Below are 72,089 nucleotides of genomic sequence, written 5' to 3'. Positions count from 1 at the left end.
GACGTGTAATTGGGGACATAACATTATACAAATATGTGTGGACGATGTATTTGTTGTTTTCAAGAATATGTGCATACTTCTTGATTGCTTTGCCAGCACAGCAAAATACATGGAAACATTAATTTTACAATGTAATCTGAGTCTAATGATCAATTCAACTATCTAGACCTAAACACAAAATGGGAAAAAGTCCTAAATGTCGACCGTTAATAAAAACCTGTTTTCACCTCTTTTGCATTTAAAAGATTTGAGTTTTCAGGTAGAATTGGTAAAAATGAACCTTCTCTGCAACACAAATGTTTTCAGAATATAGAACTAAATCTTTAAATAAGTCAAAAATGGATTAGTGCCCTTCTGTAGTAATCTTTTAAAGTATTCATGAATAAACAAACGTTTGTGTTAGAGAGTACACAGGAGCGGCTAAAACAAGGAGTTTGGATAAAGTTTTTATTCGAACAATCAAGTAATGGCTTAATTGCTTGAGCAGTTAGGTTTGAGCAACAAGGTTACACGCCCGACATCCATTCCAATCAATGTGAATTCAATATTCATGATCCTGTCCTCTTAGCAGTAACAATTATATCCAGTGTGCTGATGATGTCGTTCAGAAGGACGATGAAAGCTCCACGACCAAACCATCCAGCTCAGAGAACAAACCTACATCAAAATATCCAGTGTATCGTCTTATCTGAGTCTAAAAAATTTCATTCCATTTGAAGTAAATCTGTAATGTTTTGAATATTCAATAAGTGTGCGACATCCAGGATTTTTGGACAATTTTCAATTCATTTGATGGTGAGTACTACATAAAGTGGTGAAATTTTCAGTGAAGATTTCCTCTTAAACATTTAAAGTTATCTCCAACTGTCTGTTACCAATGCATCAGTTTCGTGCACCCACATAAGGTGAGTGAAAATGACAAATGTAATGAAATCCTCAATGGAAATTGCACATTTTTATCTACTAACTGAATGAGAAATTACTCAGAATCGCTGAATACTTCACAGTTATTGAACATTGAAAACGCGATAAATAAATTCATCCTTTCATTTCCGGAATTCCTTAGTTCTTTCTTGTACCCAATTGCAAACTATCACAATAGGAAGCAAGTGCACTTTTGTTCTGTATTGATCGAGTTCATTTTTATTATGTTTTAGAATAATTTTATAAAAAATTATAAGATATATTTTGATGTTGCAACTTCATATGGTACTTGCTATAACAGCGAACACAACTAGTTAAGTATTTGATTAATTAGTTAACTTAACGACTGTTTAACCATATTTTGGTGGATTAATACACACTAAATGGTAATTTATATACTGGATTCATCACTCAAATATCTGTAACTTGTTCATTTGTATTAGTTGCTTCAAACTTACTGTTAATGTTATGAACTTCGATTGATCAGTCTCTTTTGGCATATGTGCATTATATGAGGGTTGTCTTGATATTACCATTAAATCCCATACATTCCACTGCTAGCCATTATCTAGTTCTGCTCAAGTACTTTTGACTTGACATCAATATCGAGGCACTCCTTTCAGGATCCATACATACTAGAAGGGATCGATCAATTGTAGTTCATACCATCAATGATAAGATTCAAGCAACAGATGAAAAAGAATTAGCATTCACCCCGCAGCATAATCTAGGGACTATCTGGATTCAGTAGTTAAGGAGACAACGCGGTGGGCTTCAAGTACCCTTGTGAACACCAAAACGAATACATGTACATTCAGCTGACGAGTTCAAAGTAGAACGAAACACGCATCTGAGATTCCACTGCGAGCCACCATTCTACTCTGCTTGAAGGTATAACTTGGTTTTTGATAACTATATTAGTAATAACAATTATTATTATTAGCGGTTTTCCTGGTTGTTAATAATCATGAGTGAATTTCATGAGCTTTCAGTGATGCTCCTTAAGCAAATACCTCTATATTTTATGCAGTTGTATCTCTAATACATTTTTGGATTGAGGTCAGCAAAGGAATCCGTAATGGGTATATCACTTTATTTTAAATTTATCAGTTAGTTGAATATGGATTACAGTGTTGATATTCACTTTCAGACTCAAACCTAGTGTTGTGGACACTACTCACAAGGATGTTTGTAAGTTGTGTGTAGCGGAATGTGGTGTCGAAGTTGCAACAATTATCGGACAGAGTGAAGAGTTTCAGTGCATCGAAAGCACTGCGTTGGCAGAACATTTAGAGCCCAGACGAGAAGATATTTCAGATTGGAGAACACACCAAAAGATGCTAATGGACGACTGAAGGCTATATATATATATAGACTACTTATTATAGTGTTTCACACTAGTACCATTTATTGTTCCAAACACCGATGTACTGTCAGTGTATATTGACTGTTTAAAATAAATAACAATTCAATAGGTCATTAATATGTTGATCAAGTAATTAATCGATTATGGATAAAGAGTGACATACAACACTGGTTTTTTTACTCGTCTGTGACCATATAGTTACATCATGAAAAAGAGTAATCTTGTCTATTAGTTATATCTGTTCGTCATAAACGTTGTATGTGTACATACATTAAGTTTGTAATTAATTAATGTCAAGTACTTCTCAGTTTACTGCACATATGCATAAAAGTTAGTGCATCCAGATATCAGTTTGATTTATTTTTCGAGGAACAATTAAGTCCCTATTTGTTGTCTTCGAGTTCATATTTATTTCATCTAATTCATTTCAAATATTCTTTTTATTACGTCGTTTGCTTTTCTAAATTAGATTATCAAATACAATAGCTATGTTAGAAGAACAAATTGCTGGATTAGTGGAACGATTAAAAAAATATGACAATCAATCAGTGATGAAAGGAACAGAAATATTTCATTCAGATTTTTCTTCTTCCACTTCATCTCCAACTTCTACACCTTTACCAACTTATCGACGACATTTGTTACAAAAAAGCTCACCTATCTCTTCATCATCAACAATTAGGTCATCAACCAAGAAAATTAATACTACTCATAGGCCTATTACTACCTGTGGTACTGACAATAATGATAATAATAACAACGTTGACGCATTATCCTTAAGAAATATGCATAAATCAACCATTTTAAGTAAAAATTATAGTGGATATTTTAAAGAAAAGATCAAATCAAAACCAATGTACAATCATAATAATAACAAAAGATACACTAATAAATATAGTAGTGTTTCTTTATCAGGTTATCGTGAAAAGGGTGGTTTATTCTTTATTGATGATGAGTTATTCGATCAACCAGATATTGGTGTTGCTTCTGGTAAAAGTAACAGTAGTATTCTTGGTTCTGGTAATCAACAGAAATTATTACGAACAAATTCTAAATCTTCCTCTATTTTACAATTGGCATCTGAAAAAACTTCGTATGCACAATTGTCATCATACAATTTATATCATAAAATGCCTTGGATGTTAATGATCAATTCAAAGAAGAGAGATGGACAAAAATGTACACTATTAACTGATCATGATGATGATAATGTCAATGGTACATTAAATACATCTTCAATGTTACATCGCACATTTAGTTGGCCTCGTCTAAATGAAATGTCGTTTATTTGTGATGACCATACTGACTCATCTTGTAATTTAGCAAATTATGATAATTCTTCACAATATACCTTAAATCCCGATATTAATGATAATTTAATAGATGGGAAAGATAATCATGGTAAACATTTTATTTTTGATAATTCTTATCTCACCGCCTCAGTTTATTTTCAATCATTTTCAGAAAATGTCGTTGCCAAACTTTTTTTAAATAATTCCTGTCGATTTCTTTGTTAGGAATGCACACCAGATATTCAGTAGAGTAGTAATTTATGATTTTGCTCTGTAGTTTTATAAATAGCCGTACTTTAAATTAGAAGACGAATAGGTAGATATGAACGGCTGATAAGCTGTCAGGGTCTAATCATGTCATATGCTTGTGCATAAGCCAGACACCTAATGTACCGTCTCATTGTTAAACGTCAGTTATGATATCTTAAACAAGGTACACTATCACAGGGATTCGACTACTCACCTAGTCAACGTCACATGAGACTTTTCTTTATCTAGTTTCGCAAAGAGAACTGTGAAATACAATACATTATCATTAACTTTTTCTAATTAAAGCTTCCTGAACAGTCTTAGTCTTTTCACCCTCATTAGTAGTTTGTAAATGATATGCGAATCCTTCTGTATTTTAATTGAATCAGACGTCGTGGGTTGTAGCAGTCAATTGGGACCTGATATGTGTGTGCCTTTTTATTTTCCTGCTATTCGTATGACTACGTTTTGAGGAAGCTGGAAAAGAAACAATAATTGTATCCTAAATGGAAGAAATGAAATTGAAAGAGTGAAGTGAAATAAAAGAATAAAGAAGTCACAGAATAATACGACGCTTCCGAAGACAATAGAAATAGGCATTAAATGCATCCCAGTTTGATTGAAAACTCTATTCAAAAAAATCCTGTGACGACGTTTGGTTTTTCTTATCCACTTGCATCCCAGACAGCGTTGAATATTGAGGTTGTGGATGCTTAACATGTATCTGAACCACTTCAATCAATAAGAGTACACCATTTTTTCCTTGCTCTAATTATCTTTATTTAGTATTTTAAGCCTAACTTATGTATTTCTTTCATTCAGTGGTCCCAGCATACATAAGCAGTGCTTCGACAATAACTGATATCTAGTTTTTCCAATATCCTCCTATATTTGCTATACTTTCAAAAGATATGTTTCAAAATAGGCGAGTACTGCAAAGTAAATAACTACATAGTATACTCGCTTTTGTTAATACTGACAACTAATTTACCACAGATGACTTGCGTTGATATAAATCAGCATAGTCGGGGATTTATCAGCCACCATCTCAAAAGGATTAGTGAAATTTATGAGATCTCCGGATTAGTTGACACTGTCTCTCGGTAGAAGAACTCAGGATTAATGTAGATTAATCCAGAACCAATATTCTGAATTTGAGAAAATCTGAGATTCTTACTGTCGATCAAAATGGCCAGAAGTTCCAACATAGTCAATTCATATGAAGGTTCGTAACACCCCTAATACATCCACAATTTTTTAGTGTAGAGCCCTTCATTATGGTAATGGACATCATTCAGTGCCAGATATAACATAAAACAACTCAAACAATGTTTCCGAATTTCTACTTCAATTCAAAAAAGACGTCAGCAGCTGTCTTCACGTTCTAACCCACTATAATATTTAAATAAATCAAAGGAGGCAAAATAAACGATTTGAGAATTAAAGTAAAGGTAAGGACAGAATTATGACATTTTCAAGATTCAAAGTAGTTCAAAGAAAAAGATTGGAGGTATTTGTTTTACTGCAACTGGTTTTAAACTACGCTACATAAAGTCCTCAACTATTAATTTTAATGCTTTATAAAACCTTAATCAAGAAACTCACCATCTCCTAAATGGGTTATATATCTCTTTTTTTAAAACTTGCTACTCGTAGCCTTTTTCCTAAACTATTTGTTTTTTTGCATAAATGATGTCAATAGGTACACAAGCATGTTTTCTTTACCCTCGTTTAGTTTTAAAAGTACAACTTGTTGTGTATGTGTAATTCTTATTGTATGTTGCGATTGTTTTCACCAGACATGAATTGTAAGGATTGTGTGCAAAACACAATTATACACGGAATAATAGTTTCACATCGATTTTTTGTTGCTACTATTTGTTATGGTGGACCAAACAAATTATCAGTATTTAGAAGCACGATTATTGGACACTAGAATGTAGTATGTTTATTAGTACTTGTGTGAAAGTCTTTTGACAACCGGTATGTTTCTTTTTATAAAATATTTTCGCTTAATTTGAATTCAACTCCCTATGTATGTATGAGCGCCTTGATTTGCAATATCCGACAAAAACGTGAAAGATAATTTTTTCAACTAGAAGGTCGTGTGACATGAGCACAGATACGAATCTAGAGATCCAATTTGTTGTAGGTTGCATTAAAAAGTCATCTGTTTTAAATCCTACCAATATGTCAGTACGAATAAAGAACCTAATTTATCAGTTATCATGTAAAACCTCAGTTGTCATAATCTTACAAGACGAACCGAATACCATTAAATGTTAGTATTTAGGTAGTTTTATTCAGTTACCATGTGCTCACTGATGACTAGCTTTGAGAGGGAATTTCCAGTGTCCTGGTGAACTGTGACCAGTAGAGCTAAATCGTGTCGGGTAAGATGCAACTCAAAGAAGGCAATGGAAGATGGTCGCTGATTGTCGTGAATTTATTGAAGTTAGACAATGCCATCATTGGGTCAGTGGTCTGGAGGCGAAGCATTCGCACATGATACCGAAGTTCCCTGGTCCGATTCTTACGTCAGTGGTCGTGGATACGGATATTTGAGGAGTCCCATTCAGTACTCGCAGGTTCTCAATGATGGTCTAACTTAGATTAATTGATGGTTTCAGTCAGGTCCAGAAATCTCTAAGGCCTCATACGAACCTTATACCGGACTGGGGGTGCTTAACACAACAATTAAAACTGTAAATATTCTAGTTACGTACATTGATCGAATGTTATGTAAGGAGTATAGTCACTTTCTAGGTTTCCAATGTCAATAAGATTTCCAAACGAAGTACACTACATTAAAATTGCTTTCGAACCCAATAAGTATTGCTTACATAACAATATACAATCCAATAATATTGCTTTAATGAATAATTTATCCCAAACTATTCTATACAAACTGATTTTTGAAAATAAGTGTTGTGTAATATTTTGTTTTATTTTACATTACAGATACATCAATTTTTTCAATGAGTAACGATTATCATTGTGAAGAATTTTGTAATGGAATTCATGTTAACCCATTATCGGAATCGATGACATTATCAAATTCTCTACTCATTACAGAATCTGAAGTTAATCGGGTGGGGTATTTTACTAAATTTCGTCTTATTTCTTTTCCTCTAAATACATGGCCCGTTTTCCAGTCTAAAATGATAGCTTACCAGTTGTAACATATGGCTTTCAAACCTTGAGTCGTAGTTTATGTCATTACTTCATGAATTTAGAAGACTTGATTGCTACTGTCTTTCACTTTGGTAGCTTAGGCCTAGCGTTGGGTTTAAAAGCATGTCTGACTCTTATGGGTTGGATTTCTGTAAATAATCGATCAAGCGCTATCCGATTTTGTGGAACAGTAAGAACTTGTAAGATTAGTGATATGCACCTTCGACTCTTCGTAGTCTTTGTCTACTACAATTTTTTATCAGAAGCTTTTTCACCTGTGGCGTAAGTAAGATGCCAATCTGTTAATGAAAGTACGAGTAAATGGGGCAGCAGTTCACTCCCTCTTACTTTAAGGGTATGAAACACAGTCTATGCCATTAGAAGATGTTCTCAGCTTACTGTCATTTGACCTAAGGTGTCCTGAAGCAATGCTCGCCTATATTGCGATCATCGAATGATCAGTGCTGACATTAGATGCGTGACACTAAGCTAAGATAGCAAGTTAGTTGATGATGCTGTGAACCTTTATCAGCTGAGTTGACTGAAACATTTGTTCAGTAAACTAAACCATTAATTTGACGTGCAATGTTGGTTGGAGTAAATTAAAGTAAGGAGGATCAAACATGATATGTCATCAGTCCATGAAGTCACTGAATGTTGGTTTGACCCATTCCAGTGGGCACAGATCATCTAGTTGGGCGTCTCGTAGTAATCATGGCTAATTTTTTTTCAAACGTTTTCAAATCCCTAAGTTTCTCATGACTGCTGAAATAACCAGTATCAAAATGTTCTTTAATTTTTTTGGTTCGTTATAAATAATTCCGACGACCCAACGAAGTTGTGACATATGCCTGTCCGGAATCTAGAGTCTTATTGATGTACAACATTTAACTCTGTTTATAAACAGTGATCAGCAAGTATCACAAGTTAAACTAATTTCAAACTGTAATTATTAAAATTTGTTCGAGTAAAGGACAGTAAATATGAAAGTAGCTGTACTAAGGCTTTCTATTCCAGCTTATTTCTCCGACTGATGTCACTTCAGTAAAACCATCGTCAAAGTTTAATGTAACTCAGAGGGTTAATAGTCAACGACAAACTACCTTCATTTATTCTCTCTCTCTCCAATATTTCAGCCTAACAGTCGTTCATCTACACCATCTCAAGTACAACACAGTGATGAACAGATACCGACTAGTAATCATAATAATAATAAATCAAATGAAAATGAAAATTCTCTTGTCAGTGGATTCACTAAAAATACTTCAATAGAAACAAAAACAGATGTAACCAATGACAAATTGAAACCAAGAATTTCTGATCAAATTAATGACTTATTAGATGATATCAATTTTGTTAGTTGTTTAGATCGTATTTATAATCCACATATACGTTCACAATATCAAGATTTAATCAATTTAGATTATAAACCAGCTTATAGGCAATTATTTTATGAAACATTCAATATGTTAAAAAATGTACGTAAAATGGGAAATCGTATAAAATAATGAACTAAACATTTCATATTCTTATACACTTTTAACAATATTACTAATTATAGTAATATTGTAGTTTTTTTTTCATTAGTTCCTTTTCGTTCATCCATTTTTCGAAGTTCTCGCTTTCGATTTTTATAGTTCTTGTTGTTATGGTATCCGTGTTGTATTTCTATACTTTAACCTCTTGTTAATAGATTTGTTGTAATGGATTGGTTTTGCTAATTATTCATTCATTCTAATATACCTGTATCATATCATAAATTATTCTGTGTGCAATAGGTGAGGATATCAAAATTTCCTAATATGCTAGTTCTGAGTTTTGTTCTATGGAAGATCATGTCATTTACATACATCCTCACACACACATAAGCTGATATTCTATTCGCTTATATCCTATCTAGATGATCTGATAGACAAATGACTTTTTTATTCTTGTTCTGATTACTTCTTCATTGTAAGCTTATTTATCTATATTACAATGAAAAAGAAATTATTATCAACACTAAAACTGATATGTTGAGTAAACCTGTTGAACTGAAATTTATGTATATATATCTTATTTGTACAATGTTGCGTTTATTTTTTGAACATTCTTTCTTTCATTTCGTCTCTTTGTTTACCCCCCTCAAACCTGGCAGAAATACAATATTCATCATTATCTTGTCGTCATCTCTGATTTCTGTTTAGATTCACTTCTCTATTTTTTGTATTATTCTTAAAAGATAAAGAATTTGAAAGCAACTATGCAAAAATCCACAATTGTCTTTTATTTTGTCTCATTTTAGTGAATAAATGAATGCACAAAAATGATTGGAATATAAATATTGAAACTGAAGTATATATTTATTGATTATCCAAATTGTTGTAAACAGAAATTAGTTTCATAGGTAGCATTCATAACAGACTGATTCTGTCTGAGGTACGATTAGAGGCCAGAACACATTGGATATCTGTTTCCGTCCTATTCTGCATGACAAGTACAACTTAAATACTAAATTATTCTTCATTAAATTCATTTAAATGAGCAATAGTAATGGGCTCTCTAGTAACTCATGTTGAAATGTCCTAGCTTAAAGTTGTGAAACGTGAAGTAGATGTTTCCAATAACAATGATCATTTCGCTAGATATTAAATTGATTAAAATTGAGATTGTGGTACTGAACATCAGTCAAGTTATAAAAGTTCATTGGTATCAATGACAAGCTTGAACTTGATAGATTCAAAAAAATTGAGCATTTGGTTAATAATTTAGTCACTTACTCCTGTTACCCGTCATGGAGGAGCATGAGCCGCCCACCATCATTCTCCATCGAACTCTGCAATGGGCAATCCTCTCCACTTACTCTACCCAGTGTCATACCCCGTAACTTGGACGCCTCTGTAAAAGGAGCCTTAGGTTCACAACGATTCCTTAATCCAAGCTACTATGCAAGCAAGTTAACTCTCCATGTATTATAGTCCTGTGGCCGGAAGTAAATTTGTGGTGTTCATGTGAACCAATGATTTATTTGTTCTTGGTGACTGCTTGATTTCGAACTCCAAATACAATACATTCATTCGTGTTCATCTAATACTTCTTGATTAAATTGCGTTATTTCTAGGATTCTTGGTTTATACCATAATTGAAATATTCCTAATTATCACATTGACGTAGCAATGGAGCCTACGATAGAACAGTTGAACATTCATTCAACTTCTGAAGCTTTTGAGGATTTTGATATCATGGCCCATTTTCTTACGCTCATTGGAAAAGAAGCATACAGCTTAATAAAGACTTCGGCAATTCCAGGCAAGCCGTCTTCACTCCCTTATGCGACTTTCAAGCAATTACTGCTGGACCATGTAAAGTATACAAATTTCTAATGCGGTAAAGGAGAAAAATTCGATGAAATGACTCACCAGGACATCAGGAATTTTCCTAATTTACAACGTCATCGCAGTCCAATACGTAGTTCATTTCACCGGAACTAATGCTAAAACTTGTGATTGAGATTCTACTATGTTGGATGTTTCTACTGATCACTTGTCTTTATCCAAGACTTTTAGAAGCCGTTTAACGCCACCTAGTAGTCCAGAGTTGAATCAAACCCAGAGTTATTGTGAGACAAAAGTCCCCAATCAACCAACCTCTTTTCAGGCTTCTCATGTAATTCTAGCATATATGGTTTGTCATAATGATTTACATATTTCTGATGAAATTTCTTACAACTCTGAGAATAAGACGTTGAATGAGTCGAATCATGATCAGAAACCGGATTCAGTTTTGGTAGATGCTGATTTTTCTAATGATCCACAATTCTTTAATGAAACTCTTAATGAATTTGAGGAAAATATTTCAGAAAAATCAAATTCTGATATCATATCAAATGTCAGTGGTCCTCAAAATGAATTTATCTATAGTGATATCCCCAATGAGTGTGACAAATATGTTCCGAATGAGTCGAATTCCAGTCACATTCGTTATGTTGTTGATAAGTCTGAACGGTTGTACAGAATAAAGTATGCAACATATCGTCACGCGAATGAAATACACCTGTGATTCAGTACATGTTTGCTTGAGTTTTAAGGCCTATGAATTTACTGTTCGACGAGGTATCGGTTAGCTGCAGCCCACGTGAATCGAATAGCAATTCATGGTGCTGTAGGAAATCGATACAAAGTATGGCAGTGGGAACATCGGCATCGATGAACGTCTACAGATACTGTCGTCGGTAGCTCAGGTTGACAGTAAGCTGTCGTGTACCATAGGTAATAATGACTGAGCCATTCGCAGCGCGTAGTCGAAGCATCGTAGCTTGAGACATACTGTTATAAATAGGTACGACAGAAACTTGGGCACTTGTATCCACTAGGTACCTGACGTTAGTGCGATAATCGTGAACGTATAATTAATGACCGCCTTGTATTGGCAGAAGGCTCGACAAACGGCGGGCACCAGACCCGAAGGCACGGTGAAACCAGCACCGACCAGAACTCACTTCCGTAACCGCCTCTTGGCGTGGCTTGGAAGATGTCCTCTTGGGGCCAGTAGGTACGGCTTTACGGGAGCGTGAACTGGCTTGGGGGAAGTAGGATTGTGGCATATTGGATCGGCCTCAAAAATTGAGACGGGTATGAATGCATCTATCTCTACCATCATGAGCCGTAGGCCGACTAGCGTTGATTGATTTTCGAACGTGATGTTTAAGCAACTATATAGTTGTCTCGGATGCTAGTCATTGTCAAAAATCTGATTTGCTATAAGGGCCGCCTGGCTAAGTGGGTGTTTTTGAGCAGAGCCATAATCCTTGTTTGCATATGCGCTTGTGGAGATTCGAGCCATAATTCTTTAACGATTTCGGAATCTGCTGTCCTAAGTCCTGCAAGAGGTTGCAGACACGCGAGGTGATGACTCGGTTTAGCATCACCCAGAGGGTGACGTGCAGCGTGACAGGAAGCGTTTACAGAGCGTAGGCATACTTTTACTGTTGGTTCGTTATGTGGCGGATCTCGAATTGAGGTTCCAGTGCCGCGAAGCAAACTTCTGGATCGTGAGGGATAAAGGGAATCAGTTGAAACTGATTGCCTGTACCTCTGAGTTTATTATAATAATGCTATTCTTATCGTTATCCACCATAATGAATTGTTGCCAGAATATTATATATTGAAAAATATCAATGCGAATACCTGCAACAAGAGTGGATAGGTAAATAATAATAATATATTTCTGCAATAGCAGGTACACGCCATTTTTACAGGCATGATCTACAATTTACAACATATACTGGTTCACAGTATGCATCCCAAGCAGGGTTGTTTAGTAATTATAATCTATAAAAGTTGATAGCAGTTCGTTCGTTCAGATATAATGTGTTTTCATCAGAATAGTTTCCAAAGGGGCATGGTGTACACGTTACATGCCAGATCCAATCTCGACAAAAGTGTATTAGGGTTTCGGTCGTGCTAAGTATTTATGTAATGCAGCTTTTTAAGTTTATAGTTGTTGTAAAGTAGACTTGTGGAGTGCCTGGTTCGAACTATGACCTTGGGAAAGCGCGTTCGTCGAGCTTGTTTCAGATGTCAGAAGTTATATAGCTTCACTCCCAGAGCAAGATTCTGAAGAGAAAAAAAAGAGAAACCGAGGGGCAGCTAGGCATTTGGATATGAACAATAACCAATGCTTAACATTTATTAGTGGAACAGACGGAGGTACGATACATTATTAGATTAAATTGATACTAGCTCATGCCGCTAGAGTGAAATGTGATCAGGGGCTCCAGAGGAGAGAATGCAGTAATAAAGAACAATGAGTTGTGATATTTATCAAGGTGGAGTAGAATCGAACGAAGGAAGGGAAGTCAAGGTTGGGATGAGGAAGAACAAAGAGTGCATATAGAGAGTAGAGTGTTAAGTAAAATAACAACCATATCCTTTACAGTCTGTTTTGTTTTTCGTCATCTGATGCTTGCCACACAGTTTTCATGTAAAAATCCGAGTTAGCATGTTATAGGTTGTCTTAGTAGAATAGTTAATCCAGCATAAAAAATTAGAAACATGAGACTGAACGGTGAGTGCAGGAGAACAACCTCAATATCACAGAATGATTGACTTGTTCTCATCCATAAAGAGCCTGATGCAAACAAAATGTTCTGCCCCACAAACACGGGTGGATTGAAGTCATCGCCCTCACCATCAATGCTTGCTGGTCAGTAACTCCACCCTCCCTCATTTTGTGATGTTAGGCTCATTTACGCTTATTTTTTGGATATATATCATACCTCACACAATGCTCTGTGCTTCACATCCTGTTGGAAAACACTATTTCTATAAGTACCATTTTACAAGCTTATCAGACAGTTACAAATTATGGACTGTGGGTAAGGCTTCGATACAATGCTTTATTTGACTATAGTGTGAAGTATAGGTTTGCAATCAGAGTATAGGCATTAAGAAAGGTATAATGTAGGATAGTTGCATACCAAAGTAGATTATCAAAGTGTAGATTTATATTAGTTACAGATAAGGTAAGATAACGAGTGATGAAATAATATTAATGGCAAGGCAACATAGTGTACAGATGAGTAAAAAGCTGATAAAGAATAGACAAGAAGGAACTCACTCTAAATTCGCACTGATGTTCCTTTTATCTTATCCTAACCGATTGATGGATGACAGGTTCTATGGATATACGACCACGTAGTAAGCAGTCCATTGTGCGTTTCTCCTGACGTTTCAGGGTATTTGTAAGCGTCGTTTAGCGACCGAGTATTGATAGGTCCAGTGAGTTGTCTGTCTACTTCAATTTAAAAGAATTAGGGAGGGGAAAGTATCTAATACAACTACAAAGTAAGAAAATAAGGCAATTTAGCCTATATATGTTGAGAGCCTATGATATCTGTGTGGGACGTCGATGTGCCAGATCTGTGCAGGTGAGGGCTTGATCAATGAGTCTTACAAACGTATGTAATTTGTCTGCCATGCGTATTTCAGAAAGAAGACTGTTCCATATTGATGAGTACTTGATAAGGGAGAAGTTTTCCCGAGTTTTTGATCTGTATTTTTCAATTTTGACTGTGGATACTTTGTCTCGAAGGTGGTATCGATGTGAGTCTTGGTAGAGAACTATATTACATGTGGAATAAGTAAGGTTTTAAAGGAGTTTGAAATAAAGAATTAAGTTAGACCTAAGCCTTCTTTTCCAGAGGGGTTCTAGTCCTAAGATATGGCATCTGGACCTGTAGTCAGTGAGTTGGTCGTTCTTAAGTATTTTGCGAGTGAAATCTCTCTGTATTCCTTCCACCTTAAGTATATCGGATACGCGTAGGTTGGAAAATAAGAACGAGCAGTTTTCGACGGTAGGTCTTACGCAGACTTTATGCAAAGTGATTGTAGTTTCGTTTTGAAAGAAATTACGAAGAATGAAGCCGAGTATTCTCCGCATTTGAGATGCTTTAGTTGAGATATGTTCTCAGAAGTTTATGCTGTCTGGGTAATGTACCCCAAGGTCAGTTACTGATGTCAGTCTGGGCAGTGGGTTTTTGTTAAGTGCAAATAATAGACTCACCGTGGTAATCTTCTTCGGAAGCTTTGCCAAAGTTTGAAACGTATTCGAAATTTTCGCGTCCAGTCGCGATTGACTATGATAACCACTACAAGAAAATTACATGCCAGGTATAGACTTGGATCTCTCGGCAGGACAAAAACCAGAAGTCTGTTACTGGTTGCAATAAGATATATTTGTTGGCGATCTCGTGGTATCGAAAGAATACCGAGACGTGCCAAAGAATACGGGCAGAACGGCTGATAGTAAGCGAGTTCGTGCAACGTCACAGGCGAGGGAAGGAAAAGTCTCTTTGGTACAGTTTAACAAACAAGTACAGTAAAACAATAACTGGTACAATAGGTTATAATAATTGCTTCCATTATACCAATCGCGTTCTCGTCATGAAAGTAAGTCACTATAAACTTATCAACCCTGACTGTTTTTATATGAGTATATGTGTGTGTACACTTCTTTTCCTATTAATCATATGTCTGTAACTTATTTTTGTTTGGCTATAAATGCTGTTTAACGCTTGATTAAATGGAGTTGGGTCACACGGATTCTCCACTGCACGTCATTTCGCTTCGCCCTCTTCTATTCGCTTCATCCCTCTTATTGTCTGTCTAGATCAATGAGTGTACAAAGTATACGTATTCGAACATTCATTCTCGTATTTGACTTATTTAATTCCGTTATTTCTCAACGCGATTTAAGTCGAAGATTATATACGATGGTTGGCGATATGTGTATTTCAATAACATTCAAACGATATATTTGGAGTCAGACACCTGCCACAAAAAACGAAGCAATTGTGAGAGATGCAAAGCAGAAAGGGTAAAGGTGCCATCTCAGTTGAGTTGATTTGTGACTCGACATTTGTATGCATGAAAGAACACAGACACGTCATACGACTGTACACATACGCTTGTAGCTGTAAATAATTCCCCAAAATCAATAGCTCATTAAGTGTTCGACATTGGATGCTGACCACGTTGTTTAAGTGGACTTGTTTAGCTGAAGGCTTTCGGTCATGCATCCGCACCAGATCACGTTTCAACACAGCGTGGGACACTGCTCCTACGTTTCATTAGCCAGCTTATAGAAAAGGTCCTCGATATATTGGTAACGAATCAAATATATCTTTCCTGCCTCTTCTCGTCTGACTTCTGATTTCTATCTGACTGGGAACGATCGAACATAGAAGGTGCTACTGGTATCCAGTTGTAAAACTAGAATATTCGTTGCATCATCACGCTGAATGTCACGCTTATGAATGACAATATAACTCAGAAGGTTAGAATGAATCATTTGTCGAAAAGTAGCGATAAGCCATGTAGGCTTGTAACAATGTTGACCAATAAGTAACCTCAGTCTCACCTTTTTCTCTAGAGAAAATTAGCTCAGGAATTATTCACTCTAGGATAATAGATATCTGACCTTTGAAATATTCTGTACGTTTTTCGCTGTCTACTCAGTACCTCTTCCAAAAAATTTCTTTGTCTTTCTTTTTTAATACCAATGCAGTGATAAGTCTCCTAAAATCAGCCCACAGGAGAAAAGTAGAAAGGGAACTTGAACAACGTCATACACGTAACCCACCTCTCTAAAACCCAGTGAATTACCAGCTTATGAGTTGTAAAATAGTATGAAGAGTTTTGACCATAACGCACGTTGTCATTAATGGTTTTCTGCTCTTTAGATGCCACGGTATGATTGAAGGTATCATTTGGCGGTTGAATATAAAATGCATGTGCATAAAAATACGTGCCGCCGGTTTCAAGACATTGCGTTATGTTTCAATGATCTCTAAAGAGGATCAAGAAGGTCTTTTGGAGGAATGTTTATGCACAGTCAGACAGTACGCTTGTCAAATGGAATGCTGTCTGGTGAGTTATATAGTTTTTGAACTTCGTTGTAGGAAAAAAGATATTTGGTTGACGCTATACAACATGCTGCTAATATGCTAATGGAGATGAGAAATTATTCTTTGTCACCAAAAGCATACTATGAATTATGTAAGTTGCCAGATGTTTTTTTGAAGTTCCGTCGCTTAGATATTGTTGTTACAGACAAACTACGTACTTTGGAATCTTACCTTATCGAAGAACATAAGAGTGGACGCAAGGTTTCATATTTATATGAAACGGTTCAATATATTTCAAATATTCTTCCCAGATTGTAAGTTAATTAACTTTCGAGTGATTACTTTTATATTATTCGTCTCTATGTATAGTAATGCGGTCGTGAAAACCTGGTCATAACATTATAACTATTATAATGCGTCATATATTTTGCAAAAACTGGTTCCCAGTTTTATTTCACTTGCAACATTTTCACTCCATCGCCACAGAGCAAGCTTTGATGACGTTGGGCGTACACCTATCAATTCACTAGAAGTTTTAATCTAGTATCTTCAAATCAAACCAATAAACTTCAAGCGTCTCTGGTTAATACGTGTGCTGTCAGAATAACTGAAGAATTTTGCATTGTACACTAGCGTAGCAAAACAGCTGTTTCAGACCTTAACTCTGGCATACTCTGAATGTGACGGTAGTTTAGAATATGTTTGGTCTTTAGTACTTCATGAATATGCGATTAGAACGCAAGTTTCGCTAGTGTTATTATGATATTTTTACTCTCTGGTATACCTGTCTCAACCTCCCAATTATAAGTTCCAAACCAGCATATCCGTTGAATCTTATTCAAAGAGGGATCTCTGGATTGGATCTTTAGAGCTCAAATGATTTACTCAGAGATGTTTGACTCACACATGATACAAATAGATGCAAAACTTTTCAAAGCATTGTTCTATAAGCAATAGTAACATTTTTCTAACCAAACTGAAACTGTCACCCACTCTTTTTATTCGTTATTAAATTTATATCCTTTTTGACAATATGTGCAGACTCCGGTCTAATACGTACTTTTTAAAATAGATGAGAATTTTAAGTTTACGGATAATAATTCAAAACGGTACTTCCAATCTCTGTATTAAGTACGAAAGCTAACATAGAAGAGCAGTAGTATTCGTTTTATTCAGTGCTGTGTATAGTGTGATAAGGAATCAAGCACTCATATTTTTTCACAGTCGTGTTGAAAATTTGAGTCAAATTGTCCGCCCCATATTTGCACATGAACCATATTCTGGATGTGAAGGGTAGTGGTACTACCCGGTTGCCCAAACTTAAATAGGTGAAGCGGGGTTTGAACCATGAACTTAGTGGTTGAATGCTTAAACCACCAACCCGCCACATATGTGCTAGTGTTCTTTATGATTCCGTTTCACATATTCTTCTGTACTAGTATAGTGCATGGTCTTTTCTAGACGTTTCTTTTTCATCGCTAATCGCCGTGACCTTTCGCGCATGTAAATTACAGTTTGGTAGATAACCTTACTACAACCCATCCGAAGTTTTATATCTATCATTAAAGATAATAGTAACGATATTTAAAACATTGATCGTTGTCAGTTTAAGCCTTTTCATAAACGAATCAAATTTTTTTGAATTTGTGGTTCATTTTAGTGAACTTAGACCTAGTACGATGCTTGCCGATAATATTTTGATTTCTTGCATCCGTAGAAATGTTTACTAGTTCTTATCAAACATTTCTTCAGGTACTTACTTATTACTGTTGGAGTTTATCATATTAAATGTTCCGACCTGTCACGACGTGAAATTCTTCGTGATCTGGTAGAAATGTGTTCTGGTGTACAACATCCTACAAGAGGCCTCTTTTTGAGAAGCTATCTATTGCAATCACTGCGAAGTGATCTTCTTCCAGATATTGAGGTACTGTTTAGTCGTATCTGTATTTTATAACCCAGTTTGAATCAGATACTTATAAATACAATTATTATTATGGTTTTTCAGAAGTGTATTACCAGTAACTTTTCACATTTTTGTTCAGGTGCTTTCTAGGATCTATGCGGTGTCGTGTAGTCAAAATAACAGATATCATACTAGTTCTTTCACTTACAGGTGTAGCGTGTATATAAATATATACTTGCTTACGCTTGTTACCCCATGTGGAGGAGCATAGGCCGCCCACCAGCATTCTCCATCGAACTCTGTCCTGGACAATCCTTTCCAGTTGTTTCCAGTTACTATTCATCCTTTTGATGTTTGCTTCCAATAATCGGCGCAGTGTGTTCCTTGGTCTTCGTCTTTTCCGTTTCCCTTCACGATTACAAGTTAGCGCTTGATTCGTGATGCAGTATGGTGATTTCCGTAATGTATGTCTTATCCACTTCCAACGTCTTTTCCTAATTTCCTCTTGAGCTGGAAAATGGTTTGTTCTCTCCCACAATAGGCTGCTGCTGATGGTATCCGACCAACGGACATTGAGTAGTTTGCGTAGAGAACTGTATAAAAATACTTGTACGTTTTTGATGACGGTTGTGGTAGTTCTCCAAGTTTCAACTCCATACAGTAAAACTAGATAGATTGTGACTTTGATATTGGTTGACAGTTGTTTTGAGTTCCATGTGTTCTTCAACTGTAGGGACGCTACTCTTGCTATGCCAGTCCTTGCATTGACATATGCATCGCATCCTCCTTGTTAATCGATGATGCCTCCCAGGTACGTGAGAGTTTCCAGTTCTTCAATAGTTTCTCCATCAAGTTTGATTGAGTTGGTGTTCACTTTGTTGCATTTCAGGACCTTGCTTTTCCCCTTGTGTATTTTGAGGCTTACTGTTGAAGAGACTACTGCTATACCGGAGATCTTCATCTTCATTCGTTGCTACGTATGGGAGAGGAGAGCTAGATCATCTACGAATTCCAAATCGTCTAGTTGCATGCGAGCTGTCCATTGTATTCCGTGCTTCCCCCGAGATGTGGAGATCATCATAATCCAATCAACCACCTGAAAAAAGAGAAAGGGCGAGAGTTAACAGTCTTGTCTTACTACGGTTCCTACTTAGAATGCGTCTGTCAGCTATCTTCCATGTACGACTTTGCAGTGTAGTCTGTCGTATGTATTCCGTATGATGTTGACGATCTCAGCTACTCACTCCATAGTGCCGAACAGGGCTCCATAAGGTTTTCCTGTCGACTCTGTAAAACGCCTTCTCATAGTCAAGGAAGCTGGTGTATAGTGACGCGTTTCGTTCAATTGGTTGTCCGACGATGATCCGTAGTTTCGTAATTTGGTCTGTGCACTACCAGTCCTTAGGAAATCCGACCTGCTGATCTCGAAGTTGGGCGTCTACTGAATCTCTCATCTGGTTTAGCAACACGCTTTTGAAAGCTTTTCTGGTACTAACAGTAGTATGGAGTCTTTATAGTTTCTGAATTTGCTCAGGTCCACTCTCTTTGGTATCTTGATGAGATATTCTTATTTCTAGTATGTCGGCGCTTGTTCCTCCTCCAGTATATATAAACACACGTAGTGTAAATTTGTGTAATACCTATTTGCCACATTTTGATTGTATCACGTCAGAGTTCCCGATCTAGCTGACAGCTTCGAAAGAGGAGCATCAGATTTTTTTTGTCAATTTCATATTGCCTGATCATAAGTGTGCGTAGTATAGGTATATCTGTCTCTTATTCGCTTGGTATATTGTTATGTCCCGATAAGAATAATGAATGGTAACTTTTGGGATCCATTTATGGACCAATACTATGTGTATATTTTTTACCGTATAATTGTTAAATAACTAAACTATTCATATTCATGTCCCTCTTATGATGAGCTTTATTTTGAACTATGAACTATTATTATACGATTTACCATTCTTGAGTTATGCCCTGTCTATCATTTACTATCTCCCTCATTCACAGCCACATTTGACTAAAACTTGTACAAATGTTGTTTTTCCTATTTTATGGTACGATGTGGTCTGTCTGTCTGGTATATAAACCCAGTATGTTTGAAATAAAAGATTCATACCGCAGAGGCTGTTATTGGTGTTCTGGACTTAACTGGCTGGGCTAATCAGAAAGCAGGACCGATAAGTATTCTAGACCGCTCGCATGGGTTTTATGCATCATTGGTCTTATCGATAAATCACTGCTCTGTAATTGGCGGTATTATCACGTTGTAAATTAACAGGGCATCCAGGCGACAAGTTATAACATATATCATAGGCAAATTTACAACAAATCCGAATGTTTTAGGTCTAGGTATGCATGTGACTCGTTTGTTGGAAAAATCAAGGTGACGAGTCCATGCTTTTATGTAAATGTCTCATGTTAAATTGTTTATTTGATAGGGGGTTGTATTGTGTTAGTATTCATCATTGTACTAAAGCTAAACTAAAAAAGGATACAAAGAACATTGATTTTAAAGTAATAAGTACCTCAATATAGCAGTTGAGCAAGTAAACTGTGTATATTGAATACAAGTTTCGCTAGGAACAATAAGCACTGTGATTTCTTTACATTTAATTGACAGCTTCTAAATAAGACAGTACAAACGGCGTATTTCACCGTTTTTTACTGCATTATACAGATTACTTTGGTATTGCTAATTTATCTGTTATTAATTAATTATTATTATTGCTAATATTATTGATATTCCTAACTTCTGTTTCATTATATTTAGGACTCACCGTCAATACCTGTAGCTGTAAATGAAACGGAAAGTGGTAGTAACAAAAATAGTGGTAAATTATCACCTGGTGAGAATAAGTTAGATAATAACAATAACATTAATGATGATGATGGGGAACAAAAGATTTGTCAAAAGTCAACTCCTGTTTACTCACAAGGGACAATTGCTGATAGTATAAACTTCCTACTATTCAATTTTTCGGAAATGAATAAACTTTGGGTGCGAATGCAACATCAAGGACATACTAGAGACCGTGAAAAGCGAGAGCAAGAACGTCGAGAATTACGTATACTTGTTGGTGCAAATCTGAATCGATTATCTCAACTAGAATCAATTGATGTTGAGCGATATAAAACGGTAAGACCTTTAGTGTGTCTTTTTTATTCATGTTGATGTTCGCAAACATAAAACAATAACTAAATCGGTCTTTAGTCATCTCACCAGCAAAATTGAAAGTATAAAAGTCACCTTATGTAAAAACACCAGCAACATCACAAGTCTATTCTTAGATCTACTGTTGTCATTATTTTATAATCAAAAGGAATCATTTCAACAATGCCCTGGTACGGCCGAGAAAGGGGAGAGTCAGCTCTCTCTCGAAATGCTCTCACATGGCCACGTGCATACAACCATTGCCAGGGAAGTCCTACTCATTGCCTTCTCGCGGCGGGGGCGTTTTTGACGAAGTTGATAGGGCGGAAAGCGAACGTGCAGGACCCTGACTGGCTTGTTCGATACGGAGGATCCACCTAGGGGAGTTGGAAAACCCTAATTCCAAACCAATAGTGAACATGGGCTCAAGGATCCTTATAGAACGAATGACGTATGAATCTATTGTTGGTCGTTGGCTACCACGGGACTGCATCTCCTAACGTTACTCCACTGCCTTGTGGATTAGACCTTTAGGTCGAAGGTTCCGCGTGTGGCCCCCTAAGACAACCAACTGCTTCGGTTCGGGCACCCGGCAGTATCCCAGCCTGCACACAAATCGAATGATTTATGTGGCGCATATCTATTTGATGACTCTTTGTACCAATGTTTATATGTTTAAATAAATAAATAAAATAGGAAATAGAACTACTTAAAAATCTTCGTATTGTATATACGAGAGTAGTTGATTGAGTTTACATTTTAGCTTGTTGACAAAAGAATTTCAATGGTTGAACCAATTATTGTCTTTGGTGGGAAAAAAACTAGATTAAAAAGCTATTATGTCCCAATCCTTCAGTAATATCTAATTTTATTCATGAAATAATATATACTTCGGTTTGGGCGACCGGGTAGTATCATTAGCCCTCACAGTTAAAGTGTAGCCCATATTCAAATACCTAGTGAATGAGTTAATTACGTATTATATTTATGAAATATGACATAGATTTGTACTTAGCGCTGTCCATTATTATTACTGTACAGCTAAAGGACACTTTTGAAAATGGTAGAAGATATCATCAATAATAAATATATCTAATAGAAAATCCTAAACATACAGAGTTTACTTGTGTGTGCGTACCAATACACACTATCATAGATTTCAGTTTTGATCGCAACATGCTGATCAGAAAAATACAACTTAACAACTAAATCAATCTTCACCAAACTTAATTGTATCGTTTTTCTATACGTACTTAGTAGGAAGTCTTCTAAACACACCTTAGATTCGTTAGTCTTAAGCTAACTATCGTCTCATGCTTATTCTCAGCTCATATACACGTAGCTTAGTGGTAACGTTTTTAATTGGGCTACCAAATGACTTAGGTTTGAATTCCGCCAATTAGATTAGTTCCTAATAAATACAGACAAACATGAAACCCTCAATTTTAAAGATTAAATTTTAATTCACTAGTATTTTCACCATATTAAGCTTTAATTATCAGTATATCGTCAATCTTTTGGAATGATCGTCTTAACATATGACAATATAATTGAGGCTGGAATTACGGATATTTGAAGTCGTGCTCACTCTTGAATCTACCTTCTCTCTGAGAGTCCTGGGGCTGTATGTGAACACTACTAGGGAATCTTGAACAAACGGGAGAAAATAGCTGTCCTGTTTTCCTCGGTTTTCATTTATTTTCTAGAGAATTTCAATATGTTATGGAAAATATTTGAAAATTGATCTAATATTTGCAAACCACACAACCTAGTGTTTACTTAGCTGTCTTTATTTTAGCAAGTTCTACCACCGATTTTGGAACAGATTATTGAATGCCGTGATGTTATCGCACAAGAATATCTCATGGATGTGGTCATACAGGTAAGTTTGTATTTACAAGTCAGTAGACTATATCGTTTAGTTATGTTTACTTGTCTAAATAGACGATTACACTTGATTTGAATGTTGTTTGAAACTTCCCATTAATGTTTAGGATTACAATTGACCATTCTTTTTTTGGAATATGTGCATCCAGTCCGGATCGCTTCGATGTTGTCATTAATTCATAATCATTTTAAATAGAGATAAATGATGACTGGCAGTGGAATCCAGGACACGCGTTTCAAACGACCAATATGTGTAAATTACAATTCACCCCATTGCACAAGCCAGTAGCTATCTGAACTCAGTAGCTACGTGGATAACGCAATGGAGTTTGAAGCAAACGGTACTGAATTTAAGTCCCGGAGTAAACATAAACTCTGGGATGCTGGTACATCCAGCTAACAAGCCTCGGGACGAAACGCGCGTCATGTTTTCCACTGTTAGCCACCATCCATCTCTGCTTAAAATGATTACACTATTCCTAGAAGATCAAGTGTATGCTGATTCACATGAGGTTAAATTTTTGATAAAATAGTTACTTTGTTCGTCATTTGTGCGTGAATATGTCCATTTTCTTGAGTATGCGTTATAACTGGATGAAAGGTCAAAATTAGATTGATTTACTCATTATGGTTTTTATTCTACATTAATTCCGTTTAATGCAATTTGATGATCACTGAGTATAATATTTGTTTCGTTTTCTCCTATGACCTTTTATTCTGTATAACATACGACATTCTTGTATGAATTATTTTTCATATATATGACTTATTTTGATTATTCAAAAATGGGTGTACAAACCAATATATAAATGAGTATTTCCGACTAGACGGATCGCGATTGCTTGTACTTCTGGCTGTTTGCGGAATATATTTTCCCTACTTCGGACTTGGACTTCTCACTCTAGTTAGCGGGGTTGGGACGCATCAGAACAGCTAGCTTATTGGTCTTTGTTCGTTCTCAGATTAGGAAACTCGTAATCGTTTCAAACATAACATTTTAATCATTTGGAAATATCGATCGTAAATAACTAGAGCAATTTTTTTGGATGACTAAAGAAGACAACTTATTAGTTACTTCTTAATGTTTCTCTTCTAGAACCGGTGGAAATTCAAATCAGTTCCTCGGTGCTATTCTATTTTTAACGATTTGGAAAACACAACAAGATTTTCCAATATTTCACTTTGGTCATTCAGATATCCTTTTGTAAAAAAAGGGGGCTTAAAACGCCAACGTTAAACCGAATTTTTAAGTAAACATGTGATTCTAAACGTACTTCAACATTAAAGGCTTTTAATCATATGTCGCTAACTGATTCTGTTAACAGATTGATGGGCAAACCTATACAGAATTCAAGATAATTTATGAATATGTTTACCTCTGAATTAAAAGACTAAGTTTAAGGTTATGTATTACTCTTTGTTAAGGAATACTGGAAAAAACAAAACTGAAATCTATAACTGTCTGCTTGTTTGTTCTAACTATTAATCATTATATACTGTCCAATATGAAGCCGATCCACTTAACTTTAATAGTCATTAGTTAAGCTTAATTAAAACAGCTCAGTCAGCGAATCCTGAGTATAGACGAATATCACGTCCTGTACTTTTTAGCGATCAATTAATTCGTCTCTTTTATTCGATCTCCGCCTGTAGCTCTTCTAGGGCTACTGCCGGTCCCAAGCCCGGGTAAAAGAGGAGGGTTAGGCGTGGAGTCAGCATCCTCACCCCGTAGAAAACAACCTTGCTGAAAAAACGCTAATCAGAGTAAACATGTTATTGGATCTCTATCGGAAAGAGAATACCTTCTACATTGATAATAAACATTAGCCCACTAGTGACTAATTTAGGAAGCTAGCTTGCAGAGTTATAATAAGAAAGCTATGATTAGTGGAGTTCAACCATTTTAAGTGTGAGGTAATTACTCACAAATATCATTGGAAACTAGTTATGCGAAATGACGAATTGGTTGAGTTTCATTTCATATATATATATATATATATATATATATATATATATATATATATATATATATATATATATATATATATATAATTCAGTTATCTTCTTCATTGTCTTGAGCTTATGGCTAAAACGTAGTAATATGTGGGATTGTGAGACTGAATTATTGATCGCTGTGTTGATTAAGTCGTTCATCTGAACTATGTAGTAGTTATGCAGTATATTACAATCATTAACCAAGAATTCTGGAGAACATTTCTAGTTTGCCAGCCATAAATTACTCGTTTATCACTTAATCTTTTTTTATCACTCACTTCCCTAATCACCGGGATAGTCATTGTATTTTTCTTCAATTTTAATCCATTCAAAAGGTTTTTCCTGATGAGTTTCATTTGGCTACCTTACCTCTGTTGTTGCGTACTTGTAATCATTTACAAGTTGGTGTCAAACTGAAGCCGATTGTTTGCAGTCTTATCGATCGGTAAGCATTATGCTTTACTAAAATCAAAATGAAAATCCACTTACTATCATTTATATCATCGGTGACCTTTTTATTACCATAAGCTTCGCTTTTAAACACAACAACATTTTCTTTAGACTTTGAGTTCTAGTGGCCTTTTGTGTAATTTATATGTAAAACGTCGTGTTGTTTGCTTCTGCATGTTTTCGGCTTCTGTCCAACTTGTTTATGTTCTCATCTGCGTTACGTCGAGTTAAGTGTATAAATCTAAGAGCATTGGACAAGGAAAAACATGGTAGGCCGGACGATTGCAGATAGACCACACGCTGCCTCAAGGCTACATGGTAGGTTAGAAATACAAGAGTGTGTATGGTGTTATAAGTTATTTGTCTGAACAATTTTACGGCCTTAAATTTCTCTGGGTCAGTAAAGATGCACACATATACTCGCAAGTTGTCTACAATTTGGTTCGATTTCGGCCTTAAAGCTTCTTACCTATTTCTTAGTCATATCCTTTCGCATAGCTGGTTACGTCAAGAATTAAACAGTGCAGATTATTTTCATACAGGAGGCATAATACAGCTTCCTGTCAACTCCGTAAATTGTTTAATACTTTGAAGTTCAATACCTAGCCATATCGCAAAGTTTGATCAGCTAATTTCAAGCAATACTGATATGAAAGTTCTAATGACCATTTAAGCTTGTTAATATGTGATCCAATAATATAGTCTTTGAAACCCTGATTACCTAACTTGGCTTCAGCCAGTCGAATGTAATTTAGAACCTGTCAAATTTGTGAACGTGTTATCAAGTTGTCGCACTATATCACCACAGAAAAATGTGATTATCAGCGAAAATGTCAAGGTAGCATAATTATTGACAGTGGCAGTGTCAGTAGAAATGATTTGAGAAGAGAGCGGGAATTCTTGGAATTGAAAACGATACTTTTGAAACCATTGATTGAAAAGAAGACGAAGATTTAATACATCTGGGCTGTCGTGACCGATTCTTGCTCCTGTCACCCTAAGTTTCCAACTGGTTACGATAATCGTACAGATCACAGCCATTTAGTCTGAACCTACCAATACCTCTAAGCCCAACTATCAATGACTTCATGGATTGGCTTCGTGTCTTGATTTGGCTGCAGCTAACTTTATTTTAACCCGCTCGTACATTAGCGAACATTGTGCGTCAAGGTTAAAAATGGTTGGACAAACGTAACACATGTCCCAACTACCTAATAAACTGATTTACCGTCTAACTTAAACACTCCTAATCTGACGATCGCAGCATATGAAAGTCATTTTTTGTAGGCATTTCCAATCACATGCGAGTAGCTTAATTTTAGCAGACATCAAAGTATTATTACTTCTAGCTTCTATAAAGTAGGTATGACTCAAATCATATAATAAATACTATACTGAGTTACACTAACTTATACCATTCACTTACATTGATTTGTTATACATTTCACTTAATTAGTTTTGTTATTTTGTTTCTTACTTACTTACTATTAGTTTGTCCAAACATGTAGCTAATGAATTAGAAGCTGGACGTGAATTAAAAATTGAAGTATCATGCAATAACTACTCACCAATTAAAGCAAAAACTTCTTGTAATAATATCAACGGTAATGATGATAATAATAATAACGGCAATCATTCTTCTCTACATAATGAAGAAGACATATCTTCATCAACAGTTTCTGATGTTCAATTAAAAAATTCTGATCAAAATCAAGAGAAAATAATAAAGAATGAAATGAATGTAACAATACCATCGAGTTATACTACTTCTACTAATATTGACCAAACTTCTATGTCTGCTGCATTGTCAACAAAAACAACCACCACAACAACTGATCTTTTCTCATTATTCTTCTATGAAGTGAATCAAATTATTCATGCACGTTTAACATTATGTGAATTAACATTAAATAATTTACAATTATCATCATCTAATAATAATATGAAAACTCGTCCTACAATACAAACTGTAGCATTAATGAATGGTTTACCATTAGAAGATATTCCAGCATTCTATTCAGTTTTAGTTTATTTAGCTATGATAATTCATCCAAATAATTGTTCTTCCTTAATTGATATTTGTTTAAACGCTACAGCAGATGCATTGAATCATGTTGGTCTAGTTCTGTAAGTTGAAAAAAACAGAGAAACAGTTGTTTTTTCCTAATTGAAAGTAATCAACAATGCTTTTAGACTATTTAAGCTATATATAGTTGAAATCATGAGTCGATTGAAGCTAGACCACCGTAGAAAACCTGGAAGCACTGGACGGCCGTTTCGTTCTATTGTGGGACTCCTCAGCAGTGCGCATCCACGATCCCGCCTCGCAAGATTCGAACCCAGCACCTACCAGTCTCGCGCCAGAGCTATAGTTGAATATTTGAACGTATTGATTTGAAAAGATATAATGATGATCATTAACAACTACTTATACATATATCAGATTTTAACTTCTATAGGAATTCTATCGAGAAATTTGCTTTGATTTATGTATGAACTATTTTCATTTTAAAAACATATTATTAGTAGAATAGATGGATTATAACTAGCTGTAAAATCCAGAGCGCGTGTTTAGACGTTATCGGAACTCGAAAGCTTGATGTAAATGCATCCAAGTGTTGATGTACACTCTGGTACTCGGACTCTGTACCTTTCGCTTCAAGTACCTAAAAAAATTATACACTGATCCAGGTGGCCACAAAATGAACATTTACCGACAAACACTTATCGAAAGTCAGTCAGAAATATTAAGAACAGAGTATTTCAAACTCTTGATATCAATAATATAAACATTTACTATCAAGTTGATCACTCACTATCGTCGCATGATTTTGCCATTACAATTAATATTAGCTTTGTGAGTCAAGATTCATCTTCAGTTGTAATTAGTACTGTGACGAGTGATTTAAAGCCGAGTTTGTCCAGTTCCATTAACCACAATTCTCTGCTTGTTATTTCCATGGGGAGGGATTTAGTGTTTGCTATGTTATCAATGAAACATCAGTGAAATACTACTTTCACCAGTAACAAATTTATACAAGTGACTGATCAAAAAATTTCATTTTCCATTGTTTTTTAATAAGATGGTAATGATTAGTTGGTTCATTTCAAGGACATAACGACAGTTACGCGGAACCATGAGTTTTAAAACATATTAAACATGATAAGGTCAAACAGTTAATACTTTATATAGAAGAGGTTTGATCAGAATCGTGCTTTATAATTAATTATGTGTATTCGTAATTATTTAATTCGAATGTTGTTCAGTAATGTTTACGTTTCATGTCATTTATGACAGCTCTGATAAAAACATGATTTTATTAGTCAGTCATCGATAGCTTTTGTTTCTGTCAAATGGTTGGAGATAATCGATAGCCAATATCATAGAATGAAATTGTCAAGGCAGATACTTTCTTCCTATAGGATTGGAATGTTTACATGCTTGTATTATGAAGACATCCAGTTCGTAGCTCTGATTAAAAATGAATTGTCGAAAACCTTCTGAACCGTAACTGTATTATTTAACACAGTAGTGTTGATTTATATCCCTTCATATTGAGTGTCTCCATGAGTGCTAAAATCTAATGTACTAGGATGTATCCAAATGTTTTTCAACCAAAATTGTCCTAGGTTTTTCCGCTTTTGAAAACTGTATTACTAATAATATTAATTCAGAAACGATAATCTAAGTATATATATATATATATATATATATATATATATATATATACATCTATTTACAGAATACCTCCAGGATCTTCATTATCACGTGATTTACTTCGCCTCCTGTATCTACCATTAGATGGTTCATTTCCCCAATCAATGAGTGGTGTTCATCGTATAAGTGCTCCTGTAACATCACTTAGTGATTTACGCACAGTGCTAGGAATGTCCGGATTTCGACGTTTAGTTTCATTATTAGATCCAAAAACTACCAAATGTCGATTAGCTTATGATCTATTAAATGCTGCTTTAGAACGTGATCAACGTCAGCGTCAAATGTTACAATTTACTCAAAGTATTAGCAAATATGATGCAAATAAAGGTTCATCATCATGTGCTCATTTTTCATCACGTTTAACTACTGAAGCAGATCTAGATAATTTATTTGAATTAATTGATGGATTGTTAACAACGGATCCTAATTCATGTGAAGATCCAAATGAATTCATTGATGCACAAAGTTTAATAGCTGGTATGCTGCATATTCTAGGACCAAGTCCTAAAAGTCTAGATCCAGATATATGTTTCAAATTGTTTACAAAAGCTCAATTACGTTTAGAACAAGCTGGACATGCAATTGTTCGTTTCAATTTTCCTGCACTTGTATTTCAGGTAAGATGTATACAAACGTAAGAATGAGTTTTCGTTTTGATTCCTAAAATTTTTTCGGTTCATGTTCACGTTTATGTAATTTTTCTTTAAATTATGACTATTATTAATGTTATCATCATTGTTATCACTTGATGAAAAAATTCAAACCCTAATCTTTCACATAATGCTTATACTCTTATTACTTCTACCACTATGGGATTTGAATCGGCAACTGCATCTCTGTGCTAATGTGGTATGGCAACCCGAACTGATGTACGTACGTACGAAGTTCTACTTTGTAACTGACTGACTGATTTGAATTTGTTTATGTTCGAAACAAACGAACTCTGTCCCTCTTAAAACAAGAGATAGACACGGTTAATTACTCTGCTTTCTACTGTTGAATCAAACTGGGAAATAGTTTGTTTTATGTTAGCATATGTTAAACACCGCGTTGAACATTTTGAAGGTTTCAGTTATAATAGTAAAGATACTGGACTATTTCTAACATCTAAAACTAACAAAATATTTTCCTACGTATCCGAAGTTAATCAGAAGAATTCAGAATGACGAACTAATCGAAACAGAAGTGTGGAGTAAACATTTTTGATGAACATGAGAGTATGCTTGCTGGGGATGTTAATATTAGGTTATAAAAGGATATTGGTATGTTTATGTATTTATCTAAAAATCTGCTATACAACTAGTCTGACTAAGAGTGTTCGGTAAAAGTATACTCTAGCAACGAGCCAATCAGAATCAACTACATGACTTTTAGGTTTTTGCACTAAATTCAAATACCATGTTTGACGAGCAGTAAAAATACTTTTGTGTATTGCTCAAAAGTTTTAAAATGATAGCGAAAAGTTGCTTTTTGCCACTATGGAGTAAAAATGTTTATGTCAGACGTATCAAATGCCTAATTTTATTTCTTTCAATTGGATATAGGCAGATCGACCTCATTCTTAAATCTTAACCGTAAACCCTTGATTCCGAAACAAACCTATACTCGGTGGTGGTGGTACTACATTTTATGGACTAACGAATCACATACGACCTCATATATTTCTAAGTGAAATTCATTCATCTATCTATCAACAAAGTATTGTTACTTTATTGTCTGATATCAGTTCATGATTAAAACCTCCAACCCCAAATATTTAACCGTAACTTGGTACAATACTCAAACTCTTAAAAATCTGTTTGATTCCTTTTGAGGAGTTTTAGAATATAGACAAACTGTATCCATTAGGACGAGTTTATATTTTATTGTTTCTTTTTAAATTTACAGGCAGGTTAGCCTGTAGACAATAAACTTATTAATTGTGTAAAGCCTATTTACTGCTTATTTTTTCCATAAACTATCCATTTATAGAAGCTGTTTTCTGATTGTCTAAGGACTAGTTGGAAATTTGTTGCGATTGTGTTTTTCAGTTCGTCTTCATAAAGTGTTTTCTTGCGTTAAGTAAAAGAGCTTTTGTATTAACAGTTTATATATTATGCAATCTATTAATTTTTTCGATTTTAATAACGGTCATTTTTGATTAATCTTATTCGTTATGCCGGTCGAATCGGTATGATTTTTATTTTTTCTGGTTAGCATTTTTTTAGCGAGTTAGTTTTCTACGAGACGGGGTCGCTAACCCTATGCCCAACCCTCCTCCTTTATCCGGGATCGGGACTGGCAGTAGCCCCCAGAGGGGCAACAGGCGGAATTAAATTGGTATGATACAGTACTGAAAGTATTGAGGTTGTCGGATTGGTGTTTTGACTACAGGACATATTCGTAAATACTAAATAAATAAATTCTGAAAGATAGAACCATTAGGCTAACTGGCTAAGTATATGAACACAATTAAACATTAAAGCTTTTGTTTGCCTGTTCAGGTTATCCACAATATTTTCAACGTTCCATAAGTGTGTTGAATATTTTTCCCTTCATTTAGGGCATAAGTACTATTATTTTCACTAAAGATTCCAGTTTAAGAGTCTGGAATTATTTACAACTATCTGGTATATAACGCAGCACACCTCAACCTAGTTATCTACACAAAATATTTGGTCAAAAGTTGTGTACAACTGTAAGTTGTCAGCATCATAAATGACATAAGTAAACTTCACTAGACAACAACCAATGATCATTCATCATTTCTTTCTTCTGTAACCACCATCAGAAATTTCTATTTTAATAAAATTTTCATTAATGCTAGTTTTATTATTTGAATGTATTTTGTTTGTTAGAGTCTTCAATTAATACAAACATATTATGAATTACGTAATCAAAATTCCAATTGGGAAGAGAGTGTTACAAATGTAGTGAGATTTTGTCACCGTTGTTGTACATGTTTAGTAGCAGCGGATGCATCTGAATCAGCCTTACGATTGTTTTTGTACTCAGCACTGGTGATTGATAAAATACAATTTACCAATCAAGAATCCATGATATATGAGTTTATTTCACAAGTGAGTATTGTTTTTTTGTATGTGTGTACGCTGTGTTTTCCCCACAGTTTCACTGTCATATGGTTCCAATAAATGAAACTTGTTAAGCAGTTAGGTATAGGCAAGAATCTGTATCTATAAATCAGTCTAATGATGATAATACTCTCTAGTTCTTTAACTGTCAGTAGACAAGATGAGATTCACATGGGTATGACTTTCAGGCTATATATATAATTTTTAGTAAGGGTTTGAACAAATTAGTAGCTATCTAGACTCAGTAGCTCAGTGGATAACGTGTTAATGTTGTAAATAGAGCATACTGGTTTTGAGCTTCAGTCTGGATATCAACAGTGGGATACAGGTATACCCGGCTGACGAGTCTAAAGTTGGACGAACCATGCATTCTTAATTGCACTGCTAGTCACAATCCATTTATTCTCTAGTTTCTGGTTGTATGTTGACTATCTTAACTAGGAAATCAAATCACTACTAGAATTTCAATTCCATTTAGATCTTTACCATCAAATGGTTTCTATATAGAGATAGCTCAACTTACTGTCCTATTCCTAAGTCCGTGTATGTTTTCTATTAATATTTGAAACATGTAGCTACTTAGTTTATGGTTATTTCATTAAAAGATAAAACACTAAACAAGTTGGTAGACCTTCTTTCTAAATTATACAGAAGTTAATGTTTTATGAAATGATACTTGTTGACTGGGCCCCATGCAGAGTTATGTACAGACTACTTGGTTTGATTCCGCATGATTATCATAATCAGTGGTTGGAGTTGCTGGGTGACATCTCGGAATCGATTACAATAGCGCAAATCCACTCTTCTCAAATCATTTTGCATATGTCTAAACTTTTCTACAACTATTGATTCTGTTATTACTTTTACAACTCTCACATTTCACTCGGTTGATGTAATGTGGGAATTTAAACACATTTATAATTATTCTAGGTGTCCACCTCTGTTATGACTGACAGATTCTGTTGAATACATATTTAATACTTCAGATAATCAACTTTCAAGCAGTAGATCATGGGTTCAAACTATATATATATAAAATCTCAGTTTAGACTGAGATTCCTGGATCTGCACTACTGAGGAGTACCATACTAGGACAAAGCGGCCATCCAGTACTTTCAGGTTTTCAATGGTGGTTTAGCTTTGATTGACTCGTGAATTCAACTGTTAACATTTTTTGTATATGATATCCATAAAAATCATTTTGTTCACTAGTGAATAATAATTTTACTTACCTTCCACATTTATACAAATTAATCATAATGAATGCCAGTCACTTTTCAATCAAATTCAATTCTTTGTCCAATCTCTTTTTCTATTGTTCTTCTGTATTTAATTTTTAGGCGCTTACACTTTACGAAGAAGCTGTTTCAGATTCTCATGCACAAGTTGAAGCAATTGCATTAATTACTAGTACCTTATATCAAATTAATTGTCTCACTGGTGATAATCAATCTACATTACGTACTCAATGTACACGAGCTGCAGCACGTCTACTACGTAAACATGATCAATGTCGAGCAGTTTGTGCAAGTACACATTTATATTGGCCAACTAAACCATTAATTAGGAAAGGAATTAAACCAAGTCTACTTATCCCTGTGACAGATAATAATCCAGAAATTTCAACTTATGCAAAATTATCTGAAACGGAAGAATTATCAGATGAATATTACAATAAAGTAATGGGATAAAATAATTAATTTTTTATTTGTATTTTATGTCTTACATTTTATTAATATTAACACGAACGTTCAATGATTGGTCTCAATCTCTTACATAGCCATTAGCTTGATATGGTAGTCCAGATTAGATATCATAATGCATGGATCGAGTTACATTGTTTGGAAAAACCGTCGCCGAAGGTCCTAACACGCAATCAGGTCAGTTAGAGAATGGTAGTACCAACAGGAGCGAACCTAGGAGCGGTGGTATATTCGCACTCCTAACTGCACTAGGGTTTTTCCTTTAGATAATGTGCATCTATCTTCTCACAATAGGAAGAGTCTTCAGAAAGTTGGCCGGAAGAAATCTCGCCTAACCCCACTGGTTTCCGTAGCCGATAGTAAGACTTTTAATTTTGAGAGCTAGTGCACCAAGAGTTACTATCAATAAGCCTGTTCATAACCAGCATCGAGCAGTTGTCCATTGGGCTCTGCAGTTACTTTATCAAATTACGAAGATCACAATTAATAACCCAGTTATAGTTTCGGTATGAGCGACCAGTAAGTGATGGCCGCTCGCAAATCTTTTAACAACACTTGAATAATTCCAATCACATTTTATTTCGATTCCAATAATTACTATATTCTGTTTAGTTGTGAGGTAACATTTATTGTATTGCATCTTTAATTACTTTTGACTTGATTTGAGTACATTGATATGTACGATTAGTCTTGTCAGTTCTACAAGTAACCTGTATATTTACAGAAATTACTCATGAAATTCCCAAAAAATATAGCTGGCTGGCCGACTCTAAATGAATATTAACACTTTAATCTTGTATACAAGTTTCATAGATGTGTCATACCGCATTATTATAAAATATCAGACCTGTAAAGCTTACTGTTCAATTTAGTGTTGTATTTGTTGTTTACATGGAATTGTTGGGGATAGTAGATCCCCAGAAATCATCTGGTGAACTTCTTATTTTTGTAATTTAATTTTGAAAACTTGTATTTTTCATTTCCTTCCCAATAGCTCCCATTATTAGCTTCAGCTCGTGTTGCCCACCTAGAAGAACCTTAAACATCATTGATTCGTTCTCCTGGTCTGGTTATGGAATTATTTATTTTCCCGGTTGGGTCTTATCTTGTAGCAAACAGGGCTCAGACGCAGAGGAATAGTTTAGCTTGTCTTGTTGTTGAGTTGTTAACTTTCGTTCTGCTCGACAGTCCAAGGTGATATCTTAATCCCTCGAATATTGCAGAAATGCATGCGAATATACATATGATAACACTATAAAGAAATTATGCATCGAATGAAAACGTTGGCGACTGCATATACGCTTAATAGTTACATTACTAAGAGGAGTTATATCGTTTTCAGTTGATCCTTGGTTTGATAATCGACATTATTTGACTTAAACCACGTTGCAAAAAACACTCAATTTCATAAAGCGTGAATCTTTACTTGTCAAATTTAAAAATATTTATCAATTTTTGAAAAAGAAAGGTAGTTGGATAAAAGTCTTTACAGTATCAACAAGATGATTTTCAAAATGAATCCACCGGATATCGACAATATTCATGCCCTGCCATCATATTTATTTTTATATGAGTTATTATACCAATTACGTATTAACAGTATATTGGTTACCGTGTTTTCATTTGTAGTTACGTGATCCAAAAGGTGTGATTTCATGCCTAGATCGAGCGGCTCGATTTGCCAAAGAATGTATGGATACTGCTGTTCGTGCACAATTATTTATTGATATTCTTAATCTATCCGTCAATCTTCGTTTATCTGGTTGTGAACAAGTAAGTATGATTTTATCATTGTTATCTTGTCTTTTTATTGCTATAGATAAATATTAATTTAATATTTTATTTGTAAACTATTCGGGAGTAAATCACATGGATTACTTAACCCATGCTTAAACTGTCACTTTAACCATTAAATACATTTTCCGACCAGTGTTTACTTGACCATTACATTTTATGTTTGCTTAAAACTATCCACGAACATAAAAGAACGCACGTAGGAAGGACTGTAGCTAGATGTTAAGGAACAAAAGGATTTTAAGATTTCAGTGTGATTATTTTGGAATTGCTCTACGCTTAAAGAACAAAAATGGTCACCTGTCGATCTATTTTGATAAGTCTTATCGATCATAGTATTTATTTAGTACTGCCGCTCCTGACTGTTTCAAGTCTCTACGTAAATTTGAAAATGTATTATCTATCAGAAACCACTAATTTATTCTATAATACCTTGTATAGGCTCAACAAATGATTCTCCACAACTAATTATTAAAATATAATAGATAATGTGTTGGTCAAAGTACACCGTGACCAACTAAGTAACGAAGACAGACATATCCAGCTTTACTATGCATGTGAAATTGATTCCACTCTGGTTTCACTTACCGACTGGCTGCTCGTAGCTTAGTATTAATAAACTATTGTTTAACCTAACTCGATTATCGACCTGTTGTCGAATGATCGTGTCGATTCGCGTATCACGTAATTCACTATCATAGTCTAGTGATCTATTAAGTTTATTGATGAAGTATCCAGTCTATCTAGTGTGTTATCAAGGAACCCAGTATCGAGTGCAAGGCTTCCGTTATGCCAATGGGATCGAGAATATTTTTGTTTTCCAATTTCTCGTCCTTTGCTCTCAAATTATCAGGAGTTAATTTCTTGTCAAAATTCATACTCGTTCATAGTGGGTTTTTTGTGGCATATCATGATGACCCTCGTGAGCTATGATGGTTGAAACACTTGTTCCTTTAGGTCCTACTGTCCTATGCAGGTCAGTTGTACAGCAGTAAGACTGAAAGTAGCAACTTATGGTAACCCATCTGACTTCAATGAAATATAGGTCACTGGTTTAATCTTATATGTTCTTAATCGTGTCACATTGACCAACGGAATAATAAAAATTAGATACGAAATGCCTTTGAAACGGTCTATTTGCAGATAAACCAGAAGGGAACAAATATGTGTAATATGAATATCGGTCTGAACTAAAGTTGTACACCTGACGCAACAGTAAGATGTTTTCCACAGACAACTAGTATACTGCAGCCTTTCTATGATGGGACCAAGGCTAAGAAAGGCCGACCTTGAAAATAAAACGCATCATCTTGTTCTACAAATTTCCGTCGCCGTCGATGAGTTTTTAAAAGGACAAGAGGTAACACACCTATAACATTCACAAAACAAGCTGTTTGTAACTGGCCTCAAAAATTTGTTTCCTTAAGCCACGCTTCCAAGTCTTTAGGACCACTCCCAACACGGAATCATTTTTAGGTACTTCGAGTAGTATCCCTTCACTGTATGTAGGGAGCTGAGAAACGATATCCGCTATCATACTTCTGACAGAGCCTGAGATCAGCTTACTTATGGTGCTCAAATTCATATTTTGACTAAACAATAAATGCACTGAATCACTTAGTGAACCAACGATCACAATTAAAGATGGTTCCTATTTTCATTTGATTATTACCAGTCAGTCTTGTTTATCTTCCTGTTACAATTGTTTTATTCTATTTATACTTTTCACTTACAAATATATTTTCTCCATGCTCTGTTGTTTTTTTTTACAGATAACTGATGACCGAATAAATGATACCATTAGTGACATTAGGAATTTACTGAACAGTTTAGAACCATCTCCTGTCACTGATCACATAACAGTACATTTTAAGAATACTTTAAATTATATACGATATGAACAACAGACTACTTCTGCTAAAAGTGATCCTGTCAACGTTAATGTTGATACTAATCCCGATGTTCAGTCATTAAGTAGCAAACTATTTGCATCTGTTCAATTATACTGACAGAATAGTGCTGTTTACCATTATTAACATTCTTATTACATAATATGTAATAATTTAGTTCAGAAAAACAACTGACATTTTTTTTCTTTTCGAAAATGCAACTAATGACTACTAGTCTCACAGGATCTTGTGTTTCTACATGTTTTGTGGGTGTATTTTCATTCCGAGTGATTTAACAGAGAGAAAATGATAGCAAACGGTGATCATTCAAATCATTTCGATTCAACTGCTTTATATATATATACATATATATCACAAAAATCCGTCTTCCTTTGGGGACCGTCATACGTTGTCTGTCATAGATATATATCGTGTACACAGATACATATAAATAACACCTCATGTATGATTGGTGATTTAGGTGTTCTAAACCTGCATTTTGATTTCCCTCAATTTCAACAATTATGTAGCTTTCATTTATGGTGACAAAGAAATTGTGTTTCTATGCTAAACTTTCTTGACAAATTTATGTTGTCTTTTGTGTAGACATTTATAATTTACCACATTGAATGAATACTATTTCTATGCTTTCTTCCTTTCCAAAGAATCATTTGTGTGTCTGTCTGTTTGTCAAACTCTTTTTCTGACTGTCCATTCCTATTAAATATGTTGATCTTTACTTCACTAGTCATATAAAAAGATGATTTCATTTTTTCTTAATTTGATTTAAGTACCTACGATTTGAATAAATGTTACTTCATGAGTAGATTCATTTGATTTTTTCTATAAAAATAAAATAGTATGTTATTACATTAGTCATTATTGTGTTACTGAACCGTTTCATCTTTTTAAGTAATGTGCGTGAGGGTATGTTGTACCGTGTTCCAATTTCCCTTTTGCAATGAAGCTACAGTATAAAATAATAGGAACAACGTTGTGCTTCTTTAATACAGTAATTTGATGAAAATAGATTCGGTTACCTTCTTGATTTGAATATGATTAGTCGACTAACTTTTATGCGAGCATTTAACTAACGAATCAATCAAATCACTTCCAGAAAAAAAATCAGAGATATTGTAAACCTTGATTCGTTACGTTTAGAGACAAAAGAGAAATACAAGGTGTCCTTCGGTGAATTATTTTATACTCACGTACTTGCAAGATTGAGCTTTGTATTTGAACACTCACTTTTAGCTTAGATATACTATCAGCGACTTCATAGAATAGTATTATGTCCTACGGCAAATATTGAGGATTGCGCAACTTTTTTAGGGCAATTTTAATTTTGTAATGCACGCTTGATTAATGCATCAAATATATTATTAAAATTTGTAATCATTTGAATCATCGGCTAAAAAAATGAACCTGGAGATAACCAGTTGTGATATGGCGAGTAATAACTTAATCAATCAAGGTGCAAAAGACATATGAGATCGATTTCTTTTTTTTCGTTGTATGCGCCATGTATTCACAACTTAAGAAGGATTACAGATGCTTAGTTATATAATATGCTAAGTGTATGTTCACACCAATCCATTGCTGCTACCTTGAAGTGGTGGTCGAGCTTGCCTATCGTGATGAACCAATCGGGCTATAGTGGCTCGAATAATCGTTCCTCAAGGTCCTACCATGCCAGACAGGTCGGCTGAAGAACGGTAAAACTAAAAGCAGCAAACCCAAGATCCGAGGGCGAAGTCTTACTACTGACTGTACAGAGGTGTGATGGCAGTAATGTGTTTCCTTCAGACAACCAGCATAACAGCGATGCTATCTTCCCACAAAGAAGGGTGGGGTTACATAAGGTCGACTTTAAAAAAACACCTTGCATTATCCCACGGATTCCTGTTTCCGGCCGTTAGGTCCCAACAAGTACGGGGCTAACACAAAAATTACCCACAAAGCGGTCGTGTGTGACTGGCCTCAAGCAGTTGTCGTTTTGGCACTGCGGTCACTCTCAGGTTACTAAGACCAACTCTAACCTAATTTCCTCTTCAGGTGCCTCTAGAAGAACCCTACCACGGTGTGGGCAACCGAAAAGTGAAAACCGCCCTTTAAGAGAACTCAATACCATTGACTCACAGTTAGTTATTGAATTATTATCGTTAAATACAACTTAGTTCACTTTAAACCAATTTCACCGTTGATTGGACTGCAAATAAATTATATGAAAGGTGGTTTATTCCCAAATTATTTCGATCTATTTTTGCGAGTCAAATAAATCATTATCACTTATCTTTGGTTTTACAACTCGCGCCTTTTCTCTTGTGTTTTAGTTGATATGTAGATTCAACCTGTGTTTATTAGAAGCGGCTAGGCAAATCGAATCGAGCGTTGAATTAGAAAACATTTCAAGTTGTGCATAGCACAAACTTTTTAATCTGGATTTTTCGAGCCAATTACATTGGTCTAGAAAATTATTTTGCAATGACAGCAATCCGCTACCAAGTATGTTGATTAACAACAGATTTTTTTTCAACCTGAAAACGAAGGATTCTGAGTAAAATTTGTAAACCGCAAATTGCAAACTCGTTCATTACAACATATGCATGGTTTAAAGATTTCGTTCACCAATATTCTTGTTTAAAAAATATGTAAGAGAAATTTTAATAATAACATGATTTGTCAACGACAGTGATATCCTACCAAATTTATAGAAAGATTATCGTTAACTTCTCGCAAAGTAGAATTGTTACTAGCCAGAATTAACACGTCTCAATTCTATCTAGCGTTTACACACCAGTAACATTATTATGATGCAGTCTTCTGACCACTAAAAGCAACTATGCAGGCATGTTCGGAATGCGATTCTCTCCCTCAAAGTGCAAAATGTTACTTCAGGACTGGGTTGCATCGACACCTGAACTAATGATAGAGAGTGAAGTAGTTGAGCGCGTTGACTGCTTCACTTATCTTGGGAGTCTCATCAGCCCTTGTGGTCTGGTGTGTGACGAAATCTCAGCACGGATACAGAAGGCTCGTCTAGCTTCCGCTAACTTGCGTCATTTATGGCGTAGGCGAGATATCCGTCTAGCAACCAAAGGACGTGTTTACTGTGCAGCAGTTCGTTCCGTCCTACATTATGGCAGTGAAACATGGCCGATAGGAGTAGAGGATGTTCGTAGGTTGCTAGTATTCGATTATAGGTGTCTTCGAAGCATTGCTGGTATATCCTGGGACCACCGGGTAAGTAATGCAGTTGTTAGGAAACGGGTACTAGGTAATGATGGCAAATCGATTGGTGAAGTAGTGAAACTTCATCAGTTGAGATGTCTGGGACACGTGTTACATGTGCCCATTCACCGACTGAACCAACGTGCAATGCTTTGTGGTGTAGGAGTAGGTTGGAATAAAGCCAGGGGCGGCCAAACCAAAACGTGGCACAAATCCATGAAGTCGCTGACAAGTGGACTGGGCCGTGTTGGTAGGTGTAGACTACCTGGTTGGGATTCGCGAGATGATAGCAATCGATGGTTAGAGACCTTGAATGACATGGCTCAAAATCGTTTGCAATGGCGAAGGTGCATACACTCTTTGTGTTCTCCCAAATTCTAATCTTTTGAATTCTTAATGTCCCTTCCTTTTTTCTCTTTTCAAATTTATCTCACTGTATTATACTCCTTGAATAAAATCTTCAAACCCTAATCTTTCGGATTACTGCTTATCCTCTTACTACTTCTACCACTATGGGATTTGAATCGACAACTGCATCTCTGCGCTAATGTGGTATGGCAGCTCGAACTGATGTACGTACGTACGAAGTTCTACGCTGTGACTGACTGAAGCACCGTTTATTTTAAAAGAGTAGACAATTAATAACCTCACATATACAATACTTATTTCCTACTATGTATAGATGAAACCCTGAGAAGATTAGTTGATTACAATATACAAATAACAGTAAATTTATGTCAGTTTGTGTATGTTACATGAATCACATGATTGATCTAGAAATAGGCATGAAAATATATCATTGAAAAAGTTCGGATGATAAAGACATGCTCTTTCACAATCTGGTGAAAAATTCACTTCACATACTACAGGATATATATCTTTTTTAATAGAGGAAGCATATTCATTTGGACGCCATTCTAATAATAAATCAACAGCATATAATGCTCGAGATTGGACATTGTGAATTAGACCACGTGGTGATGGATATTTTGTGGCCGCTTGAAAAATTTCAACTAGAAGTCGATGTATTTTTAGCTGTGTGAAAAATAATAAAAAAAAGAAAATAAACATTTCATAAATTGGGTTGCTTAAAAATAATATTCAATATGTTTGAGATTGTAATATATAAATAAAATTTTTCTTAATGATTAACTAAAAGTTCAACAACCTCCATAACCACATACTGATAATTATCGTGTGCTCGCTGGTGGCTAGTTTCGAGATGGAACTTTCGGAGTTCTAGTGAGATGCTATGAGCAGTAGAGCTAATTTGCGTCGAGTGTAAGGCAGTTACTCACTGAAGAAAATGGAAGACGGTAGTGCAATGTCTTGGATTGATTAAAGTTAGACATTAGCACCGTTAGATGAAAGCTCAGTGGTTTAGAAGTTAAGCGTTCGCACACGAGACTGATAGGTCCCGGATTCGAATCCCGTGTGGGTGGTCGTGGATGCAGACTGATTCCATACTAGAAAGAAACGGCCGTTCAGTGCCTGCATGTTTTCAATGGTAATCTAACTTGGATCGGTTCATGATTTCGATGAAATCTGATAGTCAAGAGTATCCACGGAATTATAGGATGTTTTTACTGCTAGTTTTCTAATTTTTAAATAATAATAATACGTATACTTTAAACCTTCACTATTTTTTAACTTGCGCATTTCGAGACATGAATGATACCGTTATAAAAAATATTCTGAACGCCCTAGAAGATAGATTATATAAGCGTATTCATAACTATATGAAAAGTTTGGTAATACGTAATTAGAATCCCTACAATGAAATTTAGTTAGTAAATATTTTTCAAATTAGAAAAAACTGTGATGTTGACATTTTCAAAGTTACTATTCAACTAACTGACTTATCATAGTTTATATTACTGGTAGATCTTAGTCGGGCAGCTACTGAAAATCAGAAAGTATTGAACGGCTGTTTTTATCTGAGTATACTAATGAGTGCCAGTTCAACTGTCTAAAGATTAAAGGCTCGTAGTCAGACCTAAAAGTCGTAGATGAGGTCACAGATGCGCAATGCTGACGATTCCCATGCTAAGACAAAGCAACTGTCCGGTGTTTATTAGTTTTCAGTGGTTTTCTAAACTAATATCAGTTCGTGATGTAAACTATGAAGTTCAACTGTCTCCATAAATCTCTTACACTGATAATGATTTCAAAGTAATTGCCATCACTAAGTTGCATCAGTTGAAGAATAATTGACAATTAGGGAATATTGAACAGTTTTGGATTAATCAGAATACATGTAGGGGGATATTAAAGGATTGAATCATAGATCCTAAACAGTAGTAATATGACACTTTGGATTATACGGTGAATGATTTAAAAAGTTGTTTTCATTTTTAAAATACACTTTAAGATTTTTATCACTGTTCGCTACATTGTGTGTTGCCTTTGTAGACTAGCTGATAGGTTACTGGTAGCAATTAATAGCTACGGAATAATAATGGTTTCATCTAATAGAAATACAAGTTACAAAATAAAACTGCTAAGGTACACAATACTAATAGAAAAGTTTAAAATACCTCAACTGTTGACCATTTGTGATCTGGATATTGTTTATCGAACAATTCAACGAACTCATTGCAATGTATCTGAAAAATTTAACAAAAAGATGGTTATTGTTATGATGGGGATGCTGGATGCGTCAATATACGCATTACTAACAACTTTTTGATGACTGAGTAGTGACCAAGATCACATTTCTCCGCCCAGCTAAAAGGACTAAGATTAACATCATACCGGTCATGAAACCTAGGTCAGAAAGGATTACCTATTGACTACAACCAACAACATAACATTAAGTATTTATCGATTTTTATTATTCTGATGAATATTGTCATTCTTTTTACAAAATCAGTTTGACATTTTGATTTAACAACACATCACATCAATGTTGAAAACCAAGTGTGGTTAGGTTTGAAAGAATGTTTGGTCAAATATGTTGCATTGAAGAAGAAATTCAAACACATCTAACTTTTCTGTTTTGTAAAGTGTGATCGGTTCTAACCAATTTGTATATTATTTCAGTCAGCTACAACGTAGGACCAGGCACACATATGCATCGGTCCAAGTTGCCATAACTCGTTAGCACAACAAGATGAACACTAAATACATAAAGTAGTTAATTTAATGGTGATAATGTATAAAAGAAAGATTGTATGTAAGGATATAGTACAGGAAGGAAGACAGATATTAAGCAATTTTAATCTCAAGGTTTAGGGGAAGATAAAGGGTGTATACACCTACGCCATTGTGATCGATTCTGAGCCATGTCACCCAGAGTCTCCAACCATTGGGTACGATAGTCACGCGGACCCCAACCAAGTAGTCTACATCTACCAACATGGCTCAGACCAGAAGTTAGTGACTTCAAGCTCTGATGCCACGTTTTGGTTTGGCTGCCCGTAACTCTCTTCCAACCATCCCCGATACTAAGCAGCATAGTGCGTCGTGGTAATCGATGTTCAGGCATACGAAACACGTGGCCCAACCATCTCAGTCGATGAAGACTCATGACCTCATCAACTGATTTACCATCATTCCCTAATACCCTGTGTCTAACCTCACTACTACTTACCCGGTGATCTCAGTAGATGCGAGCAATATTTCTAAGACATCTGTGGTCAAATACTACTAACTTACTTTTAATGGCCACGTTTCACAGACGTAAAGTAGTATATTATTTACAATCTCATCGATAAAATATTCATTCATAACTACAAATGAGCTGAAATACATTTTGATATTGAATGTGGAGTTTATAACGTTGACTAGTGCAAAGTTAAGATGATGATGAACAACATATTTACTACTTCAAATGTCACATTACTTAGTATACATAATATGTTTATAATACTTACTTGTTTTAAATTTTCAGCGGAACGATAATTCATAACTGTATAATGTCGATCATATGAGTCGAAATCGTCTAAAATAAATGGTCTGCATACAGGAAAAAGAGAAAAGGGATTTCAAAAGGGGAAAAATGAAGACGAATATCTATATTACTAAAAACAACATGTTAATATTTATATGACATATTTTGAATTCATGTGATAAACTATTTCTAGTCGTAATAAACAAAACAACCCTGATTCCAAACCAATGGTGCACATGGGCTCCAGTATCCTGATGGAACAAATGGCGTATGAACCAATCATTGGTCACCGGCTACCATAGGACTGCATCTCCTCTCGATGCTCCACTGCCTTGTGGATCAGACCTTTAGGTCAAAGGCTTCGGGTATGGCCCCCTAAGAAAAACACCTGCTTCAGTTTGGGCACCTAGGCAGTATCACAGCCCTCATACAAATCAAATGAGATATATATCTGGTGCCTCCTTGTACCAATATTTATGTGTTTAAATAAAAATAAAAATAAATAAAGTAGGGTGAGAAATCGGGATTTAGAATTTAGAGTTACGGTTTTCATCACAAAATGACATCAGATATAATACTAAAATGCTATTTAGCCATATGTATCAATGAATTCAAGACTCGTCAAATTAAATCTGAATGGTTCGTCCACAAATAATAGTCTTGCCCTCTTTAATATACTCTACATGTTAGGTTTTCTGCACACATATCTTTTCATTTGGACTTTTCGTATCATATTCTTAAATGTTTAGTCTTTTTCATTATTGTTCTCATCATATTATTTCGACTTGTTGTGCTAATATGGTATGTCGATATGGTGGGCTAGTGAAAATTTGCATCAAGCTTGATATTATAATAAGATATAAAAATACACTTTCAAATAACTGAGTTTCATCCTATACTAACGCTAAACATGTCTGAGATAATTTGAAGCATGAATGGTTACATATCATTTTACTGATATAAACACCTCACCCGTTGATCACATTAGAATTGGAAGTTTACTTGTTTGGTCAAATCGCGTATTCTAGCTTTTTTATTAAAAAACAATTATGTTTCTGTGAACTGAAGAATCCAAAGTTGACTGAAATTTTCTTCTGTAGAATTTTAATCATTGTCTTTATTTATTTATTTAAACACATAAAATTCGGTACAAAGAGGCACCAGATATATATGCGCCACACAAATCTCATTTGATTTGTGTGAGGGCTGTGATACTGTCCAGGTGCCCAAACTGAAGCAAGTGGTTTTCTTAAGGGGACAAACCCGGAGCCTTTGACCTAAAGGTCTGATCCACAAGGCAGTGGAGCATCGTGAGGAAATTCAGTACCATGGTAGTCGGTGACCAATGATTGGTTCATACGCCATTTGTTACCTCAAAATATTGGAGCCCATGTGCACCATTGGTTTGGAATCAGGGTTTTCCAACTCCCCTAGGTGGACTCGCCGTGTCCACCAACCCGGTTAAAGCGCTGGACATTCGCTTTCCATCCTCTCAATTTTGTAAACAACACCCCCGTCACGAGAAGGCAGTGAGTAGGACTTCCCTGTCAGAGTCTATATACGCGTGGCCATGTGAGAGCATTTCGAGAGGGAGAGCGGACTCTCCCCACTCTCGGCCGTACTAGGGCATTTGTAAATATCAATCAATAGAAAATAATGGATTTAAAATGTGGATAAAGCTTACTTATTTGCAAATCGAAGCCAAAATACTTTATATGTGTACAGAATTAACGGTTTGACAGAACGTAATAATACCACATAGCGTATATCAAATTTCACATTAGCTTGTAAATCGTTACGATAAAATAAAACAGGATCTGTGATATATCTACTAGCGATCTAATAGAATAACATGAAAGAGAACAAAACAGAATTAAAATAGTAAATATCAAAAATATAGGTACACTACCAATCGTAGTTGGTACCTTGACTTGGTGATTAGGTTTAAATATCATAATGGTGTGAACAAGTAATGTTAGCTGAGACACATTTTGGTTTAGACTTTATTAGACCAGTTAAGTCAGTTGGAGAATAGTGAGGATAAAAACAGAAACTGAAGGTCCCATGAAAAAATAGTACTGCTGACTGTACTAAGATGTAACAGGAGTAAGGTGTTTTCTTCAGACAACCAGGTTGAAGAATGATGTCTTCCCACAACAGGAGAAGGGCGTTAGAAAAAGTCAGTCTTGAACTGTATAGATATAGTTAAGATCGATCAAGACTACTGAATACTGACACTTATTGATTGTAAAGTTATGGTCTGAACTGATATTTCAGTCAGAGCCAAATACTACTCGGCCTAATTTACGCTAACGTTATCGACAACTATCATTTACTCCTATTTATGAGAGAAATATATAAACAATAATAGACTCTAACTTAACAAACTACATCGTTTCAACAACTTTATATACATGCTGACTAACTAACTTTTAATTTTTAAAACGTTTTGATGATGACCTTCTTTTATAAGTGAGATTGAAATACAGGGTTTTCTAACGAAAATTTCAAAGTATTAACACCATGAGACAGTTTGCAATGTAATTTGTCAAAGCTGACCATAAGAAATGTTCCCATAGCATAATGAGAAAATAGTAACATTTTTGAATAAATGGTTTTATTGGTATTATCATGAGTGATATCATAACTGATTGGGAAGTAAATGAACTAAACAAAGCTGATTCCCTCTAATTCCCAGGGATATTGTAACCATATTTAATTTCATGCTAATAGTTTTTACACAATAAAATGCTATATTTTAGAACATATTATTTTGACTAGTGATCCTGCATTTGATCGCAAATAGTTTAGAGGGAGTTCTGTGAGCAGATGTCGCCTAGCTGTATTGGATTTCATCGATCGATCGGTGTTGAATTAATTGATTTTATTAATTATAAATCTGGTTTACTTATCAAATACTCTTCCATTAAAGCCATTCAAATTTGCATTAATTTAACTTAGTTACAAATTCAATTTCTGAAGAGGCGGATTACACTAAGTTGTAAAACATCAGAAACGTAAGGAAATTAATTTTATACTCAGAGGGATATCACAAATATATTATTACTATTGCTGTTATTATTACTATAAACCATCCCCTCTAATGTTCAATTTATTTGAAGCTATGTTTGGATTATATAGTTATAGCGTGAATAAATTCCCTTACCATTGGGTTACCATCACAAGTTTTTATTATCCTATCCAAATTGTCAGTAATCACAATCCCCACACCTCGACCAAGATTCCAAGGCTTCAATATCCATAAATTATGTCTATCATTTCTTCCAGGTTCTTCATTAGTACTAATGATTTTATTCTGCAGAAAGATGATTTTGTACAAGAAATACAATTTATGATACAGCAGGGGAAAATAAAACTTAACTGTATGAATACATATTGTGCTGAAATGGCATTCTCTGAGTTAGGTGGTTTGATCGTGAAACTTTAATCCTGATCCTAGACAACCATCATTAGTAAAAACTTCAGATAGAAATAGGCCATGAGAACTTTTTGACATGTGATCGACAGCTCGTTCTGTAGTCTTTGGAACTGACTGATTGCTGTTAAATGTAAGGTAGAAAGAACAAGCTCCTAGCCACGGTGACTAAATTAAAACTAAATTTTACGAAATCCTGAAGAGTGGAAGAAAATTCGCTCTGTAGTAGAAGTAACAACGCCTTTATGAATCTAATATCAATGTCTTGGTGATTAAAACAACAGACTTTCAGAGCTGATAGAACATAGAATCGAAATCCGTTCTGTCAATTTCAAACTAGAGAATGAAATACTATCATTAACTTTCACCAGAAAAGTGGCTTGAAACTAAGTATATTAATTTTTTTTAATTGAAAAACCAAACTTACATAATTCGATTGGAAATAAGCACAAAATTGTGGAAGTTCATACACTAAGTTAAATGTAACTGGATACCAATTGGTTGAAAGTTTTGCATCAATATTATCATACATTAGATCGTTAGATTGTTGCATATAAGTTTCTTTAGCTAAACTTGCTGCTAAACTAGCTAGATAATCCTTAACGGTGAAGACGTACTCACCAGGGAACTGATTAATATACGTATTTGGACTGTCTATAGATAATCGTCTATCCAAAAATAAATAAACAGAAAATGGATAGCAACAATAGAAAAAGATAATCTGAGTGTAGACAGAGTTAGATCATTGAGTAACAATTGAAGTTATATGCATAAATGAAAAAAAAGGAATAAAAAATAATACGTAATTTGAGATAGACAGGAGGGAACCTTGAATCTATAATTCGTACTAGCTGGTATTTATCAGCAAGGCGTATCTGTAATCTTAAGGGGACTGGTAGTCGATGGGATTCGAATCCGAGTCACTCATTTTCACAGAATGATACCTTACAGTTAAGTTAGTGCGACTGCGACTGACTTACAGGACTAAGATATTTACATTGACTGATGTTACGCACGTCTGGTCTTTAGTGCTAATGGAATTCTATTGATCAAGTTGTAATAATAATAACAATGCAACTCATTCATCATGTGCAAGTTTATGTACTTCGATTTGCTATTTGTACATAATTTATTGATACTATACGAGTACTAAAAGCGAAGTAGATAGAAACGAAATTTAAACAAGCGACCTACTAGTTGAAAGTCGAGCACTTTGACCGTACTTGTAGTAAGTATTAAAAATAACATTTTAGTGAAATAGTTACAAGAAACGTTAGATCACGGGCGAGATTTAAACCCTTAAAAACTCTATCAATTTAGATCATTTTCAGAGGACAAATAGTCAATAAAAATAATCTTGAACAATGAAATATTAAAGACGTTTTTCATTTAAAAATAACTTATGATGGTCCCCAAATGCCCTGGTACGGCCGAGAGTGGGGAGAGTCCGCTCTCCCTCTCGAAGTGCTTTCACATGGCCACGCGTATATAGCCTCCGCCAGGGAAGTCCTACTCATTGCCTTCTCGCACCACGGGTGTTGTTTACGAAATTGAGAGGACGAAAAGCGAATGTCCAGCGCTTTAACCGGGTTGGTGGACACGGAAAGTCCACCTAGGGGAGTTGGAAAACCCTGATTCCAAACCAATGGTGCACATGGGCTCCAGTATCATGAGGTAACAAATGGCGTATGAATCAATCATTGGTCACCGACTACCATGGTACTGAATTTCCTCACGATGCTCCACTGCCTTGTGGATCAGACCTTTAGGTCAAAGGCTCCAGGTGTGGCCCCCCAAGAAAACCACCTGTTTCAGTTTGGGCACCTAGGCAGTATCACAGTCCCCATACAAATCGAATGAGATTGTGCGGCGCATATGTGTATCTGGTGCTTCCTTGTACCAATATTTATGTGTCCAAATAAATAAATAAATAAATAAAAGAACTAACTCAAAATCCTTGAAATGTGTATACATCCAGATAATATCAGCTTTATCTGGTGAATCAACAAAAGTAAATTGTGAATGAGTTAAATATTGTTTGACTTGATTCAAATCAGTATAAACAGTAAAATATTCCCGTTTAATTGGTTCATTGATTTGACATATTGGTAATTTTTCTTGTACTCGATGAGACTGTAAACAAAAAAGTATGTGTAAATAACGAGGAAAAAAATAGCTACAAGCAAAGTTAATCTGAATTATGAATTATTTTAATATTTTTTTTCAGCGACAGTACACAGTAGATTTGTCTAAATAACTAGTTCGTGGAGCTGTGGCTTTCGACTTCCAATCACAAAGTCGTAATTTCTGATTACGACCTACCGAACTTGGTTTGGAGGATTGAGTAATATAGTTCCTACATATATAATGTGATTCGAAGCCGAATACATGAACATGTAAGTGATAAATGAGTATACAATTAAGGCATATTTAGAAGGGGTTTTGTGCTTCCAGGGTTCCCTTGGTGGTCTAGCTTCAATTGACTCATGATTTCAACTATAAGGCATATATATATATATATATATATATATATATATATATATATATATATATATATATGAATTAGGTCTCAATCTTATTAATTACCATTACTGATTTTAAATTTTTATCACATTCACTAGATTGCATACCAATTATAATGGAGTCCTTACACGATATTTTTGAACAGTAGAGTGGATTAGAAAGTGATAGTTCACCTGCTAGGATTTAATCAAGAAAACAGTGATACTGTATCTTGAAAAAAATTCAACGAAACTTATAGCTCTGCAGTAAATGTATCGAAAATTTACTGTTAAGGTATCGTAAATTAACTTAGAAACGGTAACATATTTATACAACTGGTTAAATTAAATTGAATAATAAATGAATATAAGAGAAATAGTCATTACCCTTACATTGAACAAAATAAGCGTTGCATGAGGTTAAGTCTAGGCAGTAAGCCTATCGTTAAGGTGATATGCATTTAACAAGCTCACGTATTTAAGGATAATCTAACATGACATTAAAAAAAAATACAAAAATATAATGATGCAAAAAAAACCTCAAGTTATAATATTAATTAAATGTTTGGACTAGTTTCACTTGCTGTAAAATATTCATCTGTCAAAATGTATGTATGTTCAATAGGTTCAATAGAAAAATCTTCTGATTCCCAAGGTAATAAATAATAAGGTCGTAATTCAGGATTTTTTACATGTTCTACATAGTCAGTTGTGATACTATCTACATAAAAGGAAAAGATGAAAAATATAACTACCTTATTATAGTCAGCTAATAGATTGTGTTCTTATGAAAAAAAGCAAATGTGCTAATTAAAAGGTTTTAATTGAGATCATGAATCGAATAATCTTAGACCACCACTGAAAACCTGGAAGCACTGGATGGCCGTTTTGTCTTAGTATGGAACTGTCTAGCAGTTCATATCCACGATTCCGCACGCGGGACTCGAATCCAAGATCTTCAGTCTCGAGTGCGAACACTTAACCTTTGGACTTGAGTCCCGTGTACAGGATCGTGTGTGCTCACTGTCAGGGAGTCCCGTATCCGAAGGAAACGGCCATTTAGTGCTTCCAAGTTGTTAATGGCAGTCTAATACTGATCGGTTCATAGTCTCAATTAAAAACTCAACAATCTCCACAATCCTATACTGAAAGGTTTGAATTACGTATTTACAAAAATATATTCAAAACACACTATTATGATAGATAAATTAATTTGTACAACAATACATCTTTTTAAAAAAAAGCGTTATTAACGAGTAGATTAAAATATTTCTTTTTCCGCCGTATACTACGCTACTACGACAATAATACTTGACCAGATGACCAAGTTTAGCATACTGCCAGATTGGATACTCGAACGATCCGCTAAACACAGACTAGAAAACATTATATCAGATACCTGATTCACGATCACAAATAAAGAAGCACAGTAACGCTAGACAATATTTTACATAATTACAAGCAGTCACTCTCAATGAGTTCATAATAGAAATCAATGAGAGAAAAGGAAATCACATATTTAATAGACAGTAAGCTGAGTGCCTGCTTGTTTTACACTTAGTAGTCAATGAGATTTACAATCCGGTTTCCCAAGCCGAAGTAGGTGCATTGAGTTTAAAACTTGTTAATGAATTTATAAAAGTCACTTGTCAAAACAACTACGTCATAACTCTAAATAACATTGTTGAACTTTTCCATTTGAAAATGAAAATCTACTGACTATTGTCAATCTTTTTGAAATCAAAAAGATACATCATTCTACAATCATACCGAATTACGCGTGTCACGTACACCAGAACTCGAACCCAGATCGTTGTACAAACTTAAAAATGGTATCAGTGACGTTCCTACAGTAGAATATTTAGATATAAGTGCATTTAGTAAATTTTATTACATTTTTTTCTCTCTATCTTTTCCTGTGGTTCTGAATGCTGATATTTATATGTGTATTGGATATGTTACTCCCCGACTATACAGATAGCCTATGCCCTGAAGAAACCTGGTATATATATATATATATATATATATGTAAATTTGGAAAGAGAAAAAAGAAAGGGACATGAAGAACTCAGAGGACTGGAATTCGGTAGAACACAAAGAGTGGATGAACCTTCGTCATTGCAAACGATTTTGAGCCATGTCATTCAAGGTCTCTAACCATCGATTGATATCATCTCGCGGACCCCAACCAGGTAGTCTACACCTGCCATAGATCTATATTCTATAGAGGATGACATATTTTCCCATAATCTATACTCATATTTTTAAAGGAATACAAAATCACAATTATTGGATTCGATGAAATTGTACACTAGCACAAATAATAACAATAATAGTAATAATAATTATCATTATTGTTGAGAGCAATACGATAAATGACAGGTAGAATGATTACCATTTCTTTGTAAATCTTTAATGGGCCAGAACACAGAGTAACATAAGTTACGTGGTACATAGTAAAATGGTACCATACGAGCTGGAAATATGTAAGTGAAAAAACAAACAATTTTTCATGAGAACTCTAGAATTGTAAATACTAGTTTGAATTCCTTTAACCAAACAACTAAAATTTATATAATTAAGCATTAAATAGAAGGCAGTCATAATTAAATTTTGAAACAAGTTCATTAAGCCCTAATTCCGACTAACTGTTATGATTAGTGGTTGAGATTTGCTATTTGTAACGAGCAGTCTTGGTCGACAGAATATGATCCAAACCAGAGCCCGAAATTAATTAAATAAATATCAATTAATTCTCTTAAACAAGCGCATTCAACCAGTCAATATTAAGACGATACACAAACATTTAGTACTGCCAAGTTGCATGTTACTTTACGTTCACTGATCATTAAGTACTGACCAGTGTCATATTTATCTAGTGCTGATTTATTTGGTGCTGATCGAATTCTATCGATCAAGTCGTAATGAGATTATTAGTGTAAGTGACTTAACATAGCATGTACTGTACAATATTGGGTGGTAATTAATCATTGTTAACATCTCTGTTGCACGTCAGCCACGGTACGAACACCTTAGTGGTAGTGTCTAAAACTATGAGGACGAGAGATGTGGGCATGAGTTCCATAAAGAGCATCAGTCCCCTAAATATTGCGGTACATACCTTGTTTATGAGTATCGAACAGCACGAAAACCAAGTCCAGAGTTCCCCGCTGACAACCTCCAAACACCGAATATATACATACGCTTGGTATCATTCTGAAAATATACAGACTTAATAACTATAGAACCTTGAGTGAAAATTGTTGAGAAAAAGTTTCTTTAAACAGTTGACGTTGTTTGTTTATCTTATAAATGCCTGGTAGAAATTTACCAATTTAAATTTACATAATAGTAGTCACGCTCATATATATATGTAAATACCTGTAGGCTCATCAGAATGTTGAATACGTGATCCAACTTCATCCAATACATACCACATTGTTTGTTGTAACTCAGGTACTTGTGATAACAATGACATATTCTCCTGTGTTGATAATTTATAATATCTACAATATCTTCCAAGTGAAAAAAGACAAAACAAGATTTAGAAAAGTGAAATAGATCCCTAGCAAATATGAAAATTATTATTAACCCATCAACCAGCTACAGATTCGAGTACTTAGCGTTGAACCTAATAAGATGCCAGATAATTAAGTCCAACAACTAGATCTTAGTTGATTGGAGAATGAATGACCACAAGCTAATTTCCTACAATCGCCTATGAGATTTTATTAATTAGGTATTTAAATTCTGTATATAAGTATTTTAGATTACTATACAGAAAAATCTGTTTATCTAGCTGGTGGTCTTGTTTTTTATTTTTAATCATTAGAGAGCATATGTTAATAATAGTCTTGCGAACAACCATCACTCGGGCATATCACATAATTGAATTTATCTGTCGATCAGCATTGAACTCATAAATTATAAAAGTTGGAAGTTTCCTCATCAGATAATCAAAAACTTCCTCCATAACAGTGGCGACAACGGCGAGATTCGAACCCCTTCGAGGAAAATCCACTGAATTAGTAGTGTTATTGAAATTACAGAAGGCGAACATACATTATCATATCTCAAGGTTTCTTGTTAGTGTACAGAGCTACACAAAACGATACACTAACAAATTGGCGATCACTAGCGGAAGTCTTCATGGGTCGCGGATTGAGAACAATCAACCGCCCGATGTTACTGATAAGGTCTAACTATTGAAAACGATACCATTGAAAACCTTAACATTTGCGACTGGAGCAGTTGTGTTCATTCAAGATTACAGAGAGAATAATGACACATGGACAGAGGGATGTAGCACTAAGGCTAGGCCAGGTAATGTGGGTTGGAAAAAACAAATGGACACGAAATCTTAGTCAGTTACAGGAACGTGTATCATGAGAACGTACGAAAACAACAAGCAACTTACTTCCATACATTTTTACAAATATCTGAAGCGATATCCTCATTTGGTTCATTTAAAGTATTTATATTCATTAATGAAGCCATTCGTTCTAAGAGACTAGGATATTGAAGTAAGCACTGTTTCATAGATTGCACATCAAAAGTCCACGCATGGTCAACGAGAAATATACTAGAATAATTTTATTGAAACTAATCATATCCTAGTTAGATTTTTCATACTTATTACTATCTGACACTAAAAGTTGATCACTACAAACTAAGATATTCCAGTCACGATTAACAGTCAACTCTTCGCTTCCAATTTCATTATCATCACCTTCGTCATTTGTATATTCGATTTGTTGCATCATAACACTTGTGTTAGCATCATATATCTGTAAAAAATATTATGCAAAGTAACAAAATCAAATACAACACCTCATGTAAAAGTTTTTCGTGTAGTCTACGCCAAAATAGACTAGGAATTCCACTTGCTCTTAGTTGATCATCGTGTAATTTGATGAATTCTTTAAAGTCAGACTGAGTAGCACCGTTCACTTGCATTTATTAATTAATTAGTCTAAAAAACATAAAGATAGATGATGGTGTTATTCATGAATATACTTGAAACTAACATGTCCCAAATATTCTTATCAATACTCTTATCTTTGCACGTACTCATGACGGTTTAGTAAATGTCATTTGCTAAGCTTAACTAAATGTTCTCTAATACGTGGAAGTTTTAGGGCAGTGAAATGTTTGACAGTTCATTGATGGATGGGTATGAGAACCAGTAAGACGTTTCTTTTCGCCTTACAATTATGATCCATGAAAACTAGTAGTAAATAACATAATAGGACTAAAAGTACTAAAATAGCAAACTATCTGAAAAAGAGAAGTGATACTCAACAACCGTTTGATTCACTAAAAACAACGATAAATAAAAAACGATGGTAAGTGATACTGGCTGATAACATGAACCTCCCATTACTTTTGATTGAAGTCAGCGTTTGATCTGTGTCTTAATGGTTAGAGGACTTGAATTTCAACAAAGAATTAACAGTTTTGAAATCTCTATATACTTTGTCTACGCGGCTCAGTAGTATTACTAGCTCTCACAGTGTGGTAAAAAATCGACTACGAAAAATTGTTTATGAGTTGCAAGTAATTTACTGTATTTTTATTTCGAAACAATTAAAGAATGTATGGCCACAGAAATAGCTCTATCATTTGCCATCATAATGAATTTCAAGGAAGCTACGAAAATGAGAAAGAAACTCAGTACTTAGTTAATGCGCGAAAATGAATGGGAAGACAGAATTAACATGGGACTTGTGATGTACTTTCACAACACATTTTAACAGTGATTATTTTATTTTTTATTTTAACACATAAATATTGGTACAAAGGGGCACCGAATACATATGCGCCTCACAAATCTCATTTGATTTGTGTGAAGGCTGTGATACTGCCCAGGCGCCCAAACTGAAGCAGGTGGTTTTCTTACAATGCTACACCCCGAGCCTTTGACCTGAAGGTCTAGTCCACAAGGCAGATCACAATGGCGTAGGTGTATACACTCTTTGTCTTCCCTTAAACCTTGAGATTAAAATTGCTTTATAACTTTTTTCCTTCCTATACTATATCCTTATATACAACCTGTTCTTTATATACTACCACCACTAAATTAATTATTTCTATGAATCCGGTGTTCATCTTGTTGTGCTAACGAGATATGGCAACTTGGACCGATGCATATGTGTGCCTGGTCCTACGTTGTAGCTGACTGACTGACAAGGCAGTGGAGCATCGTAAGGAGATGCAGTCCCATGATAGCCGGTCACCAACGATTGATTCATACGCCATTTGTTCCCTCACGATACTGGAGCCCATGTGCGCCATTGGCTTGGAATCAGTGTTTTCCAACTCCCCTAGGTAAACTTTCTGTGTCCACCAACCCGGTTAAAGCTGCGGACATTCGCTTTCCGTCCTCTCAATTTCGTAAACAGTAATGCCACGAGAAGGCAGTGAGTAGGACTTCCCTGTCAGAGGCTATATATTTGCGTGGCCATGTGAGAGCATTTCAAGAGAGAGAGCGGACTCTCCCCACTCTCGGCCGTACCAGGGCATTTGAACAGTGAGATAATAAGTATGCCTTGAAATGTATTTCATTGGAAATATGTTGGACGAATACAAAGTGATAAATAGAAACATAAGGGACTATGAAAAATATAACTGAGAAGTTATAGTATTACTGCAGCTTTTTAAGAAGATGAAGGGTTGTTAGGTCCGATCCATGGTGAACACAAGGTATTTTTACACGTAAACTTAGAATCTACTAATAAAGCCAACCCTGTGACCTGTCTCAATGCTTTTGGTGTCAAGATCCGTAGTTTTTTGCTTCGTGTTTATATAGACATAATCTAATCCATTCTGAGGATATTAAAGCAGATGTATGACTACGCTCATCTACAGATTTTGCTTACTTATTACTCATAGTTTCGACATGTATTTGAGTTAATAAATACGAAACAATGCAACTTACGAAATTCTGAGGCCTAGGTGGATTTACATTTTCAGTATTTCTGACAAAATATCATTTGATAGCACTGGTTTGAAAACTACTCAGTTCAAGTGACCTATAAGTGATAAGGTATTGTAAACCCTTGCCACTAGATCAGAAATAAGGTGCTCACATATCAGTAGCTTGACACAAACTGACAAAATCTGATGAATATGTGTCCAACACTAGTCCTAGAACGACAAATCCCTTGGAACAAACGTCTTCCTAAACCAGTTTCCAAGTAAAAATGTGTTTTCGTTAATGCCAATACTGCTGCGCAGACTAACTCTGTATAACCTCTGACTTAGATCCCGTTTATATTTTTTAGTCAAGACGGAAACTAGGTTATTCATGTTAAACGGTGACAACACGAGGTAACATACCGCGGCGATGTTAAGTAACACCACTATCAAAACTCCCGCATTCCCGATTCATAAGCTAAATTCTCTACTTATTGATTAACTTTCGAAAGTCTGTATGATTACTAAGAAACTGAAATTCCGACGCTATTTTGTATTCTTGAGACTGACCTACAGAAAAAACTGTGATTAACCAATAGCAATAATGGTCGAGCTACACACACACACGGGCAGTAGATACAAATTTCACGATTCCAAGGAGCGGTTGTAAATTTACTCAACACCTGTAGTTGTGTGGTTTCGTTGAAACGCCAATAAAATGTTGGATGTTGAGGTTGTCCCCGAGTTAGGGATACGTCATAAACTTTGGGAGTTCGTTCTTGGGATGCCCATTCAACAAATGATTGACATTCTACGAAAACAAGATCATACAATTAAAAATGTTGATTTTTGGTATAGTGATAAGGATCCTTTCAGCATGAATTTGGTATTAGTGCTGCCTGCTGATGGTGTGAAGTTCCACTTTGACCCATTTTTACAAAGACTAAGGGTTGGTATCCTTGTTTCCTAATTTTGTATAGATCATCGAGTTTTTTGATTTGTCCTCCATCACATTACGGTATTGGTAATTATGGTTGCATTTTTAATTTACAGTTTAGGTCTCAGTATTTTAGTAGTCCATCTATCCTACCAACAATGCAGGAGGTTTTAAGAATATTCGGATCCACAAAACCTCTGGGTATGTAAAAGTGTTTAAGATTCTCTTAAAATGGTTATTCTCCAAACTGGGGCCCCTTATTTATGTGTGTTCTACAGTCTGTGCTTTATTTCTTGGCTTTGTTAAGTTCCATTGCATGCGAACGGGACTTAAAATAAATCATGTGTACGTCCTGCCATAAATTTTTGCACCCATCAAAGTAGTCTGAAAGAAAAATGCATGTTAAATGTGAATAAGCAGGTTTAAATTTTTGTTCTGAGGACGTAAGCCTGACGGTCTATGTCAGCTGGCTGTGAGTGTCCAGTCTTTTTCAATGAGTCTCAAATTACCACGGTCATCATTACCGCATATCACCAACTGCTTCCTTTGTCTCTTATTAGCACTTCCGTTTCCCCTCTTATTCCTTCAATTCCGTCTTCTTATACATTACCAACTTAGCAAATTATTGGTTTATTTTTGAAGCAATTATCTTCTATTAGCACATGGATTATCACATTGCATCCAACAAACTTCCTGTTTGCTATTATGATTGCTGCTATTATCCAGAAACCCTACTTCACTGAGACAAACGCACTCACTACAAGATATACAAATCTACAAACAACTACCACACTGACTACAATCAGTGCAATCGATTGGCTAGACCACCACCTATTGGATATTACCAAATAACGAACCGCACCGAAACGTCAAGAAGTGAGCGCAAAGAAATCAGTTGGTCTAAGCAAGCTCGTGACAGAGATATTGAACTGAAAGTTTGGACACCACTTCTTTGGGCAACAAGTTCTCTGAGTTGATGACTCGGTTTTATTCATTCTTGGTTTGCTAACAGATACCTATACCCGTACCTATAGGTACGATTTGTGTAATTCAAAGTAACATGATTGAAAGGTAAATATTGAAAATGCAATGTGATGCTCAGTATATGAGGAAAATTTTCAGAATTAAGCCTGTTTATAGACGAATGCACGTAGTATAAGTTTCCCGAACCAACTTGTCAGGAAATTATAATATGTGGTTGTTACTTGGTCGTTATTTAAACTACTCTGGTGAAACTGCTACTCAATTCATTAGTTTGATGGCTGTGAAATTATTTTCTGACGTTCGCTTGCAGTCATATTAGTATCGTATATTAATTTATATGTGCTAATTAGGCTGGAAGGCCCGTTTTAGCTAAAATCTTCGGGTCGACTACCATAATTTAGAATCAAGGGTATAATTAGCTCTCGCTTCATATCTTATGATTAATATTCGTTTATTCCATATCCTAATAAATCCTCATAATTCAAGCATTTACGTGGCTTATAAGATACAATGCACAGACTTGGCATATTTTTAGATATTTTATAGTGAAGTCCAGTATTCATCTAATATAGAATTAGTCGTATACATAGGTACTAAGCTTCCAATATTAAATTGGCGTCACAGTATACTTAATTAACATTTTCACGTATCCTGTTACACCATTTATAGTCATTATATAATTTCTCTGTGTTAAAAACAGCTCCAGCAGAGTCAGATGGTGACTACCAATTAACTTATCGAGGTATTACCTTCATATTGCGAAGGTTCTCTACTGGAAGTCGTGAATCGATTGATTCCAAGTCTGATCTGCTTGCTACACGATTATTTATTTACCTGGGTAGTAATTTAGCCGAAGCTAAGTGAGTACTACTGAGTTTAGAAACATTTTGTTTCTTCATTTTTATGGTTACTACTGTTACCATCCACATAATGTCTTTTTTGGCATTTGAAGCAACAAGGTTACTAGCACACCACTAGGTTTCGTCGCGATACTGTGAAATAAATACAAGAGAATCCAAGAAAAAGTAATAAATCAAATGTAATTCAACAACTAGTTGTATAATATAATCCTCAGGATTTAGAATCAGGTAAACAATTAATGCCTGGTTAACACAATTGAGTAGTCGTATTTCGGCTGATAATTTAGGCTATGAGATGTTAACTTCCTCGCTAGGGTCTGGATAATAATTCTAATATGTTTGGTTAGAAACCGTGAACAATGGCCAAAAATCATTCATGGTAGAGGATTTGTGTTAATTCTTTATATTTTACATATTAAACTTAATATGATTCCATAATTTTCATCCCGCTCTCTCCTTTTGAATTATTTCTTTTGGAATTCGCACTATAATTAATATTACCATTTTTCCTCGTTATCGTTAATTACCAAATGGTACGTTACTCAGTGTATGGTATTCAGTAACCCGGCTTTAAAGAGTATGCTCTATCAACCTAAATCTATGCTAATCAATGATTGGCGGAAAATGTAATACATTGACAAGCAATTTTTTGATGTCACGCTGTGCATGTTTTATATACAGCTTTACTGGATCATCTAAACATCATTCATCTGCACCAAAATTAGTCAATCATTTTGTTAGAGACGGACCTCAACATCATTATTAAAATGCTGGTCATCTGTAGAAAATAGCACTTTATAGTAAAGCCAAAAGTATGACTTCCCTGTCGTATCCCGGTACAGGCTCTCGAGTTAATCAGTTAAAATACGTGTTGTTTAGAATACTGTGTTCTACTCTGTCTCAATAATTCCAGTAATAGTGCGGTGACGTATGTGACCAAATATTTGTCAGTTACGTATATCTTTTACTCTGTTTTGCAGCCGTAAACTAATAAAAATGCTGCTGATCAGTGTGTTCATCATTTTTATGGTAAATAATTAGTATATACCATTGAGTAAGGGTTAAAACAGGCATTTACTCGAGCTAAATTAGTTGGGGCGTGTTTCGCCTTAAAGTCTATCGTCAACAGTCTTAAAGCCAAGCGATTAAGCTATGTTTACATAAATAAACACTATTAACGTTCACTAAATTCACTTTATGCGTACTGTGTTCTTTTCAAATTCCGTCACAATGCACACTTCCCTAACCACCTATGAAAATCATGAATACTGAGTGTATATGAAACTAATTGACAAATTTGGAATGAGTATTTACCCACATCTTCCATCTATATAATACTAGACTGATTCATACAGGGATATATGAATAGTGGTCTTTAGTCAGTCAGCAACAACGTAAAACTTTAATAGGCACGCCCGACGACCACGTCAAGGCAGCAGCTACGGTTGGGAATAGTGATCTTAGTCAGATAAAAAGTTTACTCATATAACACTTCTCACTTACCCTGGATTCTCTCGATGGTGATTATCCGGCGTATCAATAACCATGCATTATATGTACGTATTTCGTTTGTTTTTTTCGAGGTATTTTCATTGTTTCTCGTCTCAGTCATCTAAATAACACTGATTTTGTTTCCTTATAATCTATTTCTTTCTAGGGTCCCAGTTGAATTACCTAGTGCATGCTATTTACAAAATGTTTTTCTTGAAAGGCTCGAAGTCAACAGATCAGTCAATTCAACTACAGACTTAACCTTACATCTTGTTGCTCAAGGTATGTCGTGTTGTTTTTGTTTTCTACGTGACTTTTTGGTGTTTTCATTGGTTATACTTTGATTCTATTGTAATATATTTATTGATAAGCATTATATTCCTTATTCAAACTTTTGAAATATGATAGTAAATGAGTATAATAAAATTTTAATACTTTATTTAACATAGGAGCTGTAACACTAAAATCGATTCAGTGAGTCAGTTATAAGCAGCATGGGACCTGTCGCTTGTGTATCAGTTCAAGTTCCAACTCTCTGTCATTACAGTGAGATGAAATAATTAAGATAAACAGAGTAGCAAAGAAGTAAGAGTAGGAGTAGTAGTAGGTAAGATCCAGCATAGACGATATGATTCGAGATGAGGGAAGGGATTTGCAGTGCAAAAGAAAAAAAATTAAATGATTGCGCTGGGTACCTTACAAGATATCTCCATTTTTAATTCAAGTGTACTCGAAACAAATAAGAGAGACTGATGAAATCGCTTTATTAATATAAGCTGTTGTTTAAAACCATCACAGATTAGACTCTTATTGTTTATTATACTTGTTTTAGTATTAGTTTCTTGACTAATTTGAATGTAAAAGTGATCAATGCTAAATACTAATCGGTAAAAGAATATGAATCACACTCAATAATAACTCTAATGTTAGTAGTTGATTAGTATTTGGTTGTACAGTAATTCCCCACTTGAGATTAAAGTATTCTCATTTTCTCTACTCCAGTTTTAATTGAGTGACATTTAGTCTACTCATCCATATTTGTTTTCCTCATTTTTTCAGATTTAAATGTGAACCCAACTCGTGAACCCCAGATCCGTCTGTTCACTCGCTCTCTAACTTTTGGAGATTCTGTTCAGGTTTGTGATTAGGCACTATTCTGTTGTCAAAGCGAATTTTGTTAAAATTATTTTTAAACCTTGTGTTTGGTTGACCCCTTCAGTTTTAATAGTCTGATTGACGTGATTATTAAATTACGTGCTTAGGTGGGAGTTATGTTTCAATATTTTATTTTAAAGAGATCTGTGGGGTCTAGTGATACTTTCCGGTCACGCAAACTAAAGTAGGTGGGACGGGCTTGAACCCGGGACTTGAAGACTAAAGGTTAAACGTCTTAACCACTAAACCACATATGAAATTCCAATGCCGATTTTCGGCTTTATAAAAGTGTAGAGACAACTTGATGAGATCGTAGTCAATTTTTATTAAAGGTGTATGATCAGTCCCTTTAAGATTTATATTCGCTTTCTGAATCTGGTAAGATCATTAACAATAATCCAGTCTCTCAATTATCTTTTTATCGATAAAATATCTTACGGGAAAGTGTCGATTTCATAGTGGCACTATCAGTTTCTTAAATCTTCAATCCTTTTTACCATTATTTTATTGACTTTATCTCATTCAAACTCAAGACGTGTTGTCCTTAGTTTCCTGGAAACTAGATCTAAACCATAGTGGTACCTTTATTATTCAAACCCTATGTCAAATGGGGAACCAAGTGTCACTAGCAAGAACTCTGTGATGGAGTATGGTGCGTCTTAGAAGTGTGCATTATGAATTGAAGTGTAATAGTTCACTTCACACAAACGGTAGAAGAACTAACAAAATTAAACTTTTATTATGTCTTGTGACCACTGACCTAAATCACGTGACAAAGCCAGCAATCAGAATCACGACTGAGTATCTCTGAGTTGACCAATTGCACATCCAACTAGCTTTGATAACCTTGAATCCAGAAGTCAGTAGCCAGCCTCAATGTTATATTTCACTCAGCCGTAGGCATACCAGACCAAATCACACCATAAAATGACAACAATTATACATGATCGAACAAAAAGTGGTATAACAACATTTAGTTCTGTGAAGACCTGACAGTAATTCTTCGTAGTTTTGCATGTATACTATTCAGTTCAAGAGTATAACAGACCCTTCTATCTTATTTTCTCAGCAACTAACCTCCTCATTGTCGTAACGAATTAACTTGTAGTTATTTGATAAAATTAGAATATACTCCGTCACTTTAGAAATTTGTGGTGATTATTGAATGATGTCACTATTACGAAACGACCTAAATTAAACATCCATTGAAAACCAGGTCGGCACAAAATGACTATGACTAATGGTTCGTCAAAAATTGATGGTAGAATACCATCAGAATTAATGAGGTCTGACCACCAGGCCTAATTTTCATTCTTTAGTGGATTACTTTTTGAAAATTATTTACTCTCCGAAGAGAGCTGTATTCTGACACTAATATAAGTAAGGACGGCAGTACAACGTGTTATATATGAATGAAAATTAAAGGAATGGTAAGTTGCGGGGCCAATTTGTAGACTATTATTATACACATATTCTTATTGTATAAATATCAAGTAAATTGTTTATTAAAGATACATGCTTTTTATCATAAGCTTTCTATTGACCCGTTAACCGGTGTTAGATGATTCACTATTCCTAATTTATTACCAGCATATTATTCACAAAATACCCTACTCTGAGACACTTTTTGGCCTGACCATGTATAATGCTATTCTTTATTTTATGGTGTGACAGGTGGCCATTGATTTTGTTCTTCCTCTTCGTTCGGGGCTAGTTAGCATTAGGCCAACCTTCAGGCAAAGAGTATCGGTCTTCCTCGTTGTTATTGCGTATTCTATTCTTTAAATAGTCTATGAGTATTAGTCATTGTTAAGACACAACACAATGCTTCTTGATTCCTTGTCCGTTTAAAAAAATTTCCCTTAAAGACTTCACAGAATTATTTTTAGTCTTTCAAAGTATACTACTTAAATCGCACTAATAGTTTATCTTTTTGTTTCTCAATGTTTTCCGTCAATCAGGATGTACTTTCAGCCTTAGGTTCTCCAAGTCGTGTATTTTATAAAACTGAGGATAAAATGAAAATTCATCTTCCTCAATCGCATCGACTTGTGCAACCTAGAAAATCGGATTATTTTTTCAATTATTTTTCACTTGGCTTGGATGTATTATTTGATGCCCAAACTCATGAAGTAATGAAATTTGTTTTGCATACAAATCAACCAGGAGAGTATACATTTAACACGTACGTGTTTGTATTACCTTTTTTCAAAAAAAATAGACAAAAAAATTACTTGGCATTGCAAAAATAATTCCCTGAGGGTAGTGTGTAACTTTGGTATTTATTTAAATCCAATTAAATCAATGTCTTTGAATAGTGTCGCATACAAATACTATACAATTGTACGGCACCTTGTTTAGTTGTCATTTACCTATTTTCCTTCATTTATAAAACAATGGTACAACTCTTTAACATCGAACATTTCCAACTTCGTCAACTATATTAAGATATTCTTGTCAAGGTATTAAATGCTGAAATGATATAATTGGCCAAGCCTGATAGGCATTGATTTCCATTGGTGAATGAATTGCTTATAATTGCTAAATCATCTAATCTTTTATTTGGTAAATGAATTCTAATTATGACCATTTTTGTGCATAATACTTTGTACATAAGCGTGCTATTTTGTTAGATGAAAAAACCTATCCTACTAGGCAGCTATCTTCTGATGTCAGTTCGACCTAGGACTTACGTGTATAATTCAGTTTCATGAACAGTTATCATTTAGCACATTATATCGTTGCTCATTATCGTTTGATCAAAACGTTTAATTTAACAACCTCCGTATTTTCACTAGCAATCATAGAAGGCCTAATTCATAACATGTATGTTAGTTTGGCCTTTAAGGCTCAAATTGAAACAAATCTAGAACTTTTTATCTAAGCTATTGAAGTATTCACGTCTTTATTTGACTTTGATTTTTCATCTATAGTCACTGTGTTTTTTTCACAAATCTATGTCTCATTTTAAAGAGGTACAATGTAGTTTTTACACAGATGTCTCTTTACTCTCATAGATATTATCGATGTCTTTTTGAAATACCGATTCCCATTGTAAAATCATCCAAAGAGAATACAAATATTGAAACTGATGAAACAGATAATTCACTAAACGAAACAAAATATTTAGTAACACCATTCTCAAAGGTGAGCAAATTCATTTATTTTATTCCTTTATTTGGACACATAAATATTGGTACAAAGGGGCACCAGATATATATACACCACACAAATCTCATTTGACTTGTGTGAGGGCTGTGATACTGCCCAGGTGCTCAAACTGAAGCAGGTTGTTTTCTTAGGGGTCAAACCCGGAGCCTTTGACCTAAAGGTCTGATCCACAAGACAGTGGAGCATCGTAAGTAGATGCAGTCCCATGGTAGCCGGTCACCAACGATTGATTCATACACCATTTGTTCCCTCAGGATCGTGGAGCCCATGTGCACCATTGGTTTGGAATCAGTGTTTTCCAACTCCCCTAGGTAAACTTTTCGTGTCCTCCAACCCGGTTAAAGCGCCGGACATTCGCTTTCCTTCCTCTCAATTTTGTAAACAACACCTCTGCCACGCGAATGCAATAAGTAGGACTTGTGTGGCAGAGGCTATATACGCGTGGCCATGTGAGAGCATTTCGAGAGGGATAGCGGACTCTCCTCACTCTCAGCCGTACCAGGGCATTTACAAATCTTATTAGGAAATATTATGATTTGTCTTTTACAGAAAATTATTTTATTAAAAATAATTATAAAAAAAGTCTACTTGAAAGTGTTTTGTTTCTGATGAGTTTTGCTTGACTTATGTAAATTTGACGTGCATGGAATAAATTCTTATTTAGTTTGATTGTAATTAACATGAAAAGATACCGGATAAACAAAACCTGTTTTTTTTTAATTTTTCAGTCATTATTCTATATCTTAAAAGTACTAGAATAAATTCAGTTATCTTCAATACTCATATATTGTTGTGAAAAGTTAATTATTAGTAGATTTCATCTACTGCCGATTGCATAGCTAAAACTAAGGGATAAACCAATTAAAGGTGTATTACGTAGTGATTAACATTGAATCAGTTAATTCTCATTATTTTAAAGATTCATTATAATGTAGGTCAATTGACTGTTTCATTAATGAATTTATTCCCTAAATAATACATTTTGAAAATAATTTGATTCCTTGTAGGATTCCAAATCACTGCACTCATCATAGTCAGTCTAAGACTTCCTTCCAGTTTTTGCCGACCACCTAACATTGAGACGTAGTGCTTGCTATGTTGAATCAGTACTACTAATAACCTCATTGTAACATGATCGAAAAAACTATTTGGCAAGAGCTAAGGACCGTGACTTATTGGAAACTTAACAGATCGAGTAAAGTGTATGATGTATGACAAACGTCATTATGCAAAGAAATAACCCAGCGCTTTCGTTTGGTTTCTATACTTCTAATTATTTTTTCATCAAAACGGTACTAAAATCTGAGATTTCTAGCATGAGCGTTAAAGCTTTTAAATGCATATGTGTAGGGTGTTGATTTAACTAACACATATTCTGTAATGAATCCTCCTTAAGCCTTAAATTAGCTATTAGGATATCTACCATGCTTTGTTTTAGTGTAACTCACTGTGGTCGAAGTCGACTCAATCTTTTAACCAGTAAGGAGAACGATAAAAACCGTGAGATTAGGCATCAGGTCGCAAGTGAAATAATTCAAACAAATAACAGACACAATAATGAACCACAATCAACCAAATTCTTTGTCAGTAAAACAAGCTGTTAACAGTTGTAGGGAAATTCTGATAACAAACTTCTTATTGAATTGCATCCTAATGATGTTATCAAGGAAGACAATAAAAGCTTCGCGATTCAACCATGCAGCTAGCAAAACAAAACATTTTAAGAATCCTCATCCTGAAATACAAATATTCACTAACATCTCATTTGGAAGGTGTTGATTGAACCTCTTCTCCAAACTATATCTATATCTACACGTTAGTTTCTCTACTCTATTTTCCACATTTAATACCCCCCCCCTAATTAGGTTTAATTTGACTTAAGTTGATTGACCTAATAAAGTAATCTAAATTTTATGGTATGTAGGGTCATAATGAAAAATGTTGACAAGAATAAGCTAATTACATTATGTTGTAGAATAATATGTATTTTTTGTTGTTTAAACTATAAACTTTTAAAAATAAATGTGTATAGAGTTGTATAATTAGCTGAAAATTAACAGCAAACTTTCATTGTCACTTTTTTTAAAACTTATATTTAATAATATTAAATTAATACAAAAGTGGTCTGATGTCCGACAACATTTAATTTCATCAATGGACACTGAACCAGTGGTTATTTATAGAGAATCGAAACCACAACAGAATCCTTTTGGTCCAACACATGCATATGGTTATCAAGATATTATATTTGAGGTAAGTATAGTGTCCATGTAATTTGGTGGAAAAAGGAACAATACTAATATATATTGATAATTATCTCTAGGTGGTCGAACTTTCATTTTTAAATTTGATATTGTTTATGTCTTGTATTGAACTTCAGCGGTCACAAATGAAATGTATTTCAAATAATTTGACTACGTAAATTTGTGTTTGCACTAAATCAACTTTGTTTCTAGGACAGCAGAAAGATAATAGAATAGTGAATAAAGCCATTAATAAAAATAAAGATCGTTATATATATATATATATATATATATATATATATATATATATATATATATAGCTCTCGGATTTCAACCATAGAATTTTGGTTTCAGTCGTCCTTTCCTCTATTTGATTTGGACAAATGAGTGCTAAAAATAGGTGTTTATAACTTATGGCCGAGTGGATGCCCAGTTGATGTATGACGTGGTAAGACCGCCAATCAGAAAGCAGCGAATTATCGATTAGAACAGTGATACACGAAAACCGTACGAGCAGTCTAGAGTGCTTATCGGTCCTGCTTCTGCCTAGTCCGGCCAGTTAAGTCCAGAACACCAATAACAGCCTCGGCAATATGAATCATTATTCTCAAACAAACTGGGTTTATATACCACATCGTACCAATAGAATAGAAAATAACATGTGTACAAGATTTAGTCAAATGTGGCTGTGAATAGGAGGAACAGTAATCAATAGATTGGGGATAACTCAGAAAAGGTAAATCGTATCATAATAGTCTATAGTTCAAAATAAAGCCTATGATAAGAGGGAGACGAATACGAATAGTTTAGTTACTTAACAATTATACAATAGGAAATATAACATATCATATTGGTCCATAAATAGTCCTCAAAGTTACCATTCATAATTCTCCACGGGATACAACAGTGTTACACACAGTAGAATTTGAGACCGACTATATAGATCTGTACTTGAGAATGTTTGCCTTTCATCACTGTAAATTCAGATATTATATATTTTCTTTGATACTCATTAAATAATTATCATCTTATGAATTTTTTTTCTACATATATATGTAGATTATTCCAAGTAGTGAATGTATAGCATCAGTAACATTATATACTCCAATTCATCTATCTAAAACCTAGTTATCAAGTATCCAATCAACAACACCAACAAACAATATACTGAACCTTAATCAACCGAAATACCCAAATATTGAATTATTATTATTATTTTCTTTAAATAACTGCTAATTACCTTATCATTCTAATTTATATATTATTTTCATAAAAGTTATTTTTCTTCAAAAAAAGAATCTATCATGTATACAGAATTCTTATCCCAGTATTCTTTGATCACTTGTAATTAATAAAACTATTATTTCATAATAAACGTTTACTTTCTAACTGTTCTTTACTTTATTTATTTAAACACATAAATATTGGTACAAGGAAGCACCAGATTTATGTGCGCCACACAAATCTCATTCGATTTGTGTAAGGTCTGCGATACTGCCCAGGTGCCCAAACTCAAGCTGGTAGTTTTCTTAGGGGCTACACCCGGAGCCTTCAACCTAAAGGTCTGATCCACATGGCAGTGGAGCACCGCGAGGAGACACAGTCTCATGGTAGCCGGTGACCAACGATTGATTCATACGCCATTTGTTCTCTCAGGATACTGAAGATTAAAATATGTTTGTAATATCCAAATGAGTAGAAAATTAGATTCCCTGACGTTTCGTGACTCAGTGTAAGCCACTTCAATGCACGCTGATGAAACTCTTGTTTCATTACTTGCTAAAACAATGAGTTGATTACCATCTGAATAGCTTCGTAATAAGGTATCTGAATGAAGTATTAATTCCGAAAATCGATATAACATAAAGCATAAAAAATGAAGGGACAGTGGATTACTGTATTAATTGACCAGGTCTGTTTGGAGATATCAACTCACTGATGACATTGGTGAATGGTTGCTCAATTTCGTGGATCGGTTGAAGTTAGACATTAACACCGTTGGATACCGGCTCAGTGGTCTATCGGTTAAGGGCTCCGGCTCGAGACTGGTAGGTCCTGGATTCGAGTCTCCCGAGTGCTGGATCGTGGATGCGCACTGCTGAGGAGTTCCATAATAGGACGAGTTGGCCGTCCAGTGCTTCTAGGTTTTCCATGGTGGTCTAGCTTCAATCGACTCATGATTTCAACCTTGAAAAATACTGTATTAATCGTCAATATAATTTGACAATGATAACACTGAAATGAAAACTGAGCAACACCCGAAAAGTGGATCATCACATTTTCACATAAATTATAGGCTTTTTAACTAAACTGAATAATCCAGGATTTATTTTGTAAGGAATTGAAGGTGAGGTCTTATAAAAAGCAACAAACTAAGATAAAACATGCATGTAACACTTTTATTTTCACTAGTTCTTCAAATAACTTTCTATGATGCAACTTATCTTTGAATAATCGACTACCTTACCTCCATGAAACAATACTTGGTGAATTTCTAGTTTGTACTTTTCTGTAAAGATTTTACAACATTGAGGACACGTATAATCTACATCCAAAAAAATGTGCAGAAAGAACAGCCTAAACAAATAATGCCTTTGTAAAATTATAGCTTTTAAAAAGTTGAATATTTTGTAAATATGCTGAGGATGATTTAAAAGACAGACAAAAATTTAGTGTATAACTATTGGGGATATCATCAAACAGAATGTGAACAGATTTTTAAGACAATTGACTTTAAGAAGTTAAATGAATCTGTTTATAACTAATTGAACAAAAGAGATATTCAATCAACATAATGTCTTTCCTTCTTGCTGAAAATCCAGTTAAACACTGAAGTAAAGTGAAAGTTCTTCATGGACATTTTTCTACACATGGTCCCTAGTTGTCTTGATGTGGCCGAGGAAGGGAAGAGTTGGTTTTCGTTCTTGAGACAATCTTCAATATTTCAGTTGTCTACATTTTAATTTATCCCAAAATTACCAAAATGTTTTGTAGGAAAAGATATTTACTATAGTTTGTACATTGTTGTTCAATCTTTGTTCGGTGAATGTAAACACTTTTCGAATTCTGAAGCAGGTGTAACGTATACAAAAGATAATGATCTAATGTCAAATCCTCTACAAACTCCTGTATTCGTCAGTGATCTTGCAGATCATTTAAACTGAATATAAAAAGTTCTTCATAGAAAACATGTACAAAAAATACTCCAAATATATCATTGTGTTGCATGTAATGTTCAGAATGTGAAATACCTACTTCTATAGCGTATAAAACAAAAGTAGAGTATAAATTCATCACTAAACATGACTCAAAA

At 34.8% G+C, this 72,089-nt stretch overlaps 4 protein-coding genes across 5 annotated transcripts in view; 3 read left to right on the top strand and 1 right to left on the bottom strand.

Moving 5' to 3' along the window:
* Smp_173340 (putative transcription factor) overlaps positions 1 to 8,513 on the top strand; it is a gene marked incomplete at both ends in the record, with an annotated part of 24,244 nt that extends 15,731 nt beyond the window's left edge. The window contains 3 exons of the mRNA XM_018798169.1: positions 2,760 to 3,691; positions 6,793 to 6,928; positions 8,150 to 8,513. Coding sequence (XP_018653137.1) covers positions 2,760 to 3,691; positions 6,793 to 6,928; positions 8,150 to 8,513 — 1,432 coding nt within the window. The remainder of the gene's footprint in view (positions 1 to 2,759; positions 3,692 to 6,792; positions 6,929 to 8,149) is intronic.
* Positions 8,514 to 16,235: 7,722 nt separating this feature from the next.
* Positions 16,236 to 38,838, top strand: Smp_173330 (putative vacuolar sorting protein; the record flags this gene model as incomplete). The annotated part of the gene is made up of 13 exons (XM_018798168.1): positions 16,236 to 16,412; positions 16,445 to 16,541; positions 16,581 to 16,704; positions 18,143 to 18,317; positions 21,217 to 21,438; positions 23,252 to 23,335; positions 25,671 to 25,780; positions 27,277 to 27,912; positions 29,529 to 30,120; positions 32,341 to 32,562; positions 33,915 to 34,253; positions 35,907 to 36,050; positions 37,844 to 38,838. The coding sequence occupies 13 exons, from the start codon at positions 16,236 to 16,238 to the stop codon at positions 38,078 to 38,080; spliced, it is 3,159 nt and encodes a 1,052-aa protein (XP_018653136.1). The 3' UTR covers positions 38,081 to 38,838.
* Positions 38,839 to 41,834: 2,996 nt separating this feature from the next.
* Positions 41,835 to 58,487, bottom strand: Smp_173320 (tubulin tyrosine ligase-related). The gene is made up of 14 exons (XM_018798167.1): positions 58,461 to 58,487; positions 58,359 to 58,422; positions 55,653 to 55,992; positions 55,438 to 55,622; positions 54,402 to 54,535; positions 53,416 to 53,496; positions 51,592 to 51,741; positions 50,468 to 50,642; positions 48,947 to 49,187; positions 48,250 to 48,399; positions 46,768 to 46,922; positions 45,067 to 45,148; positions 43,729 to 43,797; positions 41,835 to 42,226 (listed from the first exon to the last, which is right to left on the bottom strand). The coding sequence occupies exons 4-14, from the start codon at positions 55,557 to 55,559 to the stop codon at positions 41,924 to 41,926; spliced, it is 1,662 nt and encodes a 553-aa protein (XP_018653135.1). The 5' UTR covers positions 55,560 to 55,622; positions 55,653 to 55,992; positions 58,359 to 58,422; positions 58,461 to 58,487; the 3' UTR covers positions 41,835 to 41,923.
* Positions 58,488 to 58,878: 391 nt separating this feature from the next.
* Smp_093370.1 (hypothetical protein) lies at positions 58,879 to 68,807 on the top strand (the record flags this gene model as incomplete). Of its 2 annotated transcripts, XM_018798164.1 has the most annotated exons (9): positions 58,879 to 58,884; positions 58,916 to 58,959; positions 58,994 to 59,073; positions 60,557 to 60,716; positions 62,374 to 62,489; positions 63,267 to 63,343; positions 65,324 to 65,547; positions 66,380 to 66,509; positions 68,655 to 68,807. In XM_018798164.1, coding segments are annotated over 9 exons (990 nt in total), but the record flags the coding sequence as incomplete, so codon positions are not given. The 2 variants fall into 2 exon arrangements, with proteins under 2 accessions (XP_018653134.1, XP_018653133.1); XM_018798166.1 differs by lacking the exons at positions 58,879 to 58,884; positions 58,916 to 58,959 and having other exon boundaries at positions 59,043 to 59,073.
* Positions 68,808 to 72,089: the final 3,282 nt, after the last annotated feature.

This window comes from Schistosoma mansoni, chromosome 6, assembly GCF_000237925.1.
Source record: "Schistosoma mansoni strain Puerto Rico chromosome 6, complete genome".
Taxonomy (NCBI): domain Eukaryota; kingdom Metazoa; phylum Platyhelminthes; class Trematoda; order Strigeidida; family Schistosomatidae; genus Schistosoma; species Schistosoma mansoni.
The sequence above is the reverse complement of the archived record's forward strand: the minus strand, read 5'-3'. Positions and strand labels throughout refer to the sequence as shown.

Excerpts from the sequence above, each read along its gene's own strand:
- Smp_173320 (XM_018798167.1), bottom strand. The coding sequence starts at position 55,559 with ATGAAACAGTGCTTACTTCAATATCCTAGTCTCTTAGAACGAATGGCT. Across the intron at positions 54,536-55,437 it reads ATTTGTAAAAATGTATGGAA|ATATTGTAGATATTATAAAT; the intron begins GTAAGTTGCTTG and ends TTCACTTGGAAG. Across the intron at positions 46,923-48,249 it reads CTTGTGATGGTAACCCAATG|ATCGCTAGTAGATATATCAC; the intron begins GTAAGGGAATTT and ends TTATTCTATTAG.